We start from the raw sequence: 72089 nt of genomic DNA on the forward strand, positions 1-72089 counted from the left end.
AGGAAAGCCTTCGTAACCTGACATATGAGTGCATAATAAGTTTTGAACAGTGGAACCTGCTGTGGATACTAGGGCAGTGTAAATTTTGCTGGAACTGAAACTATGTTCTAATGACAGGGGAGTTGATCTGCAGAACCCAGAGATACTATCTTACTGAATCCCCTGAGAATATCATAAAACTTGTGTGTAGGTGCTCTCATATTTTAAGTGCATTTGCAGAACACTGGGAAAGAGAAGCTATAGAGATTTGTAAGAGATTGTTTGAAATGGGAGCCGGTCAAAACAAGGGAATTCTGAAGAAAAGCCCATTGGGTTACATTTTGGCACATTGGAAAGAACTGGGAGGTTCTTCTGGGGGCTCGGTAAACAAGAAAACATTGATAAAATATTGTAACCAATGGTGGCCTTTATAAACTTTGGAAAATCAGGGAAAATGGCCTAAAAATGGAACTCTGAATTCTAATGCATTTTTTACAATTTATGTTGGTTTTGAGGTGGCCAAGAAAATGCAATGAAGTAATGTATGCAGATATGTTTCACTTTAAGAAAGCACCTGGAGTGGCAGACAGAATGTGAAATTAATATAACTCTGCCAGATCCCTAATTTTGGTTTTGGAAAAGGACAGGGAAAAACAGAAAGCTAAGCTGGAGAGATGTTGTTCAGCCTGTGATATTGGGACAGTCATCAAGAAAATTATATATCACAGGTACCTCCGAGAGGAGCACCCTCTGCCTCTGTCCTATCAGGTATTGATAAGGAGGAGGAAATTGCTGTCACTGGCAACAAGCAGCACATTCACATTCAGGGTTAAGAAGGGGTTAAACCAGAAGTGCTGTTGCAGAGGCAGGCATCTGTAACCCCTGCAGAGCAGGGAGAGCACCTGTGAAAATAAATAAATAAATAAATAAATAAATAAATAAATAAAAAAAAGGGAAAACCAAAGGGGAAAGGAGGGAAGCTCCCGCAGTTCCTGTGTTTGAGCATAAGATGGGTGCTGGGGCAGGCAGACAGACACGTTGACAGACGGGATTGAACGGTTGATGAATAAATGTGGATGGGAGTGAAGGAGGAAGCACGGAGAGTGTATAGGAATTGGAAATAGGTAGAAAAGAAAAAGCTGGGTCGTGCTACAGCCACGGCTGCGCTGGTTGCCTTAAAACTGGTGGAGGAGGAACGTCGGACAGAAGTGGGGGAGTGACCTCCTCTTCTGTGGAACCGGATCGGTGTGAGTGCTATGAGGAGTTTGGACGCTGGGAGTGAGACTGCCCTGGTGGGAGTGCCATGGGGTGGCTCGGGTGACTGAATTGGAACTAGGCTGACGGGGACCATGGAATCTTCCCTAGCAGATCCACTGGTTATAATGGAGCTAGGGGACAAAAAAGGGGAAATGGAATTTTTGGTTGATACGGGTGCAACGTATTCAGTTTTAAACAAAGCTTTAATACCTTTGGGGACGATTATATGATGATAAAAGGGGCGACTGGCCAAGGTGAAAAGGCTTATTTTTGTAAACTACTAAAATATCAATTGGGAAAACAATGGGGCATCCATAAGTTTTTGTATATGCCTAACTCTGCAAAAGCTCTTTTGGGGAGAGATTTGTTAGAACACTTGGGAGCAACCATTACTTTCAAAGGAGGCGAGATCACTTTAAAAGTAAAGGACCAACAGTATATAGAGATGTTAAAAGCTTAATTTTGATCACTAATCATGTCGAGGGAGAAGTCAGATTGAAGATATACTGGATCAGATATTCCCAGAGGTATGGGCTAAAAACATACCTGGAAGAGCTCTTAAAAGAATACCAGGTACAAACGGGGAACGTGCTGTTACAGTATGTAGATGATCTGCTCATAGCAGGGAATAATAAGGAGGATGTAAGAAAAGAAAGCATTCGACTTCTAAACTTTCTTGCACAAAAGGGCCTACGGGTATCACAAGAAAAGTTACAATTTGTGGAGGAAAAAGTGAAATATTTGGAACATTATTTGTTTAACGGCCAGAAAATATTGGAGCCAGTCGCATTAAAGGCCCAGTGACGAGACCCCACTGGAAAGTAATCAGTACTCCAGGGGACACCAAGATAACCCTGAAAAGATAACATAATGATAGAGACTTTATTTGATTATTTTGTCACATTATCTTTTGGTATAAAGTGTGTATTGCTGTTTATATTTGCTATAATTATTTCTCTTCTATTATATATAGAAGCGTACAAAGTGTGTTGAAGGAAATTGCTAAACTTATGCAACCACACAATAGTGAATATAGAAGATATGCTGATGTAAATAATGTATGTACTCTAGATATACGAATTAGGTGTAATAATTTGAATTGCAATTGTTATCCATTTGCTTGTTTTAGGTGTAAGGTATGTCAGGATAAATGGTGGACACACTGTGAATGTGGATGCCCTCCAATAGGAGTTTGCACACAGTGTTGGAAAATCCAAAGAACTCTCACTGAGTGGAAATTAAAACAATTAGAGTCTAAAACAAGAAATTATTTGGGAATCCCATGAGTGGTGGGAGATTTTTGCCAAAGGAATAAACCCTCAATATTATTGTTACCACTCCAATGAACCAGTCCCCTTTATAGCCGAAATTTTGATTATAAAGTGTAGAAGGGAAGTACTAACTGTATCTTGCTTTGCCCCATTAGTTAAGGCTGCAAAGTGGGAAGCCTATGTAAACAGGCAGAAAGACCGAAACAGCTGTTCTCCTGAAGAATTCCCTTGCTGCCGAGAAGATGGTACACCCCGTGGCTCGAAGCAACCGAGTCGACGGGCGAGGCAGAGGAGGAATAAACTGTGGAGAAAAGAACCAGAACAATGGGATGCAAAAACAGCAATGGCCGAACTTCCCCAGGACTGGTAAAAATATACTTAAATTGGCAAAATTGACAGACACCCTTTTTCCTGGTATACCGTTAGTTTTGTTATTGATAATAACCCAAGCAAATGGAAACCCGCATGAACCATTAAAGTGGGAATTAATATCCTGGGAAACATCCAAAGTGATAACCACTTTCACTGGGATGGGACAACCTGAATTCCCTGTACAACCTTTATGTAGAACTCCGGAAAAGGTTAGATCAACGTAAGAAAGATCGTGAGGCGGGCAGGTCATGGTATGAAAACTGGTTTAATATTTCACCTTGGCTAACCACTTTGTTGTCTGCTTTAGCAGGACCGCTTATTATATTGGTTTTGGGACTTATATTTGGGCCTTGTATATTACGCTGTATTTTACACTTTATTAGGAAACGATTTGACATGGCTAAAATGCTTATTTTAACTACGAGATCTGGGGTAAAATATAAGAGTGTATCTATTGATGAGGATGAAGATTGTTGTGAATGTGTCATACCACGTAAAATCTATACCTGTGATTGTAAGGAATTACCTTGTGAGTGTTATGATAAATGTTGGGATTGTGGAAAAAGGTTGGCTTACAATTCTGAAAATGAAAGTAGCGTTTGATAAACAATAATAGCATAAAAAGAAAAAGGGGGGATTGTAAGAAACTATGAATTAGGGTATTGTTTATTAAGATTTATGTTAAGCCCAATGTAAAGGTTAGGCAACAAAAAGTATGAAATTGCTTACTCAGTATGAAATTGCTTATTCAAACAGTCACCAGACACAGCTTGTGCAAAATAGGATAACCACAATCGCTTACACAAACTAACAGTCGTTAGACACACAAACTAACAGTCACCAGACACAGCTTATGATAACTGCAATCGCTTACCGCTTATGCAAACATGGCAGATGTTGCTTAAAGACAGTTGTGAGATGTTCCAGGAACTGGCGGAAATAAGACAAGCAACTCCGTATAAGGACATATGGGTAAAAGGTCACTATGGGACAAAGGAGGAAGACTTCTTACTTCAGCCTCAACAACCACCAGGAGGCAGAAGTCGACCCCCTAGCAACAGCCGAAGCATGCGCAGAGTACCTCCACTACGTCATGAACACGGAAGTAAAGATGTATAAAAGAGGGCTGTTTGAACTGCTCAGCACGGCAGTTGGCGGAGCGCAGACTCCCCTGTCGTCCAGCGCTGTCTTTGCTCATATTCTACTTGCTACAATTAATAAAATTTTAATTGGATTATGATCCGTTGTGGTCTCAATTTATAACATTGAGTAATGTATCCAGGCAGGTTGTTCCTTTATCTTCACTGCTGTAAAGGTGGTCAGTAATCTCTGGTATGGTCCGCTCCACTTCTCCTGTAGAGGATCTCCGAAAAATTCTTAACATAAACCCAGTCTCCAGTTCTGAAAGGGTGAATCGGATAATCCAAACCTCTTGCTCTTGTCCCTACTATTCTCTTATTTATCTCTTCCAACTGTTTTCCCAGATTGATCAGAAACTGTCAGAGATAGCCTTCCCCCACTTCCTGAAGACTTTCTCCTTTAAACTGGGACTGACATGGTCTTCCATACAAAATCTCAAATGGTCTGTTCTGGGTTTACCAGTAGCTATTTTGCTCCTTCTTAGTAAGTGGTGCAGGCTCTGTGTTTTGACTTCCAGCCTTTCAACCCATTTTTGTCTATTTCTAGCTCATTTTAAACCTTTTTTGGCTATTTTTAACCCATTTTTCCCATTCCTATGCCATTTGAAGCCATTGGCTGAGGTGCCTGTCAATCACTCGTAGCCTGGCCCCTTTTCCTCTCTGATTGGCCACAGCTTCCCCCAGCTGCCTTTGGCTTAGATGCTTGTCAATCACTTATAGCCCAGCCCCCCATCCTCTGATTGGCCAGAGCCCTCTGTGGCGACCATTGGCTGAGAAGCCCGTCAATTACTTCTAGCCCACCTCCTGTTTGGTCTGAATGGCCACTGACCCCCCCCATCACCATTGGTTGAGGCCCCCCCCGTAGGTCTGATTGGACATTGGCCCTCGCAGCCCCCATTGGTCTAGATGCCTGTCAGTCACTCATAGGAGGGACCCACTGCTGCTCTGATTGGCCTGCACTCTCCGCAGCTCCCATTTGCTGAGACCCCTTGTCAATCACTCTTAGCCTGGTATCTTTTCTTATCTGATTGGCCACTGCCCTTCACAGTTGCCATTGGCTGAGGCACTTGTCAATCACTCTTAGACCGCTTCTCCTCACTGCTTTCATTGGCCACTGTCACCCTCGGTTGCCATTGGCTGAGATGCCTGTCAATCAGTTGTAGCCCTACCCTCCCACCTATGGTTCAGTGCCACATGTGCAGCTGCCTTTCTACACCGCGTGGAGTACCAAATATTGGCCACATGATGCGGTTATCGGACCTCTGCTTTTTCACCTGCAGTGCCGCGTTTTGGACAGACGGTAGCACCGGAAAGCGGCCCTCAGCTGCTTTCTCCCCATCACCACTGCACCTGTCCCCATCACCACCCACTTCAATGCTGAGTTTTCGACAGAGAATGGGAGCAGCGAGATGGTGCCCGGGGCCCCAGCGTGGCTCCCCACTCCGGTTAGTACCGAGATTTCGACACATGATGGCAGCAGCGAGCGGCGCCCGGAGCCGCTCCGCCCCTGCCATCTCCACCACCTACAGTACTGACGTTTGGACACATGGTGGCAGCACACACTCACTTTTCCGGAGCCGCAGAGGCAATGGGCTCCTAAACTGCTGCTCCCCGCCCAGTTTCCATCCTCCAGGGAGTGCTCTTTGGAGCAGTTTTTCTGTTTTTGCAAACCCAGAAGTTTTCTCTCGCGGGCATCGCCTACACACACAGAGCTCCTGCCCTCGTTTGGCCACCTAAAACTCCCTCTGTGCGCAGCCTCTCTGGTGCTTGCTCCCCCGCTTTAATAGTCTCTATAAGGTTTTATTTTCAGAGATGTTATGTTTATAGGAGGAGTTTAGGTTTCCTAAGGTTGCTTATTGGTCTGTTTTGCTGGTTTTGTTTTTGAGCTCTGAATGTTTTCTTTACTGGAAGTAGAGTTTTGAGGTTGTTTTTTACCACTTGTGTTCTGTATTGGATTGTTAGCTGAAATCTTTACTGCTTGGAGACCCAAAGCAGAGCAGTGATAAGGAGGTGGAAGCAGGAGTCATGTTTTAAATGTCAGTAGCTTGGCGAAGGGAGCAGCATGGCTGGTGTTTGTTGCCCATCACCTCCAGCTGGGGATCTCATGAGCAGTTCCACCAACACAGCAGTCGGGCCATGCTTTGCCCTCTTTGTTTTTTTTCACTGCCCTTGTGTTGAGTGCTCTCGAGTATTCTCAATCACAGCACATGGAGCACAAGCATCCACACCTGTTCCCACAGTTGAGGAGCCGCTACAGAAAGCTGGTACTGGGCATCACCTACACATGGAGGCATCCGGAACAGTGCCACCAATATGCCGAGCAAGCCTGTGTAGGGGATGGCCAGCGGCAGCTTTATGTCTTGGCTCCTCGGCTGTGGGAGCAGGGGCCGGACGCTCACGCTCTGTGTGCTGTGTTCCAGGTGTCCTGGGTTTACCAGGAGCCGTTTTGCTCCTTCTTAGTAACTGGTGCAAGCTCTGTGTTTTGACTTCCAGCCTGGGCAGAGAGCTGATAACACCGATTGTTTTTAATTGTTGTTAAGTAATGTTTATTCTGGCCAAGGACTTTGTGAGTCTCATGCTCTGCTGGGGACGAGGGGAGGCCGGGAGGAAGCAGAGACAGGACACCTGACCCAAACTAGCCAAAGAGGTATTCCATACCACAGCACGTCATGCCCAGGGAGGTAACTGGGAGTTACCCAGAAGGGCACACTGTCTCTTCAGGGGGGTCGAACTCGTTCAGCGGTGGTATCGTATTCTCTTGTTATTTTCTCTTATCAATATTATCACTGGTGGTAGCAGCAGTGATTTGTGTTATACCTTAGTTACTGGGCTGTTCTTATCTCAACCCGTGGGAGTTACATTCTCCTGATTCTCCTCCCCATCCTTCCGGGAGTGGGGAGGGTTGGGGGGGGGGGGGGTGTGAGTGGACGAGCTGTGTGGATCAGTTTAAACCACGACACCGGGAAGCCCGAGAGCGGGTGCCAGAGAGGTGGTGTGCAGATGGAGTTTTAGGTGGCAAAGTGAGGTCTTTAGATCAAAGGAAGATTCAGGTTGTGTCCTTGTAAAGCCCTGCTCTGCATCTTTTTCAAGCTCTCCACCTTTCCCCTTAGAGCTTCTCTGGACAGATTTCAGCGGTCTGTGCCTCAGTTTCCCTACCTGTAAACGAGGAAGAACAGCAATTTTCCCCTGCTTCTCTGTGTTTTCCAGTTTGCTGTTTTTATTTAACCCCCCTCTATCCTTCTCTGGAAGGCAGCTGGCACCAGTAAGCACCAAATAGTCCTTCTCGGCCTCAGGTTTGAGTCAGCTACACAGTCTTCGGCTATTCTGTGCTGCAGCGAAGAGTGTGCTGGCAACACCAGTCCTGCATGGGCAGTAAGCAAAGGGTTCAAAGGAAAATAGGAGGAAACAGAAAACTCTAAAGCGATTTTTCAGGGTTCCAGCACATTCTCCAAAGTGGTTGCATCTTTTTGGCACTCCCTGATGTTTTGAAGAGTTTTGATGCTGCTGGGTTGTATTAGCAAATAGGCTTAGAGCACTCTAGTACTGCTTTTGCTGGACTAATGTTGCAATTCTTGGGTTTTTTTCCTCAGCTTTGTTGCTGCTCTTGTCTGTGTGCGATCATCCAGATCAAGACTAGGGGAAATCCAGGGAAGACTGCTGGGATGCCTTCCATCTTGTCCCTGAGTACCAGAAACTCGATCATCTGATGGTAAGTAATACCCATATACTTTTGTACATTATACGCAACCTGTAAAATTGCTTTATTTCCAAGTTACCATCATGTATTACCCAGAAGCAACTGAGAAATTTGGGGTTAGCTTTGTATATATGATGTATATAGATGAGGAATCTGAAGCATGTTTAGATCAGACTCAAATCTATCTGGGAAAAATGTTGTTCCTTATGCTCCTGCTGAAGTCTGTTTGGAAGAGATCCCAAGCAAGGATGGCTCTGTCTAAATAACAAGTATTATTAGTTTGGGCCAGTTTTATTGGCTGGAAAGGCTTTTGAAGAAACACACCAGTGTACTGGGAATCTGATGGGAGGTGTAAAGGGCTTTGCTAATGTTTACTGGGACTTGAATGCTTGTGATGAAAGGAAAATGAGAAAGAAGTAGTCACGTAGTTGCATGAGCTGAACCAAGTGAGATAGGTGCTTAATAGCTTTGAATTCTTAAAGTCTGTTATGAAGGAAGCATCATTGCTCCCTTTGGTTAAAAGACAGGTTTCTGCTGGCCTGGGGAAAGCATTTCTAAATACTAGCTGGCAAGGCAGTTATTTGAAGCGTGGCCCCTATCTGTCTACCTTCCCTTCCCTAGCACTTGATCTGTTTGTTGTGGTCAATCTTTGTACTGGGATTTGCAAGTGATGTCCAGAAATGCCCAGTCTGCCTTGCAATGGTTTCTCTCTAAACTGGACATGCAGAGGAGAGACCACTGCAGGTTCTAAAAGTTGCCTTGATAAGATGGGTTTTGTCCTGGTCAGTTGGAGGCTGAGTGGAGAGGATGCAAATGGATGGAGCCATTACTCAAGAGCAAGGAAAGGGCTGATAATATTTCCCATTAAAGATGTTGCAAACAAGCTGAGGACTGTTGGGGTGGTTTTTACAGCAGATTGTTGAGTTGCTTTGGGTTTGATGCTGTACTTTTTTGAGGCTTCCTCTGCTCTAGTTCTAGCAGTTTGTGTAATGCTATTTCCACAGAACACACAGTGTAATGAAACATGAAGGATTATGCTCTTTCCTAAACTGTTTAAATGACTGACTTAACATTGGATTTTACTGAGCATGTTAGGATTGGAGATGCATCATGAGGGAGGAATGGAATGTAACCCTTTGCATTAAGCGAGCTCCAAATTACTCCTCACTTGCCATACCCCGTGTGCGAACCAGTCACAGTCCCCTCGAACTGGAGCAGCTCTGGTTGGGGTGGTGGCAGGGCACAGAGCAACCCCCAGTTGGAGTAATCTCCTAGTATAACAATGAGCACTAGGCGTGGAGTACTCTTAGCGGATGCCATGGCTGAACTTTATGCTTCCCTTGAAGTTAGCACTTAGGGAGCTGGTTTGTGGGTGAGTGGAGAGTGCTGTCCAGTGAGGCTTTACACACATGGAGCTTTAGGTGTGTAGGTAAGTGAGAACATCCATATTAATGGGACTGTTCCAGAGGGGAGCATGTGTAGAAAATGCCCAGCTATTTGTTTTTAGCCTAACATATTAGGCTTAGTAGCTTCTGGACATACGCACTTAGGGAGCTGGTCTGTGATTCACCAGAGAGCTCTTTCCTGTGAGGCTTTACATAGATGGAGGTTTAGGTGTGTAAGTAAGTGAGGATATCCATGGTGTTGGCACCATTCTGGAGGGCACCCTCTGTAGAACCTGACCAGCTATTTGTGTTTGTCCTTATTCATTAGGTTTAGGTACAGGGTTTGGACATTCACACATAGGGAGCTGGTTTATGGCATGCCTGAGAGCGCTGCCCTGCCAAGTTGTACACAGATAGAGCTTTGCGTGGCTAAGCAAGGGTGGATTGCCTTCTTGGCATCAGTGCTGTGGAGGGCACCACGTGTAGCTGATGGCCAGCACAAGCTTTATGTCCTGGCACCATAGGCTTAGCATCAGGATTTGGACATTTGCATTTAGGGAGCTGGTTTGTGGGTCAGTGCAGAGTGCTTTCCAGTGAGGCTTTACACAGAGGTAGTTTTAGGTGTGTAAGTAAGTGAGGATACCCATATTGGTGGGACTGTTCTGGAGTGTAATGTGTAAGAAATGCCCAGCTCCTGGTTTCTGTCTGAACGCATAAAGCTTAGGAGGAGAGTCAGGATGTTTGCATTTATGGAGCTGGTTTATGATTCACCGGAAGGTGCTTTCCAGGGAGGCTTTACACAGATGGAGATTTAGGTGGCTAAGTGAGGATATACCTGTTCATGGCACCATTCTGGAGGGCACCCTATGTAGAACCTGACCAGCTATTTGCTTTGGTCCTTATGCATTACGTTTAGTCACAGCATCTGAATATTCGCACTTATGGAACTGGTTTATGGGGTGTCTGAGAGCACTGCCTTGTGAGGTCATACACAGATGGAGTGGATTGCCATGCCCAGCACCAGCTTTTTCCTGGCAACTTAGGCTTAGCATCATAGTCTGGACACTGGCACTTAGGAAGGTGGTCTTTGCTGTGGGAGGAGCTAATGTAGGAGTGTGGGCGTGGTCTAGGCTAAGGGATGGGCGGTACCAGGGATGAGGCCTCTGTTGGGGTGAGCCAATGAGGGGCAAGGGGTGTGGCCTCTGGGGAAGGTGTGATCTGGGCTGTGGGTGGGGCCAGGGCTGCAGGCAGGGCTAATGAGGGGTGGATGTGTGGTCTATACAAGGGGTGGGGCTTTTCATGGGGGCGTGGCCTAGTCTGGAGGCATGTGTAGGGTTGTGGGTGGGGTTAGGGTAGGGTTGTTGATTCGGGGATGTGGTAGCATTGTTGAGGAGCTTGCAATAGTGAGGTGAAACGCTCATCTGCTGTGCAGCCCTGCAGCAGTTCCTCTGGCAATGGTTTTGGATTTTTTGTTTGAATTACTTCCCAGTGCCTGATACCTCACTGGGCAATTCCTGCTGACCTTCCTTGGCCAACAGGGTGTGCACATTTCTTGGAGGGGACCTATTGGGGGGTTTAAAGCATCCTGAGGTCTTCTCTCTGCCTTCTAGACCACTGGTCCTGCTGGAGCCGGTGTGGGGATTGCCACCTGAATGGGCCTACAGTCCCATTCACAGAGCGCTGAGTGCTGTGGTTTCCAGACAGTTCTGTGATTGTTATAACAGGTTTTCAGTCTGAATCACAGTAATTCTCTCATGTTCCATATTTCTGTTCCACCAGCAATGCTGAGAACACATGGCACTGTGCCCCTGTACCTGCTGACGTTGTGACTGCTCTGTGGTTGCAGTACCCTGAACTGGGTCTTGGGCAAGCGCATTTCCCCTTCCCACTTTCCAGGTTGTCTTAAAGCAGCTTCAGAAATGTTTCTGCATTGTCTGTCTGTGCTTTACAAACCAGCCTTTGAGATTAATTCCTTGTTATTAGAGTATACTCAGTATAGAGCTTGGTTTAAATGCTTCTCTTGCGTTTCCAGGGACTGATTTTGCCTTTCTTAGGCTGCTTGTTGGTGGAAGCTTATAAATTAGTTACTGACTTAGTACGCCCAGCTCGTTGATCCCCAACCACTGTCATTTACATGTCATGGTCCTTGTTAGTACTTCAGTGTCCTGGGTTTACCAGGAGCCATTTTGCTCCTTCTTAGTAACTGGTGCAAGCTCTGTGTTTTGACTTCCAGCCTGGGCAGAGAGCTGATAATACTGATTGTTTTTGGTTGTTGCTAAGTGGTGTTTATTCTGGCCAAGGACTCTGTGAGTCTCATGCTCTGCTGGGGACGAGGGAGGCCGGGAGGAAGCGGGGACAGGACACCTGACCCAAACTAGCCAAGGAGGTATTCCATACCATAGCACATCATGCCCGGAGGGGGAACTGGAAGTTACCCGGAAGGGGCAGGCTCTCGCTCTTCGGGGGGGTCGAACTCGTTCGGCGGTGGTATCGTATTCTCTTGTTATTTTCTCTTATCAATATTATCATTGGTGGTAGCAGCAGTGATTTGTGTTATACCTTAGTTACTGGGCTGTTCTTATCTCAACCCGTGGGAGTTACATTCTCCTGATTTTTCCTCCCCATCCCTCCGGGAGTGGGGAGGGTCGGGGGGGGGGGGGGTGAGTGGACAACCTGTGTGGATTGGTTTAAACTACGACATTCAGTTTTCAAAGTCACCCAGCTCCTGTGTTGTGACAGTTTCACCACCTTACAGAAAACACTTCACTTTCCATCATCATCAGATGTTGTCCACACATTCCTACTGTCTGTATCAAGGCAATCACTAGCAATATTAACCATGAGCAGGCAAAATGAAGCCTCAAGGGAGCTCAACTCATAACATCTCTTTGGTGTGATGCTTCCCATCCGCAGCTTGGTGCTGTGGTCACCAGACAAGGGCAGCTGTGTCTCCCATGAGCCTGGTGAGGCTTCAAAGGAGGGACAAATCATGTTACCAGGCACAGAACAGCTGGTTGTGATCATCAGGTTCACCAGGATATGTCACAGCAACTCAACACCAGCTACCAGTAGGCAAAGGTATGATGAAGTGTTACCTGCAGAGACCTTGTGTGTCGCCTTGTGTTGCTCTTGGGTCTCTGTGTGATTCCTGGACAGCACTGTGTCAGGATCCTCATGCTTTTCTTTTCTCCACCTCGGGTCCATATCAGCTACCCTCTAGGCTCTTGCAGCTCCTTTTGGCCCCTTTCTTCCATCCAGTTGCAGGTTTTATCACCTCTGCCTTGGACCAGTGATGCTCACTTGGTGTTTTCCCCTGCCCCAGCAGTTCTCAGCCTGTCTCAGCCCTGTGAGCGCTGTCACCGTGTGGCACAGTGCAGGTGACGTGTGCTGTTTTCTCACTTCCTTGCTGGCAGCTCTCCATCAGGGTAGTCAGGGGGGGCACTACTGGGAACCAGCGCCTGTATGAAGAGCAGGGGCTCTGTTTGGTGGTCTTTGCCCCCTGACCCTATTTTGTCTGACTTGTTTAAAAGCCTTGGTGCTGGTGTGAGATTTCATGTGCCAGTTCCTTTAAATTCTGGACTTTCTGGGTTCTTCATCCTTACTGAAAGCTGTGACAAAGCAATAGGGTGGTTTTCAGGCCATACGTGGACAAGTTTGCTGTTTTAGCAGCAGCAGTACTAGGTGATCTCACTTCTTTGCTTGTAATTTGTAGGTAACTTTTCATGTCTAAGGGAAGAATTTGCTGAGAACTGTTTGATCTTTGTACTTCTTGATCTGTAAGATTTAATTCAGTTTTGTACAGTCATTTTCCCTTCCATTGTAAGCTCTGACTGATGTGCTGCCTGAGGTTGTTTCTCAGTCAAAGAAAGCCCTTCTCATGAGGTTTTCCTGTCCTTCTGGTACGGTTTGCTAATAGACAGGTTTGATGGCCTTCCTGCCTCCTTTTTCTGTCGGGGAAGATCTTGGCCCTGTCTGCCTTGCAGGGCCCTCTGTACTATAGCCCTGTCCATACTCCCACAGCATCAACACAGTGAAATAACGACTCATGCTGTGGAGGATTGGCTTGTCGAAAAAGGTCAAAAGGTCACGTTCCCATCAATGAGCTGAAACAAGACATCTGTGTAGAACATGGTGCAAACCTCTCACACCAGATACTGAGGAAATGAAGGACACTGGCAAACAGCAACATACTATGACCAATCACAGCCAAGGACACTAAACGATAAGTGCATGAGAAGGAGGATGGTGGGGGGGTGCATGGTGTAGCTGCAAAAATATAGAGCTTACACAATGCCTTATTTGTTCCAGAACCAATCAAGTGCCTAGTATTTGCATATTCACTGTTATATTAACCGAAGGTAGAAGCCCAATAAACGAAGCTTGCTGTTAACTCATATTGAGTCGTCCAAGTCTTCCTTTCACGACAAATGGTGACCCCGACGTGATTCAAACATGGAGCGGAGGGTACCGACACCACGGCCGTGAAAACTGGCACTTGGCTCCGATCTTGCCCCGGAGGGTCAAAGCGGCGCATCGCGCGAAAGGACGACCATATAGATGGGATCTGGGCGCCGCCGGACTTGCAGTGGCTGCATCGGCAGCGTTGCACCAAGGAGGAGGAGCAGCCGAAGCCTCGTAGGGCAACGGAGCGCGAGTACCTTAAAAGGGGGTATGGAGAGGCAAGCTGCCCTGAATTTATTTAATTGCTTTTTAGAAAAGCGTGGTATTAAGGAGAAGGAGTTAAAGAAGGAATTAGCGGGAGTGATAGCTTATGGAGTAGCGAAAGGTTGTTTCCTTGACCCCAATACGATCTTTGACAGTGACGAGTGGCAGAAACTAGGAGATAAGCTGTGGGCAGCCACCCTTGACGGTGATAAAACGGCAAAGCATTTGGGAAAAACCTGGCGGGTAGTTGCTAACGCGTTAGATCAGCACCGTGCCAAGCAGAAGGCGGCGAAAGCCGTCACTGAGTGGCTCGGCGCGGTCTCCTCTAACACCTGAGGGGGGGGGTGGGAGACCCGTGGCCCTTGCCGCCCCTCACCAATACGGTTTATATACCGCCCACCGGCTCTCCCTCCTCCTCGGTCCTTGCTTCCCCGGGTCCGGCTGAAAAGCTCCCCCCCGGGGATGCAGAATCTGGGGACGTGAGTAAGCTGGTGGAGGAGGGAAACCTGCAAATTGGCAACAAGGGCATGGGTATTGATCGTGAACGTATATGGAAAAAGATAGCCGCACAGGCTGCCCAGGAGGGGGATCTTGAGGCTGCCGCTGATACGTTACAGCCATTCCCGGTGACCTGTCAGCAGGGGCCTCAGGGTGGCCTTACAGCTAGTATCACACCGTTAGATGGGAAATTGCTGTCGCAGCTGCGAGCGACAGTGAGCGAATGTGGTATTCAGGGGGAGCCCGCTAAACAAATGTTGGATTATATCTGGGGGGGGGGGCTGTTACTCCCCAATGATGTCAAGAGTCTCACCCGCCTCATATTAACCCCACATCAGCAGTTGTTATTTAACGCATACTGGCAAGCATTTTGCCAAGAATCAGTGGCCGAACAACGCCACCCTGGGAATCCTTTATACGGGCTGACTGTCCCCGAGCTGATGGGGTTGGGTCCTTTTCTACATACAGAGGCGCAGGCCCTCTTAGGGCCTGATAAAATCAGGGAGACAATGGCCACGGCCCGGCGCACCATAGATCGAATTAAGGCCCCTGGTGGATTGCCCTCCTATATGTCCCTGAGGCAGGGCCGGGACGAGTCACTAGGTTCCTTTGTAGACAGAGTAGCCGCAGCTATAAAATCAGCTGGGGTGCCGGAATATATGCAAGGAGCTACCTTAAAGCAGCGTGTCTTGCAAAACGGGAACAGCGTTGTTCGAAATCTTATAGTGACACTGCCAGGGAATTGGAGTGTTGAGGAGTTATTAGAACGTGCCGTGCAAGTCCCTACCGGTAATCAGGCTATGTTAGTGAATGCCATCAAAGAATTAGGAGAGGGATCGAAAGCACAAGCAGAAACATCCCGAAACCAAGTGTTCGCAGCCCTCGCTCCTCTCCGCTCGCCCAGCCAACCAGTACCAGCAAAAAGTTCTGAGAGTCCGCTGTTTCCGATGCGGCCAGCAGGGCCACCTCCAGCGAAACTGCCCCGCCGGGGCAGCCTGGTGTCCTCAATGCCAATCTGCTGCGCACTGCCCTGCCGCTTGCCGAAGACTACAGGGAAACGGAGGACAGAACGTGAGGGGGACCCGCGTGATGACACAAGTAGCCCCCCACATTGCTTCCCCCCACCCCTGGCCACCCCTGAGCCTCTGCCAGTTGCCGCCGCGTCTGCAAAGACTGAGGACAGAGATGAAGACAGTCTTTTTGACCCGGGCCCTATTGACCCCAAGAAGGAACCTGTGCGTGCTCATCAGGCTGCTGTTGCTGCTCCTGAAGTTCTGACGCCTGTTAATTCTGATGCTGACCTGGATGATCCTTTTGACATGGAGCCGGAAAAGAAGCCTAATTTATATCCCCCAGATCCTCATGATAAATGGACAGCTGTAAAGGGAGAAGCGAGATGGGTGTGGGATGCAGATGTGTTGTGTGCTTTCCCTGTGATGTATATGCTAGATCAAGACCCGCGGTGGGAAGGTCTCTCATATGCCCTTATCAGGGGTATTGGGAGGACTGTGGCGGACTGCGACGGACCGTGGACTTGGGGTCCCATATACAACTCATTTGATACAGTCTCTCTGTGATACTCATGTACTAGAAGATAGCAAATATGTCTATGATTCTATTGATGCTTGGAAACCTTTATAGATATTGCTGGCCACTTCTTCTGACATAGACTGGCCACCTGTGTCAGAATGAGTGTGCATTTTTGAGCAGTATAAAAGCCCAAGCCTCATGCGATGTGAGGGAGGCAGAGCCTCTGCGGGGATGCTCGCTAGGGCTGAGCCTGCCACCTCACACTGCAATGATGCTTGTTGGAGCTGGTTTCCTGATAGTCTTCACAGAGTCCTTATGCCACATTATGTACATGGGACTTTATAGTGCGAGTAATGATTGTCTGAATTTTGTGTTTCAAATATTGTAGTTGTGTGAAATGTGCTTGTGGGATCCCATATGCATACGTATGTGTGTGTGTGTGATGAGAGCAGATGGTGTTCTATGTATTTTTTTTTTGTTATCGTGTTCATGTAAAAGTTTTTAACAGGTAGTGGTTTAACATTTCAGGCGAGAAAGGGTTAATGCAAAAGTGTGGTTGTGGGCACGTATTTATGGCTGCTGCTGAAGCAGGCAGGCAGCTGTAGCTGCTGCCAAGCAGGCTGCTGTTTGTAGCCATGCAAAGCAGAGTGAACAACTTCTGGAAAAAAAAAAAAAAGGGGGGGGGGGGAGAGAAGAAAAGAAGGTTAAGTTGCAGATCACAGGTAGACAAATGCGAATCCAGGTGATAGACTGGAAATCTATTCAGAGAGAGATCTGTCAAACAATGATTTTGATTGTTTGCAGGTGTTGCAGGAAAAGATTCTCACCTTTCCTGTTAAGTACCGGATTAACGCTCAAGGTCATGCAGTAAATGCTGAAATGTCTCCCTTAAATTGGAAATTGCTATCTCATTTAAGGCAAACTTCTATTTCTACAGGCATTCAGTTTGAACCCACTAGGCAGATGTTGTCATATATTTGGGGAACAGATTTGCTGTTATCTTAAAAGTATTGTGAAATTAATCCTCACCCCTTCGCAGTTCTTGTTATGGAACATGTATTGGCAGAAAACCTGTCGAGGCAGTTGCACTTCAGCGAGGCCAGGGAGATCCCCTGATTGGGGTGCAATTACAACACCTGATGGGAACTGGACAGTTCTCCACTAAGGAGGCTCAAGTCCAGCTAGGTCCAGAATTGTTAAAAGAATCTATGAGACTAGCCTTGCTACTGGGGAGATCATCATCTGCGTTGAAAGGACTATTCATTGTTCCAGGTGTCATCGATGCTGATTATATGGGTGAAATTACATTAAATTATTTATGCATCTTTAGTGATGAACAAACTCTAGCGGTTATTAAGCACTTTGTACAAACACAAGCGCAGAAGATAAAGCCTTCTTTTAAGGCGTACTATCGAGATCCTAATACAGATTTGTGGCAGGGACCGGCAGAAGTAATATATCTGGGCCGTGGTTACGCCTGTGTTTGTGCTCCTGCAGGACCCTTGTGGGTACCATCCAAGTGACTAAGACCGACTGTTGCAGAAGCTCCAGTGACGGCGTCTCCGAGCTAGTGTATGGACCCTGACTCGCAGGCCCGGGAGGAGCGTAGCTTGCGCCGAGCGCTACAGCCACTAATAGAAGAACTTAACTCCTTAGTCAACACAGAGCTTTCATTGAGCACGGTCGCCCTCCTAGATCCGGTCCATGGCCACAGGCATATAGTGGTACAACTGAGATTGGTGATACAACAAGTGCTTCGATAACTCTGTAGTTTTTGTCATCAGTGTGACCCTACAGTAGAATTGTATTGTGGTGGTTGTCAGTCTATAAGGCCATCTTAGCCAGAGTTAGCTGAAACAAAGACTTTTTGTATAGTCTGTCAAATTATCTTTTACGTAACCCGCTTATAGCGCTTCAGAAATATTTAGCTGATTTTAGAAGTACAGATTTTGAATTACTTGAGTTATTTGAAAATCGTGGCTCACTTCATAGAGCTGCATATACGTTTGCTTTACAAGCTGCTTCGCCGTTATAGGCCTCATAATTATAGGGGGCTTGTTACTTTGTTATGCTTTGCAATGTTGTTCTGCTTGTTTACAACGACTCCTGACTCAGTCCTTATTCCTTTACAAAGAAAAAGGGGGAATTGTGGAGGATTGGCTTGTCGAAAAAGGTCAAAAGGTCACGTTCCCATCAACGAGCTGAAACAAGACATCTGTGTAGAACATGGTGCAAACCTCTCACACCAGATAATGAGGAAATGAAGGACACTGGCAAACAGCAACATACTATGAACAATCACAGCCAAGGACACTAAGCGATAAGTGCATGAGAACGAGGATGGTGGGGGGGTGCACGGTGTAGCTGCAAAAATATAGAGCTTACACAATGCCTTATTTGTGCCAGAACCAATCAAGTGCCTAGTATTTGCATATTCACTGTTATATTAACCGAAGGTAGAAGCCCAATAAACGAAGCTTGCTGTTAACTCATATTGAGTCGTCCAAGTCTTCCTTTCACGACAATGCTAGTCCCTGCCTTTTCTGCTTAGAAGGGCCAAAACTGCTGAATCTGATGGCTGCTCACATAGAAGCAAGAATCTGGATTACTTTCCTTGCCTGTTGTTTTTGCATTTTGTGTTCCCCCCTGCTCCCCACAGGCTAAATTTTTACTGCAGCATCAATTTCCTCATTTTAAGTTTAAGCCATTGCCAGCATCTTTTCCTTTCAAGGGACAGAGAGATTCTATCTTGCTGAAACATTAGCAGAATGCAGTGGTCTAGCCCTGCTTGTTGGAGCTCTGATGGACTGTGGCTGCTGCTCCCTTCTGTTGTGAGCGAGGCTCCTGTGCAAGGAAATCAGAAAGATGTGTGGATCACAGTGTCGCTGTCCTCATGGTTTGCTGTTCCAGTGCTGTGTGATGGCTGCTAGTTTGTTTGTTGTGGGCCAGGTTCCATGGTTTGTTGTGGCAAAGGTGCTGTTCCATTTACTGGGAGCGCTCATGGAGCTGAGGTTTTGTTCTGACTGAAGACAGGTGTCAGAAACCCACCATTAACATCATTATACCTTAGCATGTAAAACCAGATAATTATTTTTGCCCCAGGTAGTGTCTGCATCTTCAGGTAATTGGAAAGTTCCTTGCTCATCTTTGGGTTACACTGTAAATAGCCTGTTGTAAGGCAGCTTTTATATCATGTTAGCTAAGTGTCTTTTTGCAATCTCTGGTATAAGTTTATCATTAATAATTGAGGACTCTGATGTATAATGGTGATGAATGAGTATTTATTTATAGATGTAATACTATGAAATAGCTTTATTATCACTTGCTAAAAATGCTTCCTTTTTTGTTTTCCTAGCAGTCAATGCAAACAACAGAAACCATTACTTCATGACTGAGATTGCCAAGTCAACAAATTTCTAGTTTACAATGAGAAAAAGAAACACTTAATGTTTTTAATGTAGAACGTGAACAGTGGGAGGCCTCAGTTTGCTTCTTTCCAAGAGAAAAACACTTCATACAGCTCTATATGCAGCAAGCTTGGCTTCGTGTAGGAATGCCAACTATAAATGCTTTAGCACATTTGTACTGGTTTTAGCATCGACAGGGAGTAAACGGGCAGCTGTGTGGTGCTTAGTTGCTGGCTGGGCTGAAACCATGGAAGCTGTTTAGTTTATTTAATAGAGTGCCTTGTCTGTGATCCTTCCTGGATTTGAAAACTTTGCGTTTGGGGAAGAAGAAATTGCTCTGAAATTCTTTGGTTATAAAACAGTAGCAAATGGTATCTCAACAGCAGTTTTTATTTGCCATCCTACAAGGCCTATCCAGGAGGCCACAGAGACAAACACATTACTCTTTTGTATTTCAGAGTAGACAACTTCATTGGAGCTCACTGGAAATTGGACAAGGTGCCCCATGTCAACAGGCAGAAACCATGAACATGACAGGGGTTGCAGAACAAGTAAGTATTTTGCTTTCTGGGTTAACAGTAGGAGAACAGGTTGATATGGCTGAACCTTCATCTCTCTTCAAAGTAATGAACATTTTCATGATAATCTGTTTGGAAGAGGCATTCATTATAACCAATGAGATGCAGAAGCCCAGAAGGGGATCCTACAGGAAAGAACATTTTTGAAGGCCCTCTGTGCTGTTTCTGAAAGCAGAAGATATCTTCCTTTCTGAACACCTCTTGCCTGGACACATAAGTGATGCCTGTCATGAGCATTGACAGCACACCATAAAGGAGAACGGGCTAACAGGGACCCTAAGCCTTTTGCTTTCCAAGGGTAGTTAATAGCAGTGTATTTGCTGACAGCTACAAGGGTGACAACACTCACGCACCACCTTAAGCAATGGATGATTTTTAAGTTCAGGCACAATTTGTGTCTGGTTTCTTTTGCTCCCTTTGAAAAGGGACTTAAAAGGCAGAATGAGGACCAAGCAGTGTGTGCTGTGATTAAATTGGTCACATGCACTCTGCTTGCAGTGAAAGACCATTAATATCAGAGCATTAAATAATATGTCAAAGAAAACTGGGACATAAATGATTGACTGACCTGAGCGGTTTCATCCATTTTTCTGCTGAGCTTCCATCATGCTGGGTCCTGTGCCAAGGCATTGACACAAAGCAGTTAGATCTAATGTTCGGATGAGGAGTGTTTTCTGTGATGGGAATGGTTGTTTCATATGTTGTTTGGCTGGTGTCTAGACAGTGGTTTCAGCATGTGGTCTGCAGACACTAGAAAGTGACAGGACACTTTTAGGGAACTGTTTGTAAGCTGTCACCAAGAAAGTTAGTTGCCTGTAGGCTTAAATGAGCAGAATATGGATTTGCATTCCCTGGAAGAATATTTTAGGTATTTACAAGTCAGAGATGCTCAGAGTCAAGGACCATGGAGCCAAAGGAGATACAGCTATCACATCCATTTCAACAACTCTATAATGTTTCCCATGCTGACTCTGTGGGGCACTTCCTTCTAGTGCCCCAAGATTTCCATTTAGAATCATAGAATCATAGAATAGTTAGGGTTGGAAAGGACCTTAAGATCATCTAGTTCAAAACCCCGTGCCTTGGGCAGGGACACCTCACACTAAGCCATGCCACACGAGGCTTCGTCCAACCTGGCCTTGAACGCCGCCAGGGATGGAGCATTCACAACCTCCCTGGGCAGCCCATTCCAGTGCCTCACCACCCTAACAGTAAAGAATTTCTTCCTTATATCCAATCTAAACTTCCCCTGTTTAAGTTTTAATCCGTTACCCCTTGTCCTGAAACTTACAGTCCCTAATGAATAGTCAATCCCCAGCATCCCTATAGCCCTCCTTCAGATACTTTAAGGCTGCTATGAGGTCTCCATGCAGCCTTCTCTTCTCCAGGCTGAACAGACCCAACTTCCTCAGCCTATTCTTCATACGGGAGGTGCTTCAGTCCCCTGATCATCCTCGTGGCCCTCCTCTGGACTTGTTCCAACAGTTCCATGTCCTTTTTATGTTGAGGACACCAGAACTGCACACAATACTCCAGATGAGGTCTCACAAGAGCAGAGTAGAGGGGCAGGATCACCTCCTTCACCCTGCTGGTCACACTACTTTTGATGCAGCCCAGGATATGGTTGGCTTTCTGGGCTGCGAGCAAATTTGTGGCTTAACTGTTTTGAGCTGCTCTTTTGTCACTTCCCTGTGGGGTTGGAGGATACATTGTGCATAGTCAGTAAGCACAGGTATTATAGAGGAGATTTGTAGTTGGAAAGCCAGCCATTTACATTGATGCGTGGTCCGGGATCCAGCTAGGAAGATCAGATCTTCATAGATTTATACCTGATAGGCACAATGAAAAAGTTCTGTTCTGGGGTCTACAATGCTTTGCGGGCCTCTGTTTTTCCATGCAGTAATGGCTTTATTTATATCCACAATTATTTTAGTCTCAAAAATGCCAGGGTGTTGCCACAAGCTGATCCAGGTGTTAAATGTCAGGAATGGGGCAATAGTCTCAGGCCACTGTCTTTACTCCATGCACAGCAATAGCTGTGTCCTGGTAATAGCTGCAAGCTTTGAAATGATATAGGCTGGCAGGAAGCTACCAGTGTATGTTTTGGTGTGAGCAGCACAGATATATTAGGTTTGGCATTGTAGTACATGGATTTTTTTCGTGGGTTTAAGTGACCATCTCTATAGCAGTACCAGAAGTGGATTTGTGTACTGCTGTATGGGTGCTCAGTTTCATATGTTTAGTTGCATGTTATGTACAAATAAGTGCATGGTGGAGACAGTGGCCTTAGCATCTGAGAAAGAGCAACAGTTATCTCAATAACACTGAAGATGTGTCTTATCCTGATGTCGTGGTTTAAACAAAGTCAGCCATAAATCATGCAGTCGCTCTCTCACTCCCCCCCTTCTTGCCTTCCCCCTACACCCGGAGGGACGGAGAGGAGAATCGAAAAGAATGCAACTCCCACGGGTTGAGATAAGAACAGTTTAGTAACTAAGGTATAACACAAATCACTACTGCTGCCACCAATAATAATAATGATAAAGGAAATAACAAGGGAAGAGAATACAACACCTCAACCCCAGCCGACCGATAACTCTCCCAACCCCACCCAACCAAGCACTGACCGATACCTCATCCAGCCCTCCAGTCCTACCCTTTCCGGGTAACTCTCTGTTACCTCCTGGGCATGACATGCTGTGGTATGGAATACCTCTTTGGCTAGTTTGGGTCAGGTGTCCTGTCTCTGCTTACTCTCAGCTTTCCCTCCTCCCGGGCAGAGCATGAGGCTCAGAAAGTCCTTGGTCAGATTAAAACATTAGTATTTTCAGCAGTGTTCTCAGGCCGAAAGTCAAAACACAGCGCTGCAACAGCTACTAAGAAGGAGAAAAATTACTGCTGCTAAACCCAGGACAGTATCCACCCATTATTCCATACCATTCACGTTATGCTCAGATCCCACATTTTCAATATACCATCAAGTGGGATGGTGAGCACCTGTTGTATGGCCAGGGCCCATTCTGGGAGCTCTGCTCTGGCTGCCCCAGTGGTGGCCAGCGTAGGCACCCAGACAGAGCAGATGACAGGGGAGGCTGCAGTGCAGAGCTTGGAGTGTAGAGGGTGCCTGAACTGGTCTTGTGAGGGAAAAGTGCACGATGGGCAGGGCTGCACTCAGTGCTCCCTGGTTGAGGTCCTCCTGCAGCAGGTGGCTGAGCTGCGCAATACTGTTAGCGGGCTTCAAGATGTCAGGGTAGCTGAGAGGAAGCAGGGCTGCTTGCTCCAGCCCCATACTGTGCAGGGGCCTCAAGCTTCCCCTCCAGCTCATGAAGGAAAGAAGGAGGCCACCAACCCGGGAAGTTGGGAATAAGTGACAAAGAAAAATAACAAAAGAAGAAGGAAAAGGACAATTAAAGGCAAGGGGCTTCCTCCTAAATCTGTTGTCCCCACGCAGAACCGCTTTGCTGTCCTTCAGGAGACTAACGAGGAAACGCGCTTGCACCACAAACAGCCGGATTATGCACGGGTAAAGATCTCTACTGGCGCTACAAAGAAAAAGCAGCAAGTCATATTAATAGGGGTCTCTACTTTGAAAGGGACAGAAGCACTCGTCTGTCGGACGGACCCTGTCTCGAGGGAGGTGTGCTGCCTACCAGGGGCACGGATCAGGGATGTTACAGAGAGGCTACCTGCTCTAGTAAGTTCCACGGACTATTAGCCGCTCCTGGTGATCCATGTGGGTGCTAGAGATATATGTAGTAGTAGACTGGGGACCATAAAGAAAGACTACAGAGCCCTGGGAGAGGTGGTTATGGGCACCGGTGCTCAGATAGTCTTTTCGTCAATTCTCCAGGACACAGGGGAGGACCAAGAAAAAGCTAGGAGGATTGGACAGGTTAATAGATGGTTAAAAGGGTGGTGTCATAGTCAGGGGTTTGGGTGTCTTGAACATATGACTGAAGTTAGTAGGCCAGATCTACTGGGGGCTGGTGGAGCTGCTGTGGTAAAGAAGGGGAAGAACAGTTTTGGTAGGAGGCTAGCCAGACTGGTCAAGGAGGCTTTAAACTAGATGTGTTGGGGGATGGGGGCATCATTCCATCCCAACACACCCAGTCAGTTGCCAGCACCTATAATAAAAGCTCAGAACAATGTAGATATATTCCAGCTGCTCCAGCCAACGAGCCGTCTTCAATTGGAGCTCGTCTCAGATGCCTCTATACAAACGCCCGTAGCATGGGGAACAAACAAGAGGAATTAGAGATGTGTACACATCTATGGGGGTATGATATAATAGGCATCACAGAAACATGGTGGGATGGCTCCTATGACTGGAGTGTTGGAATGGAAGGTTACAGGCTCTTTAGAAAGGACAGGCCTGGCAGGCGGGGAGGGGGAGTTGCCCTTTATGTTAGGGATAGGCTGGAGAGTATGGAACTCTGTCTGGGGGCAGGTGAGCAGTTTACAGAGAGTTTGTGGGTCAGGGTTAAAGGGAAAACATCTGTGGGAGACATTACTGTGGGGATCTGTTACAGGCCGCCTGATCAAGGAGAACCTGTGGATGAAGCACTCTACAGACAGATAGGAAAAGCCTCACGCTCGCAGGCCCTTGTTCTCACGGGGGACTTCAACCACCCTGACATCTGTTGGAATGATGGCACTGCGCGGCACAAGCAATCCAGGAGGTTCCTCGACTGTGTGGAAGACAACTTCCTTCTGCAAGTAATAGAGGAGCCGAAAAGGAGAGGTGCCATGCTTGACCTTGTGCTCACCAACAGGGAAGGGCTTGTTGAGAATGTGGTACTCCAGGACAGCCTTGGATGCAGCGATCATGAGATGGTCAAATTTGAGATCCCCAGGAGAGCGAGAAGAGCGTGTAGCAAGCTCACTGCCCTGGACTTCAAAAGAGCAGACTTTGGCCTCTTCAAGAGCCTGCTTAGTAAGGTTCCATGGGATATAGCCCTGGAGGGCAGGGGGGCCCAAGACTGTTGGTTGATATTCAAGGATCACCTGCTACAAGCTCAGGAGTGCTGCATCCCAACTAGAAGGAAGTGCGGCAGGAGGGCCAGGAGACCTCCTTGGATGGATAAGGAGCTGCTGAGGACAATTCAAAGGAAAAAAGAGGCTTCTAAAAAATGGAAGCAAGGACAGGCAGCCTGGGTAGAGTACAGGGATGTTGTCCAGGAAGCTAGGGACCAGGTTAAGAAGGCTAAGGCCCAGTTAGAATTAAACCTAGCCAGGGATGTTAAGGATAATAGGAAGGGATTCTACAGGTGCGTAGCAAACAAAAAAACAGACTAGGGACAAAATAGGCCCCCTGAGGAAGCTCTGGGGAGAACTGGCTACGCAGGATTTGGAGAACGCTGAGGTTCTGAATGACTTCTTTGCCTCGGTCTCCACTGGCAAAGGCTCTGGCTGCACCACCCAGTTCTTAGAAGGTAGATGCAGGGACTGTGAGAATGAAGACCTTGGGCCCACTGTGGGAGAGGATCTGGTTCAAGACCATCTTAAAAATATAAACACGCGCAAGTCCGTGGGACTTGATGGAATCTATTTGCGTGTCCTGCAGGAGTTGGCGAATGAAGTTGCTAAGCCACTGGCCATCATATTTGAAAAATCATGTGTCGTGGTTTAAACCGAACCACAAACCTCGTCCACTCACTCCCCCCCTTTCTTTCCCTCCCCCTGCTACTGGAGGGATGGAGAGGAGAATCGAAAAGAATGCAACTCCCACGGGTTGAGATAAGAACAGTTTAGTAACTAAGGTATAACACAAATCACTACTGCTACCACCAATAATAATAATGATAAAGGAAATAACAAGAGGAAAGAATACAACACCTCAACACCAGCCAACTGATAACTCGCCCCACTCCCCCCAGCCGAGCACCAACCGATACCTCCTCCAACCCTGCAGTCCCTCCAGCCCTTCCGGGGTAACTCCCCGTTACATCCTGGGCATGACGTGCTGTGGTATGGAATACCTCTTTGGTCAGTTTGGGTCAGGTGTCCTGTCTCTGCTCCCTCCCAGCCTCTCCTCCTCCCTGGCAGAGCATGAGGCTCAGAAAGTCCTTGGCCACACCAAACATTCGAGCAGCAACTGAAAACATCGGCGTTATCACCACTGCTCCAAGGCCAAAAGATCAAAACACAGCACTGTACTAGCTCCTAAGAAGGAGAAAAATGACTGCTGCTGCTCAAAACCAGGACATTATCCACCCCTTATTCCATACCATTCACGTCATGCTCAGATCCCACATCTTCAATATGCCATCACTCTTACATATATATATACATCTACATATACACAGAGAAAAACATCATTTCTTAGTGCATGGACCTATAAAGCTGCTGAGTCCATTCGGTCCATGATGTCAGGCTCCATCTCTTGTTACAGTCTCTCAGAGCAGGAGAGGCTGTTTGCAGTGTTCACACTCGTGAATAACCTGGGCAATAGTGTCCATTGCTAAGTCCACCCCTCGATCATGAGTCCATCTCTGTGTCGCATCTCTGCCCTGATGGCCTGAAGTGTCATGGCCCACCAGGCTCGAAATAATTCACTGTCCCCTTCAGCAGTTTCTGCAGCTTGTTGCTGGGGACTCCATACAGCTGCCTTCCATCTCCAATGCTTCCAAAGCACTGGAGGGGCCCAGTGGACCAGGTACTCGCTCATACTGTCCCACACACCCTGCCACTCATGGCTGTCCAGCCTTGGGGAAGATCTCTTGTTCCTCCCATATTGTTGTCTAACCCCAAACAAGAAGCAAACCTGACTCTGCTTGACTTCTGAGATCAGACAAAATGGTCGTGGGTAGAACACCCTCTGTGTGTGTGCCAACATGCTGATCCCCATCACAATCAGCAGGCAGGTCCCAAGGGTACCCAGAGGCCATTCGAACCCTTCAGAACTCTCCAATGACGCTGCTGTACTTGTCCCCGGGGCTGGTGCAGCTGCTGTGCTTGCCGGCTCTCCCACCACCAGCTTCTCTTTCCCTGGGTGCAGCTCTTCCTCCTCTGCCTTGCTGGGAAATGCTGCCTGGGCTCCTGCATCCTCCTGCGGCTCGGCGGGCGGCTGCCGGGGGACGCTCTCGGCCGCCACGAGGCTCGGCTCCTCCGCGGGGCTGGGCTCGGCCGCGGGGCTCGGCTCCTCCGCGGGGCTCGGCTCCTCCGCGGGGCTCGGCTCCTCGGCCGCCCCCTCCCGCTGCTCAGCAGCCGCCTCCTTCCCGGCCTCCGGCCCCGCTCCCGCCGCCGCCTGGTCCCCGCGGCCGCTCTCCCGGGCCGCTTCGGCCGCCGCCGGCTCCCGGGGCCGCTCCCCCTCGGCTCCCCGCAGCTTCACTAAGACAGAGGCGAGGACAAGGGCCAGGACGGTGAAGAGCAGCGGGACGGCCCGGTACAAGTCCACGGCCACGTCCATCTCTCCCTGCTGCCGGAGCCCACCCGTATTACAAGCCATTGCCATAAAGTACAGTGAAACAAAAACCTTAGCCCAAGCCCCACACTTGATAAACACGAACACAGGGAATACCGGCTCTATGTAATGTACTACATTCTGAAGCGCTGAGAGCAAGAGAAACAACTTTGAGAGCCAATAAATCAGCACTGTGAAGACTATTAATCTGATCATCTCCGTCGTTATCTCAACCCTTCGTGCCCCACGTTGGGCGCCAAAAAGAACTGTCGTGGTTTAAACCGAACCACAAACCTCGTCCACTCACTCCCCCCCTTTCTTTCCCTCCCCCTGCTACTGGAGGGATGGAGAGGAGAATCGAAAAGAATGCAACTCCCACGGGTTGAGATAAGAACAGTTTAGTAACTAAGGTATAACACAAATCACTACTGCTACCACCAATAATAATAATGATAAAGGAAATAACAAGAGGAAAGAATACAACACCTCAACACCAGCCAACTGATAACTCGCCCCACTCCCCCCAGCCGAGCACCAACCGATACCTCCTCCAACCCTGCAGTCCCTCCAGCCCTTCCGGGGTAACTCCCCGTTACATCCTGGGCATGACGTGCTGTGGTATGGAATACCTCTTTGGTCAGTTTGGGTCAGGTGTCCTGTCTCTGCTCCCTCCCAGCCTCCCCTCCTCCCTGGCAGAGCATGAGGCTCAGAAAGTCCTTGGCCACACCAAACATTCGAGCAGCAACTGAAAACATCGGCGTTATCACCACTGCTCCAAGGCCAAAAGATCAAAACACAGCACTGTACTAGCTCCTAAGAAGGAGAAAAATGACTGCTGCTGCTCAAAACCAGGACATCATGGCAGTCAGGTGAAGTTCCCGACGACTGGAAAAAGGGAAATATAACCCCCATTTTCAAGAAGGGGAAAATGGAAGACCCGGGGAATTACAGACCAGTCAGTCTCACCTCTGTGCCTGGTAAAATCTTGGAGCACATTCTCCTGGATGGCGTGCTAAGGCACATGAAAAACAACAAGGTGCTTGGTGACAGCCAGTATGGCTTCACTAAGGGGAAATCCTGCCTGACCATTTTGGTGGCCTTCTATGATGGGGCTACAGATTTGACAGATAAGGGTAAAGCAGTTCATGTCATCTACCTGGACTTGTGCAAAGCGTTTGACACTGTCCCACACGACATCCTTCTCTCTAAATTGGAGAGATATCAGTTTGATAGGTGGACCACTTGGTGGATAAAGAACTGGCTGGATGGCTGCACACAAAGAGTTGTGGTCAATGGCTCGATGTCCGGCTGGAGACCGGTCACGAGTGGTGTCCCTCAGGGATCGGTGTTGGGACCGGTCTTGTTTAACATCTTCATCGCTGGCATGGACAGTAGGATTGAGTGCGCCCTCAGCAAGTTTGCCGATGACACCAAGCTGTGTGGTCCGGTTGTTACGCTGGAGGGAAGGGATGCCATCCAGAGGGACCTTGACACGCTTGTGAGGTGGGCTGATGCCAACCTTATGAAGTTCAACCATGACAAGTGCAAGGTCCTACACCTGGGTCGGAGCAATCCCAGGCACAGCTGCAGACTGGGCAAAGAAGAGATTCAGAGCAGTCCTGCGGAGAAGGACTTGGGGGTGCTGGTCAATGAGAAAATGAACGTGAGCCGGCAGTGTGCGCTCGCAGCCCAGGAAGCCAACCGTATCCTGGGCTGCATCAAAAGGAGCGTGACCAACAGGTCGAAGGAGGTGATCCTGCCCCTCTACTCTGCTCTTGTGAGACCTCACCTGGAGTATTGTGTGCAGTTGTGGTGTCCTCAACATAAAAAGGACATGGAACTGCTGGAACAAGTCCAGAGGAGGGCCACGAGGATGATCAGGGGACTGGAGCACCTCCCGTATGAAGACAGGCTGAGGAAGTTGGGGCTGTTCAGCCTGGAGAAGAGAAGGCTGCATGGGGACCTAATAGCAGCCTTCCAGTATCTGAAGGGGGCCTATAGGGATGCTGGGGAGGGACTCTTTGTCAGGGACTGTAGTGACAGGACAAGGGGTAACGGGTTCTGACTTAAACAGGGGAAGTTTAGATTGGATCTAAGGAGTAAATTCTTTCCTGTTAGGGTGGTGAGACACTGGAATCGGTTGCCCCAGGGAGGTTGTGAGTGCTCCATCCCTGGCAGTGTTCAAGGCCAGGTTGGATGAAGCCTTGTGTGGGATGGTTTAGTGTGAGGTGTCCCTGCCCATGGCAGGGGGTTTTGAACTAGATGATCTTGAGGTCCTTTCCAACCCTAACTATTCTATGATTCTATCACTGTTATGTCAGTGCACTCAGTGCATGGACCAGTCCCTATAAAGCTGCTGAGTCCATCTGGTCAATGATGTCAGGCTCCATCTCTTGTAACAGTCTCTTGGACCAGGGGCGGCTGTGTGCAGTGCTCACACTCGTGAATAACCTGGGCAATAGTGTCCATTGCTAAGTCCACTCCTCTGTCATGAGTCCATCTCTATGTTGCATCTCTGCCCTGATGACCTGAAGTGTCATGGGCCCACCAGGCTCAAAATAATTCACTGTCCTTTTCAGCAGTTTCTTGCAACTTGTCGTTGAGGACTCCATAGAGCTGCCTTCCATCTCCGATGCTTCCAAAGCACTGGAGGGGTCTAGTGGACTAGATACTGTCTCATACTGTCCCACACACCATGCCACTCATGACTGTCTTGCCTTGGGGAAAATCTCCTGCTCCTCTTGTATTGTCGCATAACCCTAGACAAGACCCAAACCCAGCTCTGCTTACCTTTTGAGATAAGACAAAATGGTTGTGGGTAGAACACACTGTTTGTGTGCCAACATGCTGATCCCAATCACAATCAGCAGGCAGGTCCCAAGGGTACCCAAAGGCCATTCAAAACCTTCAGAACTCTCAAATGATGCTGCTATACTTGTCCCTGGGGCTGGTGTAGCTGCTGTGCTTGCCACCTCTCCCACCACCAGCTGCTCTTTTTTCGAGTGCATATGTTTCTCCTCTGCCTTGCTGGGAAATGCTGTGTGAACTCCTTCATCTTTCTGGGGCTCAGCGGGCGGCTTCCGGGGGACACTGTCGGGTGTTGCAGGACTGGGCTTGGCAGCTGGGCTCAGCTCCTTCTCCGCCTCCTCCCGCTGCTCTGGGGCCGCCTTCTTCCCGGCTTCCGGCCCTTCTCCTGCCACCGCCTGGTCCCCAGGGCAGCTCTCCCGGGCCACTTCGGCTGCCACCGGCTCCCGGGGCCGCTCCCACTCGGCTCCCCGTAGCCTCATGAAGACGGAGGCGAGGACAGGGGCCAGGATGGTGAAAAGCAGTGGGAGGGGCAGTACAAGTCCACGGCCACGTCCATCCTGCCCTGCTGCCGGAGCCTGCCTGTATTACAAGTCTTTGCCATAAAGTACAGTGAAACAGGAACCGTAGCCCAAGCCCCACACTTCATAAACACTAACCCAGCAAATACCGGTTCTAAGTAACGTACAGCATTCTGAAACTGTGAGATCAAGAGAAACAACTTTGAGAGCATTGTGATGAGTGACTATTAATCTTGTCAGATCTGTCTTTATCTCAACCCTTTGCGCCCCACGTTGGGTGCCAAAAAGAACTGTCATGGTTTAAACGAAGTCAGCCATAAATCACGCAGTCACTCTCTCACTGCCCTCCCTTCTTGCCCTCCCCCTACACCCGGAGGGACGGAGAGGAGAATCGAAAAGAATGCAACTCCCATGGGTTGAGATAAGAACAGTTTAGTAACTAAGGTATAACACAAATCACTACTGCTGCCACCAATAATAATAATGATAAAGGAAATAACAAGGGAAGAGAATACAACACCTCAGCACCAGCCGACCCATAACTCTCCCAACCCCACCTGACTGATACCTCATCCAGCCCTCCAGTCCTACCCCTTCCGGGTAACTCTCCATTACCTCCTGGGCATGACATGCTGTGGTATGGAATACCTCTTTGGTCAGTTTGGGTCAAGTGTTCTGTCTCTGCTTCCTCCCAGCTTTCCCTCCTCCCTGCAGATCATGAGGCTCAGAAAGTCCTTGGTCAGATTAAAACATTTGTGTTATCAGCAATGTTCTCAGGCCGAAAGTCAAAACACAGCGCTGCACCAGCTACTAAGGAGAAAAATTACTGCTGCTAAACCCAGGACACCTGATGTTGCAGAGATGTTTTTTTTTTTGGGAGCTTGCTGTTTTTCATCCCTCTTGCCTCCCTCCTTCCACCTTTAACAAGTGTGTGTCTGCAAGGTGTGGATTTGATCTGTTTTTTCACTGCTGGTTTTGGGTGGTAGAAGGGCTTCATGAAACTCCTTGGTCACAAAGTAGTAGCAGACACTATCCAGGCAGCAGTTGGATGTGGCAACACACCTTGTCACGGAGGAGATGTTCTTCATAACGTGGAGCATGAAACAGGTAGCTCCAATGCTATCTGTTACGAACCTGGCAAGTAACCCAAAGAAGGCTGGCAGAAAACATACTAGAAATGCAATCAGATTTGCATAAATAATGCGAACAGTTTTCTGGATTGATTTCTCCTCTGGTGAATTGGTGTTCAGGCATCTCTTAAGGCTCCTGATTGCTTCTGTGGAGCAAAAAGTCAAGATTGCTAATGGAAGAATAAAAACGAAGAACATGGAAAGCAGGCTCAGAGCAGCAGGCACGGTGATATCCTTCTGGAAGCAGAGGGTGGATTGGCTCTGCCAAATCTGTGCAATGGCACCGATTATCACAGAAACCCACAGAAGCCCACAGAGAAGGGCTGCCTTTGATGGAGACCTGAAGGCCCTGGCTTTCAAGGGGTGTTTTATGGCAACGTATCGGTCAGTGGAGATAAATGTAATTACGGAGGTACTCACTAACATGTTGATGAAATACGTTGTCTCTGTAAACTGGCAAAGTTCATCCCAGGCTGACTTATTCCAGAGCAAATAAGCCATGAAAGGCAAGGTGCAGATGACAAAGCAGTCTGCAGAGACTAAGTTGATTACATACACCCTTGTTTCTGTCCACTTTTTTATCTTGCAGAAGAACACCCAGAGGGTAAGGGCATTAAACAGAGCTCCAAAAAAGAAAATGACGTTATACAGAGCAAGTTCAAAGAGACAGACATGGTGATAAAGTTCTATACTTGTGATACTGCAGTTGCCGGACACATTCATTGACCTGTTGTGCAGAAGTTGTGTGATGTTCTGAGACCTGAAATAGGAAAAGACATGGTAAGACTTTCCTCCGACCTCTTGATAGATGCATATCCCGTAGAAAATAAGGTATTTAAGTTAACTGTTTTCTTTGCCCATCACAAATGTGAATTTGAGTCTACAAAGCTGGCCTTCTCAGTCAGCCTCTAACTGGGATGCATCCTTTGTCATGCTTTGTTTATATTTACTCAGTTTAGGAGTAAATATCTCCAAGTACACTTCCAATAGGACACGGCAGACAGTCTGTATTAAATAGTGGCATCTTGAATGGAGGGGTGGAATAGCAGTGAGAAGAATCCCTATAGGTAGTGAGGGCATCCTGTGACAATGGGATTCCTTAAGCCAGGCTGTGCAAATGAGGTAAGATTACCCTTAGCTTGGTTATGAGCTAGGCAGGGATTACAGCAACCAAACCTAAAGCCCAGCACAACCCATGAGCAAAAGCTCGTCTACCAGGTCTGCTGGCTTGGGAGACAGAGGAGCGGTGTGAAGGCCTGGAGGGGCATAGCAGATGTCACTTGGTGGACATGCTCGTGCTCTGGCTCTAACTGGGCAGGTGTCTGAGCCTTTGGGCTGCCTTGCAAGCCTGGAGCTCCTGCTCAAAGCTGAGGAAGAGAGATGAATCTGAGTTCCTGCATCCCAAAGGCATGCTTGAAACCGTAAGTGAATGAGTGAGGCATGTATCTGTCCACTCCTTGTGAGGGCTATGGGGGGTGCAAGGATTAACCTGATTTTAAGCCCATGCATTTCAGGATAGACTTCGATTCTGGGTTTCCCAAAAGAGGCTTGCTGATTGCTGCCTGCACCCTGGAAGGAAGCTGTTGGCTGTCACCTGAGGAAAACCTCTCTGAATTACAGTAAGTAGCAGTAGGGAAATAGCTTACATCAAAGGCAGAAGCTGCCACATTGTTATGCTCATTAACTGCATCAGGCAGATGTCTTTGCTGGCATGGCTGATGCCTAGATTGCTTTCATCAGCCCTGGTCTGCAATGCCAGCAGCAGCCTCTGTGCTTGAGTACAAGGCAGGCAAACAGGGCTGGTGTGCTCTGCTGCATGAAAGGGCTGTGGCTGTGAGACAAGGGGGACACAAAATCACAAAATGGAATATATAAACCTTTAGAATCAGTTTTAAGTAATGTTAAGTTTGATGGCTTTGTAACAGTAGCAATGGAAAATTACTAAAGTGCATGATACATAGAAAAAAAAATAGAGTGCAGCTAGAGAACACACTGAGCATTTTTGGACAAGATAAATTGTTATAGTTGACAGAGTTTTAAGAAAAACAGTCTAGAAGAACAGGACACAGGGATAAGGAGTATCTGGGAATGGCAGGTGTCCAGGATGGGCTACAGTTAAACTAACTGATAAGTAGGAGGATAGGAGGATTATTATGTCTCTGGTGCTAACGAACCAATTAAACTGGTATGAGCATCTACTGCGCGTGCTCCAAAAGCTGCCAGAAGTGATGAAGATTGTTGGAAGAAGTAAACAACCCTCAGAGACCACCAGCACAATTCTGTGCGCATGCGGGGAACTTTCTGGAAAATGACGTAATGTATGTATGTATTGGGCGGGAGATTCAAACCGGGCACCACCAACCGTTGCCGGCCAATTGCTGAGGTGAGTAGCTCAAGAGAGGACGCCTTTAACACCAGAGCGGGGGAAAGATCAGCGTCCAGGAGCCTTAACTCAGAGCGGCCAGAGCTACAGAGGGAGCTTCAAGTTCTCAACAGGACCTGCCCAGGTGTCCTGGGTTCAGCAGCAGCAGTCATTTTTCTCCTTCTTAGGAGCTAGTACAGTGCTGTGTTTTGATCTTTTGGCCTGGGAACAGTGTTGATAATGCCGATGTTTTCAGTTGCTGCTTGAATGTTTGGTCTGGCCAAGGACTTTCTGAGCCTCATGCTCTGCCAGGGAGGAGGGGAGGCCGGGAAGAAGCAGAGACAGGACACCTGACCCAAACTGACCAAAGAGGTATTCCATACCACAGCATGTCATGCCCAGGATGTAACGGAGAGTGACCTGGAAGGGCTGGGGGACTGCAGGGTTGGAGGAGGTATCGGTCAGTGCTTGGCTGGGGGGAGTGGGGCGAGTTATCGGTCGGCTGGTGTTGAGGTGTTGTATTCTTTCCTCTTGTTATTTCCTTTAGCACTATTATTATTGGTGGTAGCAGCAGTGGTTTGTGTTATACCTTAGTTACTAAACTGTTCTTATCTCAACCTGTGGGAGTTGCATTCTTTTTGATTCTCCTCTCAGTCCCTCCAGAAGCAGGGGGAGGGCAAGAAGGGGGGGGGGAGTGAGTGGACGAGGTTTCTGGTTGGGTTTAAACCACGACACCGGGAGCCGGCAGCTCCACGGACGCGAGCCGCTGACTCACAGAGTGCGGAGCCAGGAGCAGCAGCACCAACCCTGAGTGGTTAAAACCCTGCCCCAGGGAGCGCGAGCGACCAGGAGCGCGACGAACAGAGCGGGCAAACAGAGCGAGACAAGGCAGAGCGGGCAAACAGAGCGGGACGAGGCAGTTTCCGTGGCAGTTCACGCGGGCAGGCGAGCGGGATGGTGAGCACCTGTCGTATGGGCAGGGCCCGGACTGGGAGCTCTGCTCTGGCTGCCCCAGCGGTGGCCAGCGTAGGCACCCAGACAGAGCAGATGACAGGGGAGTCTGCAGTGCAGAGCTCAGAGTGTAGAGGGTGCCTACAGTGGTCTTCTGAGGGAAAGGAGCACGACGGGCAGGGCTGCGCTCGGTGCTCCCTGGTGGAGGTCCTCCTGCAGCAGGTGGCTGAGCTGCGGAATGCTATTAGCGGGCTTCAAGATGTCAGGGTAGCTGAGAGGAAGCAGGGCTGCTTGCTCCAGCCCCATACTGTGCGGAGGCCTCAAGCATCCCCTCCAATGCATGAAGGAAAGAAGGAGGCCACCAACCCGGGAAATTGGGAATTGGTGACAAAGAAAAATAACAAAAGAAGGAGGAAAAGGACAATTAAAAGCAAGGGGCTTCCTCCTAAATCTGTTGTCCCCACGCAGAACCGCTTTGCTGTCCTGCAGGAGACTAACGAGGAAATGCACTTGCACCACAATCAGCTGGATTATGCACGGGTAAAGATCTCTACTGGCGCTACAAAAAAAAAAGCGGCGGGTCATAGTAATAAGGGACTCTTCTTTGAAAGGGACGGAAGCACTTGTCTGTCAGCCTGACCCCGTCTCGAGTGAGGTGTGTTGCCTACCAGGGGCACAGATCAGGGATGTTACAGAGAGGCTACCTGCTCTAGTAAGTTCCACGGACTATTAGCCGCTCCTGGTGATCCATGTGGGTGCTAGGGATATAGGTAGTAGTAGACTGGGGACCATAAAGAAAGACTACAGAGCCCTGGGAGAGGTGGTTATGGGCACCGGTGCTCAGATAGTCTTTTCGTCAATTCTCCAGGACACAGGGGAGGACCAAGAAAAAGCTAGGAGGATTGGCCAGGTCAATAGATGGTTAAAAGGGTGGTGTCATAGTCAGGGGTTTGGGTGTCTTGAACATATGACTGAAGTTAGTAGGCCAGATCTACTGGGGGCTGGTGGAGCTGCTGTGGTAAAGAAGGGGAAGAACAGTTTTGGTAGGAGGCTAGCCAGACTGGTCAAGGAGGCTTTAAACTAGATGTGTTGGGGGATGGGGGCATCATTCCATCCCAACACACCCGGTCAGTTGCCAGCACCTATAATAAAAGCTCAGAACAATGTAGATATATTCCAGCTGCTCCAGCCAACGAGCCGTCTTCGATTGGAGCTCGTCTCAGATGCCTCTATACAAACGCCCGTAGCATGGGGAACAAACAAGAGGAATTAGAGATGTGTACACATCTACGGGGGTATGATATAATAGGCATCACAGAAACATGGTGGGATGGCTCCTATGACTGGAGTGTTGGAATGGAAGGTTACAGGCTCTTTAGAAAGGACAGGCCTGGCAGGCGGGGAGGGGGAGTTGCCCTTTATGTTAGGGATAGGCTGGAGAGTATGGAACTCTGTCTGGGGGCAGGTGAGCAGTTTACAGAGAGTTTGTGGGTCAGGGTTAAAGGGAAAACATCTGTGGGAGACATTACTGTGGGGATCTGTTACAGGCCGCCTGATCAAGGAGAACCTGTGGATGAAGCACTCTACAGACAGATAGGAAAAGCCTCACGCTCGCAGGCCCTTGTCCTCATGGGGGATTTCAGCCACCCTGACATCTGTTGGAACGATGGCACTGCACGGCACAAGCAATCCAGGAGGTTCCTCGATTGTGTGGAAGACAACTTCCTTCTGCAAGTAATAGAGGAGCCGACAAGGAGAGGTGCCATGCTTGACCTTGTGCTCACCAACAGGGAAGGGCTTGTTGAGAATGTGGTACTCCAGGACAGCCTTGGATGCAGCAATCATGAGATGGTCAAATTTGAGATCCCCAGGAGAGCGAGAAGAGCGTGTAGCAAGCTCACTGCCCTGGACTTCAAAAGAGCAGACTTTGGCCTCTTCAGGAGCCTGCTTAGTAAGGTTCCATGGGATATAGCCCTGGAGGGCAGGGGGGCCCAAGGCTGTTGGTTGATATTCAAGGATCACCTGCTACAAGCTCAGGAGTGCTGCATCCCAACTAGAAGGAAGTGCGGCAGGAGGGCCAGGAGACCTCCTTGGATGGATAAGGAGCTGCTGAGGACAATTCAAAGGAAAAAAGAGGCTTCTAAAAATTAGAAGCAAGGACAGGCAGCCTGGGTAGAGTACAGGGATGTTGTCCGTAAAGCTAGGGACCAGGTTAAGAAGGCTAAGGCCCAGTTAGAATTAAACCTAGCCAGGGATGTTAAGGATAATAGGAAGGGATTCTACAGGTGCGTAGCAAACAAAAAACAGACTAGGGACAAAATAGGCCCCCTGAGGAAGCTTTCGGGAGAACTGGCTATGCAGGATTTGGAGAACGCTGAGGTTCTGAATGACTTCTTTGCCTCAGTCTTCACTGGCAAAGGCTCTGACTGCACTACCCAGTTCTTAGAAAGTAGATGCAGGGACTGTGAGAATGAAGACCTTGGGCCCACTGTAGGAGAGGATCTAGTTCGAGACCATCTTCAAAATCTGCACGCGCACAAGTCCATGGGACCTGATGGAATCCATCCGCGGGTCCTGAAGGAGCTGGCAAATGAAGTTGCTAAGCCACTGGCCATCATATTTGAAAAATCATGGCAGTCAGGTGAAGTTCCCAACGACTGGAAAAAGGGAAATATAACCCCCATTTTCAAGAAGGGGAAAATGGAAGACCCAGGGAATTACAGACCAGTCAGTCTCACCTCTGTGCCTGGTAAAATCTTGGAGCACATTCTCCTGGAGGACATGCTAAGGCACATGAAAAATAACAAGGTGCTTGGTGACAGCCAGTATGGCTTCACTAAGGGGAAATCCTGCCTGACCAATTTGGTGGCCTTCTATGATGGGGCTACAGAATTGATGGATAAGGGTAAAGCAGTTGATGTCATCTACCTGGACTTGTGCAAAGCGTTTGACACTGTCCCACACGACATCCTTCTCTCTAAATTGGAGAGATATCAATTTGATGGATGGACCACTTGGTGGATGAAGAACTGGCTGGATGGCTGCACACAAAGAGTTGTGGTCAATGGCTCGATGTCCGGCTGGAGACCGGTCACGAGTGGTGTCCCTCAGGGATCGGTGTTGGGACTGGTCTTGTTTAACATCTTCATCGCTGATATGGACAGTGGGATTGAGTGCGCCCTCAGCAAGTTTGCCGATGACACCAAGCTGTTTGTTACGGTTGATACGCTGGAGGGAAGGGATGCCATCCAGAGGGACCTTGACACGCTTGTGAGGTGGGCTGATGCCAACCTTATGAAGTTCAACCATGACAAGTGCAAGGTCCTACACCTGGGTCGGAGCAATCCCAGGCACAGCTGCAGACTGGGCAAAGAAGAGATTCAGAGCAGTCCTGCGGAGAAGGACTTGGGGGTGCTGGTCAATGAGAAAATGAACGTGAGCCGGCAGTGTGCGCTCGCAGCCCAGGAAGCCAACCGTATCCTGGGCTGCATCAAAAGGAGCGTGACCAACAGGTCGAAGGAGGTGATCCTGCTCCTCTACTCTGCTCTTGTGAGACCTCACCTGGAGTATTGTGTGCAGTTGTGGTGTCCTCAACATAAAAAGGACATGGAACTGCTGGAACAAGTCCAGAGGAGGGCCACGAGGATGATCAGGGGACTGGAGCACCTCCCGTATGAAGACAGGCTGAGGAAGTTGGGGCTTGTCAGCCTGGAGAAGACAAGGCTGCATGGAGACCTAATAGCAGCCTTCCAGTACCTGAAGGGAGTCTATAGGGATGCTGGGGAGGGACTCTTTGTCAGGGACTGTAGTGACAGGACAAGGGGTAATGGGTTAAAACTTAAACAGGGGAAGTTTAAATTGGATATAAGGAGAAAATTCTTTCCTGTTTAGGGTGGTGAGACACTGGAATCGGTTGCCCAGGGGGGTTGTGAGTGCTCCATCCCTGGCGGTGTTCAAGGCCAGGTTGGATGAAGCCTTGTGTGGGATGGTTTAGTGTGAGGTGTCCCTGTCCATGGCAGGGGGGTTGGAACTAGATGATCTTGAGGTCCTTTCCAGCCCTAACTATTCTATGATTCTATTCTATACCTGGCTGCTAGCGTCCATTTGGTATACACCCACAAGAAGCAGGGGGCTTCTTGTGGTTTGGGTCCTACAAGATGCAGGGGGTGTCTTGTGGAAATGGTTTTGAATCTTGTTGGTATTTGATTTATTTTGTGGCTTGTTACATTAAGGATTTTGGTCTTGTGATTTGGTATTGGTGACAGGATGCTATAACTGTGTTATTAACTGTTGTTTGTTTGACAGAATTTTGATCTCTGTCTCAAGTGTTGTGACTGTGTGGAGTGTGTCTGTGGGATCCCGTGTGTGTGTGTGAATGTGAGATTGATAATGGAAAATCAGCAGAGTGAAGAGATCTTGAAAAAGAGTCTTTTAGGGTGCATTTTGGCACACTGGAAGGATCTTGTAGGGTCTCCTGGGGGGTCATTAAATAAGAAAGCATTGGTAAAATATTGTAACTGATGGTGGCCTTTGTATATTATGGAAGATCAGGGAAAATGGCCTGAAAATGGCCTGAAAATGGAACTCTGAACTATAATACATTGTTACAATTAATGTTGTTTTGAGGTGGCAAGGAAAATGGGTTGAAGTAATGTATGCAGATATGTTTTTCACTTTAAGAAACCACGTGGAGTGACAGACTGAATGCAAAATTAATATAGCTCTGCCAGATCCCTTAATTTTGGCTTTGGAAAAGGACAGGGAAAAACTGAAAGTTAAGATGGAGTGATGATGTTCAGCCTTTGATATTGGGGAAAGATGTTTAAAGTTAAAAAACAGTAATCAGGAAGATAGGTTGGAAAATTATGTGTCACAGGTACCTCTGAGAGGAGCACCCTCTGCACCTGTCCTATCTGATATTGATAAGGAGGAAGAGATTGCTGTCACTGGCAAAAAGTGGCAGATTCACATTCAGAGTTAAGAAAGGGTTAAAACAGAAGTGCTGTTGCAGAGGCAGACATCTGCAGCCCCTGCATAGCAGGGTGAGTAATAATGAGGAAAAAAAAAAAAGGGAAAACCAAGGGGGAAAGGAGGGGAGCTCAAGCAGCTCCTGTGTTTGAGCCTGGGAGGAGGGATGTCGGGCAGAGGTGGGGGAGTGGGCTCTTCTTCTGTGGAAGTGGATCGGTGTGTGTGCTATGGGGAGTTTGGACATTTGAAGTGAGACTGCCCTGGGTGGGGGGGCAGTGCCATGGGGTGGATCCGGTGACTGAACTGCAACTAGACTGACGAGGACCTGGGGAATCTACCCTACCAGATCCACTGGTTAAATTAAAACTAGGGACTAGAGGAAATAAAGTGGAATTTTAGTGGTTATAGGAGCAAGTTATTTGGTATTAAATCAGAGAGAAAAGAATTCGTTACAGATGTGGGAGCTACTGGCCCCCGAGAAAAAGAAAAAAAAAAAGAAGAGAGGCATTCTTTCTGAAACCTTTAAAGTACTAGTTGGGAAAACAAATAGGAATGCATAATTTTTTATGCATGCCAAATTCTCTAAAATCTTTATTAGGGCGAGAAGCAACATTTAAAGAAGGCAAAATGGAATTTAGAGTTAAAAATAAGCAATTAATTGCAGTTTTGAGTTTTTCTTTAATTCAGCAGAAAAGCAAACAGGAGGACCTCCCTGAAATAGAAGAAAACCTTATTCAGGTATATCTGTGAGTATGGGCATCTGAAGTTCCAGGTAAGGTGAAAAATGCTTTGCCTCTTAAAGTGTAAATAAAAAAGGAGGGGGGGCTTGCTCAATTAGAATAAAACCATATCCCTTAAAATTAGAAGATCAAAGCCATTCGGTTTTGTAATATCACCTTAGATAGGCTAGTTATCTCTCATTTTGCCTGGATTATATCAATGTTTTTATTTTCCATTTTCTCTATGGTTGCTGAGATATTTATAATTTATAATTCACTTATTCCCAAAGATGGAATTAGCCCTCTTACAAAACTATGAAATGCAGTGTGCTGTTCAATAATAGGGTTTAAACCCTTTCTTAGTCTGTTTAGCAAAATGGGGTATTACAGCACCTAAGGTGCATGCCCCCTTCTAGTTGGGGGCTGGAGTCTTATAAGCATTTTCTCCACATAACCAATACCATCCTTTCCCTTTAGGAATGGGCCACCACTGAACTACGATACCATCTATATTAATCGTGTGATTGCAATTTGAACGGTGACCTACATCTGTGGCATTTAAACAAGCATGATCTCCTACCCTGGTTCCCGGTGTGATACATCTTTGTGCACAGGTGTAATATTTATTACCTGCATTAGGATTAACTATTCCAAATTTTAATCTTTCCTTCGAATACAGATTGCTAGTGTTCACCCACAAATTTGTCCATGAGACAGTGTTAGGAATTGGAACTCCAATTAATGGGAGATCCAGGCTTTCTCCTGATTTAGGCAACTGTGCACACACCCAACAGTCACTACGATTGAAAACCTTAGTGACATTCTGCACTAATTTCAGGTATAAGTTCTGGTCCCAAGCTTGTGCTCCAGTTATCATATGAGTCCTAATTGTGACCGACGCAATTTCATACTCAAGGGTCCTGAAGGTTCTATCTGCCATGTCTTCTCTGGCTCTGGTGCTTTCTTTATTCTTGAGTAATGTATCCAGGCAGGTTGTTCCTTTATCTTCACTGCTGTAAAGGTGGTCAGTAATCTCTGGTACGGTCCGCTCCACTTCTCCTGTAGAGGATCTCCGGAAAAATTCTTAACACAAACCCAGTCTCCAGATCTGAAAGGGTGAATCGGATAATCCAAACCTCTTGCTCTTGTCCCTACTATTCTCTTATTTATCTCCTCCAACTGTTTTCCCAGATGGATCAGAAACTGTCGGAGATAGCCTTCCCCCACTTCCTGAAGACTTTCTCCTTTAAACTGGGACTGACGTGGTCTTCCATACAAAATCTCAAATGGGCTAATCTCTTCTTTTGACCAAGGTTTAGTTCGAATTCTTAATAGAGCCAGTGGTAAAGCTTGGTACCAATATAAATTTGTTTCCTGACATATTTTACTAATCTGTTTAATCAGGTGGTTCATATTTTCTACTTGCCCGCTGGCCTGAGGCCTGTATGGAAAACGTAGTTACCAATCAATTTCAAATATTTTGCTAATTTCTTGTGACAATTTTGCACTATAGTGTTAACCTCGGTCTGAAGAAATTGCCTCTGGTACTCCAAAACGAGGTATGATCCCGTTAAAAAGTATTTTAATCACTTGTCTTGCATTATTTATCCTACAAGGGAATGCTTCTGGCCAGCCTGAAAAAGTATCCTTTAACACCAACAAATATCGATAACCTCCTTTTCTTGATAATTTAGAAAAATCTTTTTGCCACTGCTGTCCCAGATAACTTCCTCTCACAATTGTCCCAATTTGATTTCTATTTTCAGTTTTAGGATTATTCTTAAGACATAGCTGACATTGTTTTGTCACTAATTGAACTATAGTATATAGATTTCTTCCTACAATTTGTTTAAGTGCTTATACAAAGAGTTACTACCACAATGAGTTTTATTGTGTTCCTTCTGAACTAACTTCCAGAGTTGGTTATAGGGGGTTACAATTCTCCCATCAGGTATCTGAACCCCACCCTCTTTATTTTCCTGTCCTTTTAGATCTTGAATCAATTTTCTATCCTCTTTTGAATATCTAGGTTTAGATTTCTCAATTGTTAGTTTGCCATCAGGGATTAAGGACATGATTTTAGATTTTTCAGCTGCTCGTTTGGCTTCAAAATCGGCCAAATTATTTCCAATTTCCTGATCAGAGTCACCTTGATGTCCTTTACAGTACATAATAGCTACTTCTTCAGGTAGCTGAACAGCTTCTAGTAATTGTAGAATTTCTGTAGCATGTTTAATCTGTTTCCCTTGTGTGTTCAAAAGTCCTTGCTCTTTCCAGATAGCACCATGTGCATGGACCACACCAAATGCGTATTTAGAATCAGTCCAAATATTTATCCTTTTATCTTCAGGCAGTTCCAGGGATCTTGTTAATATTATTTCTGCCTTCTGGGCAGAGGTGTTTGCAGGTAAAGGTTTAGCTTCTATTACCTGTGAAGTGGTGGTAACGGCATATCCTGCCTTTCGTTCACCTGCTTTCGTTCATGAAGCTACTACCTCAGTAAACCAAGAATCAGCGCCTTCCAGAGGTTTTTCTTTCAAGTCTGGTCGGCTCAAATACACAGTCTCTATGGTGGCCAAGCAGTTGTGTGTTAGTAGTTCTGTCAGTTGTTCCTTCAAAAAGGATGCTGGATTCACAACATTAGTGACCACAATTTCTATATCATCCCGTTCAACAAGGGTGGCCTGGTATTTTAAAAACTGTGAAGGAGATAACCAGTGGGCTACTTTCTTTTCCAGGACTGCTGATACCACATGGGACACTAACACAGTAATCTTCTGTCCCAAGGTGAATTTGCGAGCATCTTCAATATTCATGACAACCGCCGCCACAGCCCTTAGGCATATGGGCCATCCTTTGCTCGCTTCAGCCAGCTTTTTGAAAAATATGCCACTGCCCTTCTGTATGGTCCTAGTTTCTGAGCAAGGACCCCCAAAGCTATTCTCTGTTCTTCATAGGAATATAGCCTAAAGGATTTAGTCACATCCGGAAGCCACAGAGTTGCAGCTCTCATTAGCTCTGTTTTTAAATTTTTAAAAGCCCCTCTGCAGTATCAGTCCGTTTTAAAGAGGGAGGGTTTCCTTTCAACAGTTCATATAGTGGTCTTACCAGAACAACATAATCATGGATCCAAAGTCTGCACCCATCTGGTCATTCCCAGGAATGCCCGGAGCTCATTGGTGGTCGATGGTCATGGAGTCTGACAAAAGGCTTCTTTTCTAGCAGCTCCAAGTTCTGTCTGTCCTCCTGCTATTTCATATCCTAGGTAGGAAACTCAGGTTTGGATTAGTTGGGCCTTTCAATTGGATACCCAATAACCATTCAGTCCCAGAAAATTTAATAATTCCACTGTCCACTGGATACATTCTTCCTTTGTTTCTGTAGCAATTAATAGGTCATCCACATATTGTAACAGAGTCCTGTCTGAATAGGTGGCTTCCGTGATTCTAGTTCTCATGCTAGCTGATTTCCAAAAATTGCTGGACTGTTTTAAACTCTTTAGGTAATACTGTCCAAGTTAATTGAGTTTCCCTTCCTGTGTCAGGATTTTCCCATTCAAAAGCAAATAACTTTGGCTTTCTTTGGCCAATGGTAAGCAAAAGAAAGCGTCCTTTAAATCCAGGACGGCAAACCATTTCTGATTATTCTTCAATTTAGTCAATGTCATACAAATTAGCTACTACTGGACAAATATCCTCTGCTGTTTTGCTGATTGCCCTGAGATCTTGAACCAATCTGCAACTTTTCCCATCATATTCCTTTACTGTCCAGATAGGAGTGTTATATTCCAAGTCACATTCAATTAATAATCTATATTTTAAAATTTATCAGTGGTTGTTGATTCCCTTTGATCTTCTAATTTTAAGGGATATTGTTTTATTCTAATTGAGCAAGCCCCCCCTCCTTTTTTATTTACACTTTAAGAGGCAAAGCATTTTTCGCCTTACCTGGAACTTCAGATGCCCATACTCACAGATATACCTGAATAAGGTTTTCTTCTATTTCAGGGAGGTCCTCCTGTTTGCTTCTCTGCTGAATTAAAGAAAAACTCAAAACTGCAATTAATTGATTATTTTTAACTCTAAATTCCATTTTGCCTTCTTTAAATGTTGCTTCTCACCCTAATAAAGATTTTAGAGAATTTGGCATGCATAAAAATTTATGCATTCCTATTTGTTTTCCCAACTAGTACTTTAAAGGTTTCAGAAAGAATGCCTCCCTTCTTTTTTTTTTTTTTTTTTTTTCTTGGTGGCCAGTAGCTCCCACATCTGTAACGAATTCTTTTCTCTCTGATTTAATACCAGATAACTTGCTCCCGTAATCACAAAAATTCTACCTTATTTCCTCTAGTCCCTAGTTTTAATTTAACCAGTGGATCTGGTAGGGTAGATTCCCCAGGTCCCAGTCAGTCTAGTTGCGATTCAGTCACTGGATCCACCCCATGGCACTGCCCCCCCACCCAGGGCAGTCTCACTTCCAATGTCCAAACTCCCCATAGCACACACACCGATCCGCTTCCACAGAAGAAGAGCCCACTCCCCCACCTCTGCCCAACATCCCTCCTCCCAGGCTCAAACACAGGAGCTGCTGGAGCTCCCCCCCTTTCCCCCTTGGTTTTCCCTTTTTTTTTTTTTTTTTTATCTCACAGTTGCTCACCCTGCTCTGCAGAGGCTGCAGATGCCTGCCTCTGCAACAGCACTTCTGCTTTAACCCTTTCTTAACTCTCAATGGGAATCTGCCACTTTTTGCCAGTGACAGCAATCTCTTCCTCCTTATCAATATCAGATAGGACAGGTGCAGAGGGTGCTTCTCTCAGAGGTACCTGTGACACATAATTTTCCAACCTATCTTCCTGATTACTGTTTTTTAACTTTAAACATTTTTCCCCAATATCACAGGCTGAACATCATCTCTCCATCTTAACTTTCAGTTTTTCCCTGTCCTTTTCCAAAGCGAAAATTAAGGGATCAGGCGGAGCTATATTAATTCTGCATTCAGTCTCTCACTCCACGTGGTTTCTTAAAGTCTGCATACATTACTTCATCCCATTTTCCTTGCCACCTCAAAACAACATTAATTGTAACAATGTATTATAGTTCAGAGTTCCATTTTCAGGCCATTTTCCCTGATTTTCCAAAATGTACAAAGGCCACCATCGGTTACGATATTTTACCAATGTTTTCTTATTTACCAAGCCCCCAGGAGACCCTCCCATTTACTTCCAGTATGCCAAAACGCACCCTAAAAGACTCTTTTTCAAGATCTCTTCACTCTGCTGACTTTCCATTATCAATCTCACATTCACACACACACACACGGGATCCCACAGACACACTCCACACAGTTACAACACTGGAGACAGAGACTAAAATTCTATCAAACAAACAACAGTTAATAACACAGTTATAGCATCCTGTCACCAATACCAAATCACGCGACCAAAATCCTTAACGTAACAAGCCACAAAATAAATCAAATACCAACAAGATCCAAAACCATTTCCACAAGACACCCCCTGCGTCTTGTAGGACCCAAACCACAAGAAGCCCCCTGCTTCTTGTGGGTGTATACCAAACCGACGCTAGCAGCCGGGTATACGCCTTTACCTGCGAGATTTCCTATCTCGATTTACGGAAGGCTTCCAAACCTTGCGTACGCTTACCAAACCAACCCAATTACCAATTTAGTCTTTATGCAAGATGCCCCCTGCACCTTACAGACCATACAAAAGAAAAGAATACCTTTTATGAAGATGGTCCTTGTCTGCTCCTGCAGTGATCCGAATGAGTCGAGGGGTCCCTCCGGGAAAAATTCCCAAGGGCCCTAGGGAGCCCTGTCCTCAGCGGGTCCTGCAGCCGAGCAGAGAGGGTCCCATCTGGGTCGCCAGATTGATTCGGAGAAAACTCCAGGAACAAACTTGCCAACAAAGTTTTCAAGCTGACAAGCAGGTATTCTTTATTGCGGCGCCGGGAGACACGGGGGTTAGCTCCTCCTAAAGTGTGTCCCTCTGTTGCTCCACAAGCTGTCCTTATATAGTCCCTGGGCATACAATATTACGTCATTTTCCGGAAAGTTCCCCGCATGCGTACAGAATTGTGATGGTGGTCTCTGAGGGTCGTTTACTTCTTCCAACAATCTTCATCACTTCTGGCAGCCTTTGGAGCACGCGCAGTAGATGCTCATACCAGTTTAATTGGTTCGTTAGCACAGGAGACATAATAATCCTCCTATCCTCCTACTTATCAGTTAGTTTAACTGTAGCCCATCCTGGACACCTGCCATTCCCAGATACTCCTTATCCCTGTGTCCTGTTCTTCTAGACTGTTTTTCTTAAAACTGTGTCAACTATAACAATTTATCTTGTACAAGAATGCTCAGTGTGTTCTCCAGCTGCATTCTATTTTTTTTCTATGTATCATGCACTTTAGTAATTTTCCATTGCTACTGTTACAAAGCCATCAAACTTAACATTACTTAAAACTGATTCTAAAGGTTTATATATTCCATTTTGTGATTTTCTGTCCCCCTTGTTTCAGTTCCTAAAGGGAAAGAATGGCATTGGTTATGAGTAGAAAATGCTTATAAGACTCTAGTCCCCTACTGGAAGGGGGCAGGCACCTTAGGTGCTGTGATACCTACTTTAATTATTATCGACAGGTATCCTTCTGGGACCTCAATTAGAAGTTTTGCTAAACAGAATAAGCAAGGGTTTAACCCTATTATTGAACAGCACACTGCATTTCATAGTTTTGTAAGAGGACTAATTCCATTTTTGGGAACAAGTGAATTAGAGAAAGCAATTGTAAATATCTCAGCAACCATAGAGGAAATGGAAAGTAAAAACATTGATATAATCTAGGCAGAATGAGAGATAACTAGCCTACCTAACGTGGTATTACAAAACTGAATGGCTCTAGACATGTTATTGGCATCACAAGGAGGGGTTTGTTCCATAATCAGTGAAAGTTGTTGTTCCTATATAGTTCAAAGTGGCAGAATTGAAACAGATCTGGAAGAAATTTGGAAACAAACTAAGATATTTCATGAAATGGCCATGGATGACACCTCCTGGGGTTTTGAAAAAATATGGAAGAAGTTAACTTCATGGTTACCTGATCTCTCCTGGTTGAGGCAACTGGTTGCAGGTATATTGGTGTTAATTATTTTAATACTGATTACTTGTGGTATGATACAATGTTCCCTCTGGTGTTGTAAATGATCTATGATAAATTATGAAGACTGGAAAAGAAATGAAATTCAGCACCAAGTAGAAACAGGAAATTATTTCAAAAAGACTTTTGATGGTAATGGTAATATATAAAATGTTGCAAAAGAATTTGCAAAAAGACTGAAAAAGGGGGGATTTGAGACAAAGAGGACACAAAATCGCAAAATGGAATATATAAACCTTTAGAATCAGTTTTAAGTAATGTTAAGTTTGATGGCTTTGTAACAGTAGCAATGGAAAATTACTAAAGTGCATGATACATAGAAAAAAAATAGAATGCAGCTGGAGAACACACTGAGCATTCTTGTACAAGATAAATTGTTATAGTTGACACAGTTTTAAGAATCAGCTGACACCACCCTTAGAGCTGAAGATGTGGCCCAAATGCACTTCCCAGCGTCAGGGCTCAGAAGTGCTCCAGGCAGATCAGACTGGTGGGAGGAGGGAGGAAATGAGCAGAGAGTTTTAAAGCAGGCCATGTAGCACAGATGGGGTATGCCTGAGCAGAAAGTATCTTTAAAGAGATGCAGTTTGATTAAACTAGCGTATCCTGTGGCTGCTGGAAATGCTTTACGGTGGGGTAGATAAGGTGGCTGCAGCATCAGAGGTGCTAGGCAGCAACGTGCAGCTGTGAGAAAAGGATGGAGATGGCTGTAAACCATCATCTATCTTGCTGCTGCTGTAGGACCAGGAACAGTCTGGGGCTCAATGGACAAGGTCAACAATACTGTGGCGTGTGTCCTGCTTTCCCCCCATCATAGACTGGTGTCGTGGTTTAAACCCAACCACAAACCTTGTTCACTCACTCCCCCCACTTCTTGCCCTCTCTCTGCTCCTGGAGGGACGGAGAGGAGAATCGAAAGGAATGCAACTCCCACGGGTTGAGATAAGAACAGTTTAGTAACTAAGGTATAACACAAATCACTACTGCTACCACTAATGATAATAATGATAAAGGAAATAACAAGAGGAAAGAAACAACACCTCAGCACCAGCCGACCAATAACTCGCCCCACTCCCCCCAACCAAGCACCGACTGATACCTCGTCCAACCCTGCAGTCCACCTAGCCCTTCCGGGTAACTCCCAGTTACATCCTGGGCATGACATGCTGTGGTATGGAATACCTCTTTGGCCAGCCTAGGCCAGGCATCCTGTCTCTGCTTCCTCCCGGCCTCCCCTTGTCCCAGCAGAGCATGAGACTCACAAAGTCCTTGGCCAGAATAAACATTACTTAACAACAATTAAAAACAATTGGTGTTATCAGCTCTCTTCCCAGGCTGGAAGTCAAAATACAGAGCTTGCACCAGTTACTAAGAAGGAGCAAAACGGCTCCTGGTAAACCCAGAACAACTGGGGAGAACTGGGCAGTAGCCATCCCCCTCCATGGAAGGCCAGGGTGGGCTTGTTTCCTCCAGCACTTCAGCAAGTATCAGGCTTCTTCCAGACCCTTAACAGAGCTTGGAGGAAGAGAAGCAAGGCAGAGGCTGAAGGCACTGTGGGTGCCACAGTAGCACCGTGGTGGCAAACATCCAGTGGTTTTCCCAGCAGGATGCCATGAAGAAGCAGATGCACCAGACCCCTTGCATGTAAAATCCTCTTCCTTCCTTCCTTCCTTCCTTGTGTGGGGAGCTCAGAAGTGAGCAGGTACTGGAGGGGTGAGGGGTGACTGTGGTGGATGAAATGATTAAGGACAGCACAGGAGGTGTGGTGGGTGAGGGAAGGGACCTGAACTGAGCAGAGGGAGAAGAAGAAGGAAACGGAGTGGGAAGCATGTTGTACAGCATGGCATTTTCTGCATCAACTGCCTTCAAACCTGCCACATCTGTGGCAACAGCCCTGGGTTTTCTTCTCAAAGGGATGGGTAGCTGTCAGGAAAGATGTAATATGTATGCTGCACAGGTATGAGACTAGACTTGGGCAGGGCAGTACTTCACAGGGGTGTTAATGCAACCATGGACACTGCTGGCCAGGCCCTGGGCAGCGAGCTGACTTGGGAGGGAAGCACAGCCAGAAAGAGTGAGTGGACACGCTGCCTCTGGGGCAGAAGAGCTCTATGTGAGGGCCACAGCACTTAGGTGAGGGGCTTTTCCTCTCTATTTCCAAACAGCATAAAGAAATCTGGAAACTGCCTGCTCTGACCTTGCTGCTGTTGTTCACAGCTCTCAAATACAATGACCTAAGGCACAGCACTTTGTTCTTTTGAAACTTGTGTTCTTTCAGGCTCATCTGTCACTGCATCCCTTGAAAGCAGTAATGTCATCACCCTAACCACGGAACTGCTTCAAAAGGCCCTGGGAGTGGACGCAAGGGTTCATTTGGTCAAAAAAGGGAAGTTTTTTGAATCACTTGTTTCCCATGTTAGTATGGATTTAGCTTCTGATTCCCAGCTCCTGTTAGGAAATAATGTGCTGTGATCTTCCAGGTAAAGTGCCCAGAGAATACCCTGGAGTAAAAACGGAAACTGAAAGAGATGACGACCTACCGCATGGATGTCTGCATCGCAGGGACTGTGCTGCTGCGTAGAAACTGGGTACCTGATGCTCCTCTGCCTCCCTCCAGCCCCAGCAGGACCCTAAGCAGCAGTTCACAGAGAGCAAGAGAGAATGAAGCCAAAATGGTATTACCTGTAGGTTTAGGGCCACAGAATCAGCAGCGGGTGTCAGCAGAGGCAGGACATGTGGGGGCTGTGCAGCCACACATCCTGGCCAGGAGGAGCAGGGCCAGCCTGTGGGGCTGCAGGATGGGCACAGGCTACATGTACAGGGCTGGTGCCCAGCACCAACAGCTCGCTGGTACTTAAGGGTTTCTCTGGCACCTCCTCCTGCGTAGATTTTATCCCTGTTTGGTCTTCAGTGTCGATCTACTGGCTAAATAAATGGTGGCAGAACTTTCCACTGAGGTCTAGCATCTCATCACTCAGCACTTCCTAAACCGGTGTGTTTGGTGGCTAGCAGTGGTGCTCAGCAGCTGTGCTGAAACCTAAGCTAAGCAAGGTGTAAGATGTGATATCTGGTATTAGACCATCCCGTGCAGGGCCCTCCAGCTGACTGCTGGATTGAGTTGTGCTTGCACAGCTCTGGGCAGGGAGGTGGGCGCACCAAGCACCTTTGCACAGTGTAGCCTCTCTCTAGGCTGAAGAAAGTCTCCCCAACCCTCCTCAGACGGAGGCCGGTGCACCAAAATGGCCTCTTAAGATGGGTTGGGTGCCCGGGGCAGGGATAGAGCTGGAGATGGCCACAATGGGGCCAGTGGCAGGGCTGCAGCCTGCACTCCTGTTTGAGCATAGGCTTCAGGCTGGCAACTGAACTGAGGCCTTGGTATCTCACATGGGTGATAGCCTCACTTCTTGTACCCTGCATTGACAGAAATAGAGGTGGTAAGAGAGAGCTCTAGGCCCTGAAGGCCTCAGTGGTGGGCTATATAACCAGTGTTGATGATCAGCATGCAACACAGCTGGTGGGGAATTGTCTCACTGCCTGTTCACTCTTAGTACCTGTCCAGCTGAAACACTTCATTGCAGTTATGCTAATGGTGGTTGGCTGCTCATAAAACAAGAGGGTGGGTGTTCTCCTGGCTTTGTGAGCTGTGAGAGGAGAGAAGCTGCTGGCTAGAGCTCGATGGTGAGAGCATGCAGGCACTGGTGTGGTGGGTGAAGGATAGCAGGATGCAGACATGTCCCAAGTGCCCCTGTCTCAGGAGGCACCCAGTGGCATCAGGTAGAGGAAGTGCTACAGCACAGCTGGCCAGGAAGGCCGTGTGGAGGAGAGGACCCGAGTGCGACCAACCAGCCTATTCCTTATCCAGCGAGTGGTCCATCTGTCAGATCCATGCCTCTCCAGTATAGCTGTCGTGTGGGACAGTGTGAGGTACCACGCGTGTGGGACAAGTGCGGGTGGGTGACATCAGTTGCTCTTTCCTTACCCAGCCATGCTCTAACCATTGTTATCTGTGTAATCAGTGAGTAAGGTGGGAGCTACATCAAAAGTCTCTGCACCACACGCTGATAAGCCCCTCAGATACCATCTGGCAGTTGTGAGGTGCTGTGGTGGAGGAGGGCAGGGAAGCGTGTTTATGTGAAACACTGCAGTAGCTGTTTGGGTTGCAGCAGGGAAGAGGGATGGGAGGGTCACTGTAGGTGTTTAAGGCCAGAAGAGACGTGTGAGGAGAGCCCCAAAGAAAAGCTGTGGGAGCTGTTTGCCTGTGGTAGATGCGACTGTGTTTCCCGAACAGAGGCTGATGCAGTGAGTTACTTCTGACTGACAGCCCAAGGCCATCATCCTGCCTTGTTCACAGAGTGGGTGAGATTGGAAGGGACTTCTTGATGTTTACTCCAACCCCTTGCTCAGAGTCTGGTGCCTTTTCCACTCTGGTTTTGAACATCTCCAAGGAGATCTCTACAAGCTCTTTGGGCAACCTGTTCCAGTGATCACCTTGAGAGTAAACATTTTCTCTTAATGTTTAAATGGATTTTCCTGTCCTGTGTTTCATTTCGTACCCATTGTCTCTGTCTGCGGTTTTGGTTGTGGTGTGAAACAGGGGGAAACAGCTACATGGGATGCTACAAAATTTCATGAGACAGCCTGGGTGACCTTTGAAGGTACCACCTTTTCCATGGCAGCGAGATATAAACACTCTTAAACATGGTTTGTGTTTTTGCCTTCCCACCCCTCAGCCATGAACGTCTCTTTCCTGCATTATCCATTTGAAATGTCACTTTGCTGTGCAATCTTTTGGGTGTCTTCACCTTTATTAAAATTCCAAAATCAAGGCTTAACTTATTAGCAATTTATGTTCACATGTACAAGGAGGAGGAACATAAAGATGATGTAAGGCTAGATAGGTTTGTAAAACAAGCCATTTATTGAAGGGACAGCTGCAGCAATACCCTGCTTGTATGATGCTATATATGAGTGCGTCTGTGTCCTGGGTTTACCAGTAGCCGTTTTGCTCCTTCTTAGTAACTGGTGCAAGCACTGTGTTTTGACTTCCAGCCTGGGCAGAGAGCTGATAACACCGATTGTTTTTAATTGTTGTTGAGTGGTGTTTGTTCTGGCCAAGGACTTTGTGAGTCATGCTCTGCCAGGGACGAGGGGAGGCCGGGGGGAAGCGGAGACAGGACGCCTGGCCTAGGCTGGCCAAAGAGGTATTCCATACCACAGCACGTCATGCCCAGGGAGGTAACTGGGAGTTACCCGGAAGGGCACGGTCTCTCTTCGGGGGGGGGGGGGGTCGAACTCGTTTGGCAGTGGTATCGTATTCTCTTCTCTTGTTATTTTATCAATATTATCATTGGTGGTAGCAGTAGTGATTTCTGTTATACCTTAGTTACTGGGCTGTTCTTATCTCAACCCGTGGGAGTTACATTCTCTCGATTCTCCTCCCCATCCCTCCAGGTGTAGGGGGAGGGCAAGAAGGGGGGAGTGAGTGAACGAGCTGTGTGATTTATGGCTGACTTTGTTTAAACCACGACAGGAGCTCAGCAACACAGAGCTGTCTTGGACTAGGTGAGCTATGCTTAGCAGACTGAAGCATCAAATGATTGAGTATCTTGTTGTTTTCACTGGAACAGGGGCAAGTTCCAGAACACCTGCAATACATTGATGACATTATCGTGTGGGGTGATACAGCAGAAGTAGTCTTTGAGAAAGGGAGGAAAATAATCCAAATCCTGCTGAAAGCTGGTTTTGCCATAAAATGGACTAAGGTGAAAGGACCTGCACAGGAGATTCAATTTTGGGGAATAAAGTGGCAAGATGGCCATAGACAGATCCCCACAGATGTGATCAACAAGATAACAGCAATGTCTCCACCAACAAGCTTTCTTGGGTGCTGTGGGGTTCTGGAGAATGCAGATCCCAAATTACAGTTCGATTGTAAGCCCTCTCTATCATGTGACCCAGAAGAAGAATGATTTTAAATGGGAACCTGAGCAACAACAAGCCTTTGAGCAAATTAAAAGCGAGATAGTTCATGCAGTAGCCCTCGGACCAGTCCGGACTGGGCCAGATGGAAAAAATGTACTGTACACCGCAGCTGGGGAAAATGGTCCTACCTGGAGCCTCTGGCAGAAAACTCCAGGGGAGACTCGAGGTCGACCCCTTGGTTTTTGGAGTCGGGGGTACAAAGGATCTGAGGCCAGCTGTACCCCAACTTCGAAAGAGATACTGTCAGCCTATGAAGGGGTTCGAGCTGCTTCGGAAGTGATTGGCACTGAAGCACAGCTCCTCCAGTTGCTCGTACTGGGCTGGATGTTCCAAGGCAGGGTCTCCTCTACACATCATGCAACTGATGCTACATGGAGTAAATGGGCTGCACTAATTACACAGCGTGCTCGAGTAGGAAATCCCAGTCGTCCAGGCATTCTAGAAGTCATCATGGACTGGCCAGAGGGCAAAGATTTTGGAATGTCATCAGAGGAGGAGGTGACGCGTGCTGAAGAGGCCCCACCATATAACGAACTGTCAGAAAGTGAAAAACAGTATGCCTTGTTTACTGATGGGTCCTGCCGTATTGTGGGAAAGCATCGGAGATGGAAGGCAGCCGTATGGAGTCCTCAACGACAAGTTGAAGAAACTGCTGAGGGAGAGGGCCAATCGAGTCAGTTTGCTGAGGTGAAAGCCATCCAGATGGCCCTGGACATTGCTGAAAGAGAAAAGTGACCACTACTTGTGGGAATCACTGGGAGACGAGCTCATCAGATGATGACCGGCTAGTCTCATTTATTGCTAAGCAGATGGACACTTATATACTTTGCATACAGAGATCATTGGCTTGTAGCTTCCACATGTTACAAGATCATTGGTTTGTGATGCGGTAATAGAGTACATCAGAACAGGGTAAAAAATAGAACCGAGAACAAGGAGTCTAGTAGTAAGATAAACATTAAACAATTTGAAGGTCACAAACTTAATTATCGTTCTGCTTCTGCCGCAGACTATCTCCAGGGCGCATTCTTCTTGCTCCCTTGCACTTCTTCATCTGAAATCTACTCCAGCTGCAGTATATCACTATGACCTTTATCTTTTAACCATTCAGCAACATAGCAACTCTCCACACTTCCCCCGTTTTTCTTTAACACTCACAAGATTCGCTTGCCACATCTGTTGTATCATTCGCTGTAACGTTTTTTGCAAACAGTTAAAGATACAAGGCACTATTAATAGAAGTACACAGATGTCCTGGGTTGAGCAGCAGCAGTCATTCTTCTCCTTCTTAGGAGCTAGTACAGTGCTGTGTTTTGATCTTTTGGCCTTGGAACAGTGCTGATAACGCCGATGTTTTCAGTTGCTGCTCGAATGTTTGGTCTGGCCAAGGACTTTGTGAGCCTCATGCTCTGCCAGGGAGGAGGGGAGGCCGGGAGGAAGCAGAGACAGGACACCTGACCCAAACTGACCAAAGAGGTATTCCATACCACAGCACGTCATGCCCAGGGTGTAACTTGGAGGGACCCGGAAGGGGTAGAGGGATGCAGGGTTGGAGGAGGTATCGGTCGGTGCTTGGCTGGGGGGAGTGGGGTGAGTTATTGGTCGGCTGGTGTTGAGGTGTTGTATTCTTTCCTCTTGTTATTTCCTTTATCATTATTATCATTGGTGGTAGCAGTAGTGATTTGTGTTATACCTTAGTTACTAAACTGTTCTTATCTCAACCCGTGGGAGTTGCATTCTTTTCGATTCTCTTCTCCGTCCCTCCAGGAGCAGGGGGAGGGCAAGAAGTGGGGAGAGTGAGTGGACGAGGTTTGTGGTTGGGTTCAAACCACGACAACAGATAACAGTTATACAAATAAGAATCATCTGTAAAAGACCTTTTAACCATCCTGTGATACCCCAAGTATTAAATTTGAATCCAAATAAACTGTCATCTTGTTTCAACAACTGTACGTGTTGTTGTAGTGTTTGAATTTTGTTATGTATTGATTCTGACTTTTCTCCTAAATCAGTGTGGAATTCCAGTAATATGTTCAATTCCCCAATCCTGAAAAACTCGTTTTACTCTATGACTTATATAGGCAGGTCCATTATCTGTTTTAATTTTCTCAGGGACCCCCATAACTGCAAAACAACTAAGGAGGTGTCGTTCTACCTGGAGGGACTTTTCTCCAGTTTGTGCGGTTGCCCGTATGAATTTACTATAAGTATCAATTGTAACATGTACATATTTCAATCGACCGAATTCTGAAACATGGGTGACATCCATTTGCCATAATTCGTTTGAGTGTAGCCCTTGTGGATTTACTCCTAGGCCCAACCCTAATCCTCCATTATGATTGCTACAGGTAGGGCACGCTTTCACCATTGCCTTAGCCTCTGCTAAGGGTATGCCAAATTCTCGGCTTAATCCTCTGGCATTCTGATGGAAAATGGAATGTGCTTCTCTATTTATCCTGTGTTTAGACAACGGTGTTTTTTGGGCAATGGAAACTAGTTTATCTGCTCTAGCGTTGCCTTCCCCTAGACCCTGCTCCCACTTGTGACTTCGAATGTGTATGATGGCGTAAGGGTGTTGCCTCAATCTTATAGCCCTTTTTAACTGAGTTAACAATTCAAATAATCGCCTATTTTGTATCTCTCTTATAAAAGCATCTTCAATTCTATCAACAATTCCTGTCACGTATAATGAATCAGATACAACATTCAAGGGTCCCTTCAAATATATCACTGCCCAAATAACAGCCAGTAATTCCATAGTCTGTAGGCTGTCGCTGTCTTCAGCTGGTAGAATTCGATGCTTCCAAACACCATTCTCGTTCCAAGTGATTGCAGCAGTCCTAGATTTTTTCCCTGCATCCGTAAAAGCAGTAATAGCGTTAGCTATTGGCCGATTGTTCTTCATTGGCTTCGTCATCCAGTCCCAAGCCGCCATCCACTGAATTGGTGGGGGTGTTAATTTATCTGTTTCTATATTGCTTCCAAATCCGAGAAGTGCTTCTTGTAATTTTAGCCATAACTTCGATCTTTTGAACAAGAGTTTTTGTTTGTTGTAGAGTTGGGGAGATCCATTCTAAGACCCATACTTCCTCTGTTTTCTTTAGAGTTTGAGTGAGAGCGGCCAGGAGGTATAATGGGCCATTCCAAATAGTTAGATGCAACGGAAGGTCTGGATCCCTGCGATGAACTTGTCCGTGGGTAACACAATCTAAAATATCGTTCAGAACTTGTTGCTGTTGTGGTGTTATCAGAACGGGTTGTGTAGGGTCAGTACCGCGTAAAAGTGGTCGAAGTTCATTTACGACACCCAACTGGGACAAAATGTCTCTTCCAATTAAGCATTGAACTGAAGGTGGTAATTGTACAACCAAAAAAACAACTGTTATCCGCTGATTGTCAATTTTGATTTGTATGGGAGGGGACTGTCTAGCCACCTGAAGTCCCCCTACCCCAGTCACTGTAGAGGTGGCCGGCTGTAACGGCCAACCTTTTGGCCAATGAGTAGGACAAATGATACTAGAATCTGCTCCAGTATCCAAAAGACCCGCAAGGACTCTTTTTTGGCCGAGGTATTCTATTTCCACCATCTTCTTAGGCCGTTCCCAGAGATTCATAGTTAATAGGGTAAGTTCCCCTGTTGAACCAAAATTTCCCGTCTCCCGGTTTTTAGACTCTTTCGATGGCATTTCCTTTGTTATTTGTGATAGAGGAATTAACTGAGCGATTTTTTGTCCCTTAGGTATACAAATAGGTGGGAAAAGGGTATATGCCATAATCATAATTTCGCCCATATAATCTGCATCAATAATTCCAGGGAGAACAAACAGTCCCAGCATTGAGGCGGAGGATCTTCCTAGTAGTAAGGCACCCATGGCTTGTCCTTGTATTATAAGAGGACCCTTAATTTCTGTAGGGATCTTTTGAGGTTGTGAAGTTACAAGTGTTACTTCTACAGAGGTTGCCAGGTCCAAGCCGAGGCTTCCGCTGGTTGCGGGTTGCAAGGGGGTGGAATCATCTGAGCTGCAGCGGCAACTTGTTTCTGCACGCGGCCGTTGGTGTACGCGCTCCTGTTGCAGTTTCCCGAACCTCGCCGACACATAGAGGTGTTATGTGAGTTGTTTCGGCATTTCTGACACCACACTCCTGAGACAGTGCATTCTCGGCGGAGATGTCCCATTCCTCCACATCGATAACAACGTAGAGGGCCGCGGTTACGCTGGCCAAGTGCAGCTGACTCTTGAAGGGGTGCAAGAGCGGCTAACACCTGAGTCTGTGAAGCCTTAGCTTGTTCCTGAATTCCCTCAGCTAGCTGTTTTATGGCATCTACTACCATAGCTTGTGGCCCTGTTGGTTGTGAGGCCATTCTTTCTAATGCTTCCTCTATAGTCCAATTAGCTCCCAAAGTAAGAATAACATTTCGGGTAGTGGGGTTGCAGTTTTGTAAAGCACATTGTTTTAACAAGGCTCCCTTCATGTAGTCTGGGACGCCTGCTTTCTCAATAGCTGCAGCAGCTCTGTCTATAAAGGACCCAAATGATTCGTCTCGTCCTTGCTTGATAGCCATATATGAAGGCACACCTCCTGGGTCCTTAACCTGGTTAATAGCTTGCTGTACTAAATTCATAGCTGCTCTACACTTATCGGGTCCTAATAAAGCTTGTGCCTCGGTTCTAAAAAACGGTCCTGTACCCATTAACTCATCCAGGGTTACCCCGTAAAGGGGATCCCCAGGTTGTCTTTGTATAGCTACGAATCCATGAGCCAGATTTTGCCAATGAGCGTTAAAAAGTAACTGCTGATGTTGTGAGAATATAAGCTTAGCAATACTCTTGCAATCAGATGGTAGCAAGATATGAGCAGTCCAGATATAATCTAACATCTGCTTTACCGGCTCACTGGTGACTCCAAATTGACTGGCCGTCGCTCGTAATTGTGATAACAGTTTCCAATCTAAAGGGGTAACAGTTGCCATCAAACCACCCTGGTGTTGCTGAAAAGTCACCGGGCATGCCAACGAGGTCGCCACCTCATCGTCCCCCTTTTCAAGGCTGTCCTTAGCCACCGCTGCCCAAGCCTCCCTTCTTTCTTTAGCTATGGCCTCCACTAGGTCACTTTCTGCCCCAGGGATAGGCTCATTGCTTGAAAGAGGGTTAACAGAGGGCTTTTCTGGTTTTAGAGTCGTAGTGGTGGGGGGAGCTGTTGGTTCCGAAACTGAGGGGCTTGCTCCGGTGTCATCTGCATTTTGTGGAGATGGCAACATTACTTGTGAAAAAGCAGATGGCATTGGAATGGAGGAAGGCCAGTCAATTTCATAACTTCTGTTTTTTGCCTGAGCCGTGAGTGCCTGCTCGGCAGCTTTCTTTTCTGCCTGATATTGTAAAAGTTCATTATGTACCACCCGCCATAATTTACCTAACTTCTTTGCATTTTTGTCATCATCTAATATAGCTTCCCAAATCTTATACCCAAATTTTTGCCATTCTGCTAGCTCATGGACAGTGTGAGGGTTTATAAAACATCCCTTAGACTGTCCATAAGCTAACAATCCCTGCAGATCCTTCTGCAGGTCGATCCCTTTAACCTGCCGCTTCTGTAAGAAGGCAGTAAATAAATCATACGCCGCTTGCCTTTCCATACCTTTGCGCGCTTGTTGCAGCCCCTTCAGGCTTCGGCGGCGCGTATCGGCCGGGCTCGTCTATACGGTCACCCAGGGTCCGACGCTTAAAATCTTGAGATCTTGGCGCTTTGACCGTCCTGTGGCTGCGATCAGGACCCGAGCAGAACTTACGTCGTCCCACCGTGGTGTTCGAGGGATCGCGTCGGGGTCACCATTTGTGGGAATCGCCGGGAGACAAGCTCATCAGATGATGACTGACTAGTCTCGTTTATTGCTAAGCAGATGGACACTTATATACTTTGCATACAGAGATCATTAGCTCATAGCTTTTACATGTTACAAGATCATTGGCTCGTAGCTTCCACATGTTACAAGATCATTGGTTTGTGATGCGGTAACAGAGTACATCAGAACAGGGTAAAAAATAGAACCGAGAACAAGGAGTCTAGTAGTAAGATAAACATTAAACAATTTGAAGGTCACAAACTGAATTATCGTTCTGCTTCTGCCGCAGACTATCTCCAGGGCGCATTCTTCTTGCTCCCTTGCACTTCTTCATCTGAAATCTACTCCAGCTGCAGTATATCACTATGACCTTTATCTTTTAACCATTCAGCAACATAGCAACTCTCCACAACTACTTTATCTCTACACTGACTCATGGATGGTGGCAAATGACCTGTGGGGGTGGTTGCAGCAATGGAAGCAAAGCAACTGGCAACGCAGAGGTAAACCCATCTGGGCTGCTGCACTGTGGCAAGATATCGCTGCCTGTGTGCCGAAACTGGTGGTGAAGGTACGCCATGTAGATGCCCATGTACACAACAGTCGGGCCACTGAGGAACACCAGAACAACCCACAAGTGGATAAAGCTGCTAAGATTGAAGTGGCTCAGATGGACTTAGATTGGCAACATAAAGGTGAATTATTTTTGGCCCAGTGGGCCCATGACACTTCAGGCCATCAGGGCAGAGATGCAACATATAGATGGGCCCGTGACCAAGGGGTGGGCTTAACAATGGACACTGTTGCCCAGGTTATTCATGAGTGTGAAACGTGCTGCAATTAAACAAGCCAAACGGCTAAAGCCTCTTAGGTATGGAGGACGATGGCTGAAGTACAAATATGGGGAGGCCTGGCAGATTGACTGTATCACACTCCCACCAACTCGCCAAGGCAAGCGCCATGTGCTTACTATGTTGGAAACAACCACCGGATGGCTGGAAACATACGCTGTGCCCCACGCCGCTGCCCGGAACACGATCCTGGGCCTTGAGAAACAGATTTTGTGGCGACACGGCACCCCAGAGAGAATTGAGTCAGACAATGGGACTCATTTCCGGAATAACCTTATAGACACTTGGGCCAAAGAGCATGGCATTGAGTGGGTATATCACATCCCATACCATGCACCAGCCTCTGGGAAAATCAAATGGTACAATGGGCTGTTAAAAACCACACTGAGAGCAATGGGTGGGGGAACTTTCAAGCATTGGGATACACACTTACCAAAGGCCACCTGGTTGGTCAACACCAGACGATCTGCCAACCGAGCTGGCCCAGCCCAGTCAGAACTTTTACATATTGTAGAGGGGGACAAAGTTCCTGTGCTGCACATGAAGTATTTGCTGGGGAAGACAGTCTGGGTTATTCCTGCTTCAGGTAAAGGCAAACCCACTCGTGGGATTGCTTTTGCTCAGGGACCCGGATATACTTGGTGGGTAATGCGGGAAGATGGGGAAGTGTTGAGGAAGAGTCAGCCAGAGTCAAGAACTCAATATGAGTTACATCTTGCTCATTTTATTGTTCACAATTGCCTATATTTATACGGTTAACTATAGTCCACGTGCCAATAAATGCTTTCTCATTGGCTACATTGGCGTGTCCACGCGCCTATCTATACACAGCTATTGGCTAAGCTAAAGTTTCCATGCGAGTCTCTGCGTCAGCAGGGTACATTCCTTGTGGTAAACAAGTTCCTGATTCCACGTCCTGTTTTTGTATTTTCGGTGCCAAGGTTCTTGTATGGGCTGCATCAAGGACAGTTCACGGTTGTTCACTCATCTCCAGTCCTGGGTTGTGCAGTCCATCATAAGATTCAGGACTTGAGTCACACAGTCCTTCATATTGCCTGTGCCCGCTTTCCGCCAACCACTGTTCCACAACTCCCCCTTTTTTCTTTTGCACAACCCAAACCGCTTCCTGTTGCGCAATCAAAATGTTTTTTATTGACTTATTGATCAGGCACTGTAGACATTGCAACAGGCAAGGCACAATCAACAAAATTAAAACAAAAGCAGCTAATTCATATATACATGTTTTGATTAAGCTGTGTACCCATCTGGTTAATCCCCAACCACCTAAAATGCCATCTAACCAATTGCCAAAGACATTATCATTCTGCTTCAAAGCATACAGCCCCTCCTTCGGTTGTTGTAGCTTCTTATGAACAGACTCAGAATGATCTGATAGGTTCATACAACACATCCCTTCAGAATCTTCACATCCATGACCTTGCGCTAACAATAAAAAATCGATAGCTGCTCTATTTTGTAAAACTGCATGCCTAACACTAACTACATCAGATGATAGATCACCTAACATCTGTGATGTCAAATTTAATTCTGTACGCACCCAACAAGCAATTTGTTGCAATAATCTTAAGCTCCTAGCGACAGCTACTCCGGGTGTAAAAAACGACACTAACCATATTGTGCCTTTATCCCAAAAAACAGGCTGATTGCTTTCAAAGCAGTCTAGTTCATGAATACTTCGACGAGCTCTATTATGATTCACCGTTTTATAAAAATTCTGTCTTGGCCATTGTCGTGGTTTAAACCCAACCACAAACCTCGTTCACTCACTCCCCCCACTTCTTGCCCTCCCCCTGCTCCCGGAGGGACGGAGAGGGGTATCGAAAAGAATGCAACTCCCACAGGTTGAGATAAGAACAGTTTAGTAACTAAGGTATAACACAAATCACTACTGCTACCACCAATAATAATAGTGCTAAAGGAAATAACAAGGGAAGAGAATACAACACCTCAGCACCAGCCAACAGATAACTCGCCCCACTTCCCCCAGCAGAGCACTGACTGATACCTTGTCCAACCCTGCAGTCCCCAGCCCTTCCGGGGTAACTCCCCATTACATCCTGGGCATGACATGCTGTGGTAGGGAATACCTCTTTGGTCAATTTGGGTCAGGTGTCCTGTGTCTGCTTCCTCCCAGCCTCTCCTCCTCCCTGGCAGAGCATGAGGCTCAGAAAGTCCTTGGCCAGACCAAACATTTGAGCAGCAACTAAAAACATTGGCTTTATCAGCTCTCTTCCCAGGCCAAAAAATGAAAACACAGCACTGCACTAGCTACTAAGAAGGAAAAAAATGACTGCCACTGCTGAACCCAGGACAGCCATGGTCTGTTTTAATTATTTTATTACAATTGATTAATATAGAGAGGCAATAAGCAAGCAGCGCTGGGTGTGTAGGGGAGTCTCTGCTCCACCAAGACGCACACCGGGGTCTTTGGGGTCCAGTCTCTTATACTTCTTGGTCTTGGGTCTCAGCCAGTCCCTTCTTCATCTGTACCCAGATGCTGACGTGGCCCCCTTTTCATTGTTCTTTTCTTCTTGCCGAGGTCTGCTTTTCAGTGAAGAAACTTCTTGGAAGAGGTACTGAACCCCTTGGTAATTTATTAATAAAGAATCGTTTATCACAAGCTTAATCACAGCCCTAGTTCTATCCTTATATGGTTATTTAGTCAAAGCATAGGTTTCACAAACCCCTTCCTTAAAGCATTCAAGCAGTAAAACAAAGCCTCATTATTTTAACAGTCAAAAATGATTAAAGACTATTCTATTCCTTTGTTTCTTCTTCTCTCCATTATATTGACAGCAACATTTATTATAATCAAAGTCATTTTTATACATCCCACACACAGTACACTGGTCACAGGTGCATTGGTAACAATGATTCCCAAGTTCTTGACATGAATAATTCTTGTATTCTTTACAACCACATGATTTATAAGATTCATCAACTGATAAAGCGTAGGGTGAAAAAGAGTCAATTTACCCAAATAACACGGTCCCCCATGTGGACTGGCTGGAACTCCGTTCCATGCTCAGTCCCCACAAATTAAAAAGGTGCCATTAGGCAATTTCCGGGGCGGTTTCCCTGTCTCGTTAATTTTTGAATATATTTGAAAAGGGTTAGTTACTAGGTTACTATACGGATTCACAGTGGCTCAATGCTTGACATTCCTATTCAGGTCATCAACAGTGGGGGGTTCGAACTGAAACCATCCTCCCGAAGTGTTAGTAGAGCCCAGTAAGTCTAATTCTTCCAGAGGTCCTATCATGACCTTAAGTGCGTGTATGATTCTACCTTGCCAACAGGCATCCCATTGACCTGGTTTCGTAGCAAAAGTAGTATTACATTCTGGCAACATATCAGTTTAATTCAATACTGTCATGTTGTCAACAAGGCCGCTAAAGGCGGACGGTTCCAACTCGGGGACTCCTATTAGGCATGTGCGAAAGGAGTCTCCTGGAGTGGCTAAACTTAGACACATTGAATCCTGACCCGTAAGGTTGGCCAAAGTTACCCACATATTTTGACGTTTCTGTATATCGGTTAAAAACCCATGCCCTCTAATGACCATGAGGGTCACTGTTAAAACCCAGAGACACCACATAATTGAGTCACTCCTATTGTTGTTTCTTCCTATTTCTACGCCTAGCCTTCCAGGCAAACCGTCGGGCACACTTTGCTTTAGTTCTCTCCCACAGGTGGTCTGGGACAGTCCAAATATAAGGCACTAAGAGGCCTTTAGAACACTCTTGTCTGAATAATTTCTGAATCTTCCAAGGCTTGTTGCTCAAACTGTTGCAATAAATCCAAATAAGCCGCAGCTAATCGTTCTACCCCGATTTTCACAGATAAGAGACAGGTGTGCGAGCTTGTGTGCCTTGCGAGGTGCATCTGTCTTACAGTGCAAACAACCTTGATTACTGTCCTGGGTTGAGCAGCAGCAGTCATTTTTCTCCTTCTTAGGAGCTAGTACAGTGCTGTGTTTTGATCTTTTGGCCTGGGAACAGTGCTGATAACGCCGATGTTTTCAGTTGCTGCTCGAATGTTTGGTCTGGCCAAGGACTTTCTGAGCCGCATGCTCTGCCGGGGAGGAGGGGAGGCTGGGAGGAAGCAGAGACAGGACACCTGACCCAAGCTAGCCAAAGAGGTATTCCATACCACAGCACGTCATGCCCAGGATGTAACGGGGAGTGACCCGGAAGGGTTGGGACTGCAGGGTTGGATGAGGTATCGGTCGGTGCTTGGCTGGGGGGAGTGGGGCGAGTTATTGGTTGGCTGGTGTTAAGGTGTTGTAGTCTTTCCTCTTGTTATTTCCTTTAGCATTATTATTATTGGTGGCAGCAGTAGTGATTTGTGTTATACCTTAGTTACTGGGCTGTTCTTATCTCAACCCGTGGGAGTTGCATTCTTTTTGATTCTCCTCTCTGTCCCTCCAGAAGCAGGGGGAGGGCAAGAAGGGGGTGAGTGAGCAAAAGAGGTTTGTGGTTGGGTTTAAACCACGACAGTTCTTTTTGGCGCCCAACGTGGGGCTTGAAGGGTTGAGATAACGACAGAGATGATCAGATTAATAGTCGTCACAGTGCTGATTTATTGGCTCTCAAAGTTGTTTCTCTTGCTCTCAGAGCTTCAGAATGTAGTACATTACTTAGAGCCGGTATTCCCTGTGTTAGTGTTTATCAAGTGTGGGGCTTGGGCTAAGGTTTTTGTTTCACTGTACTTTATGGCAATGGCTTGTAATACGGGTGGGCTCCAGCAGCAGGGAGAGATGGACGTGGCCGTGGACTTGTACCTGGCCGTCCCGCTGCTCTTCACCGCCCTGGCCCTTGTCCTCGCCTCCGTCTTCGTGAGGCTGCGGGGAGCCGAGGGGGAGCGGCCCCGGGAGCCGGCGGCGGCCGAAGCGGCCCGGGAGAGCGGCCCCGGGGACCAGGCGGCGGCGGGAGCGGGGCCGGAGGCTGGGAGGAAGGCGGCTGCTGAGCAGCGGGGGGAGGCGGCGAAGGAGCCGAGCCCCGCGGCCGAGCCCAGCCCCGCGGCGGCCGAGAGCGTTCCCCGGCAGCCGCCCGCAGAGCCGCAGGAGGATGCAGGAGCCCAGGCAGCGTTTCCCAGCAAGGCAGAGGAGGAAGAGCTGCACTCGGGAAAAACGAAGCCGGTGGTGGGAGAGCCGGCAAGCACAGCGGCTACTCCAGCCCCAGGGACAAGTACAGCAGCATCGTTTGAGGGTTCTGAAGGGTCTGAATGGCCTGTGGGTACGCTTGGGACCTGTCTGCTGATTGTGATGGGGATCAGCATGCTGGCACACACACAGAGTGCATTCTACCCACGGCCATTTTGTCTGATCTCAGAAGTCAAGCAGAGTCGGGTTTGCTTCTTGTCTGGGGTTAGACCACAATATGGGAGGACCAAGAGATCTTCCTCAAGGCTGGACAGCCATGAGTGGCAGGGTGTGTGGGACAGTATGAGAGAGTACCTGGTCCACTGGGCCCCTCCAGTGCTTTGGAAGCGTCGGAGATGGAAGGCAGCTCTATGGAGTCCCCAGCAACAAGCTGCAGAAACTGCTGAAGGGGACAGTGAATTATTTTGAGCCTGGTGGGCCCATGGCACTTCAGGCCATCAGGGCAGAGATGCAACATAGAGATGGACTCATGATCGAGGGGTGGACTTAGCAATGGACACTATTGCCCAGGTTATTCACGAGTGTGAACACTGCACACAGCCTCTCCTGCTCTGAGAGACTGTTACAAGAGATGGAGCCTGACATCATGGACCAGATGGACTCAGCAGCTTTATAGGTCCATGCACTAAGAAATTATGTTTTTCTCTGTGTATATGTAGATGTATATATATATGTAAGAGTGATGGCATATTGAAGATGTGGGATCTGAGCATGACGTGAATGGTATGGAATAAGGGGTGGATGATGTCCTGGGTTGAGCAGCAGCATTTTTCTCCTTCTTAGGAGCTAGTACAGTGCTGTGTTTTGATCTTTTGGCCTGGGAACAGTGCTGATAACGCCGATGTTTTCAGTTGCTGCTCGAATGTTTGGTCTGGCCAAGGACTTTCTGAGCCGCATGCTCTGCCAGGGAGGAGGGGAGGCTGGGAGGAAGCAGAGACAGGACACTTGACCCAAGCTAGCCAAAGAGGTATTCCATACCACAGCACGTCATGCCCAGGATGTAACGGGGAGTGACCCGGAAGGGTTGGGACTGCAGGGTTGGATGAGGTATCGGTCGGTGCTTGGCTGGGGGGAGTGGGGCGAGTTATTGGTTGGCTGGTGTTAAGGTGTTGTATTCTTTCCTCTTGTTATTTCCTTTAGCATTATTATTATTGGTGGCAGCAGTAGTGATTTGTGTTATACCTTAGTTACTGGGCTGTTCTTATCTCAACCCGTGGGAGTTGCATTCTTTTTGATTCTCCTCTCCGTCCCTCCAGAAGCAGGGGGAGGGCAAGAAGGGGGGGGAGTGAGCAAAAGAGGTTTGTGGTTGGGTTTAAACCACGACAATTACAAAATGCAGATCTTACCCAAACCCGCCCGTCACACAGTTTACAATGTAACAACACCCATGGTTCACATGATTGACAAACACAACATCTTATTGAGGGCATTTACACGTCCGAGCTTCTTCATGTATTAACCGGAGCTTGTGATGTGGGTTCCTCTGATTCATCGACTTCAGTCACAGCATGTGTCCACTTGCTTGGAACCCACAAAGGACCTGCTGGGGTTAAAACACACATAAACCCTCACCCATTAAATATGACAGTGGCAGGCCCTTCCCATAACCCTGTTTTTGGGTTACGATAATTCACCTTAAATATACTCCCTTGCATTTCCTTGTTTACATACATATTATGGATGACAACTGGAGGTTCCTTACTGTCTCCAAACGCACATAAGTGATTGAGTACAAAAAGGGCTTTACTTAGGCACTCCTTTGGATCCTCAACTGAATTGAATTTCTGTAAGTAGTCTTTTAAGATGCGGTTAGACCGCTCCACGATTGCTTGGCCCGTTGGTGAATTTGGCAAACCTTTTATATGCTTTGCATTCCATGTTAAGAAAAACTTCTTTATTGACTTGCTGACATAAGCAGGTCCGTTATCTGTCTTTATACATTCTGGAACACCCATGACCGCAAAGCAGCTGGTCAAATGCTTGCAGACGTGCAATGCTTTCTCCCCCGTCTGGGCAGTAGCCCATATAAATTTAGAAAAGGTGTCTACAGTGACATGAACATATTTCAAGCGACCAAATTCTGATACGTGGGTGACATCCATCTGCCAAAGTTCCAAGGCCTTTAAGCCCCGCAGATTCACCCCAATCCCTAAACCTGAGCCATGGTGGCTAGACTGAGGGCAACTCTGAACAATCCCTTGGGATTCAGTGACAGTTAAACGAAATTGCCTACGCAACCCTTTGGCATTCTGATGAAACTGAGCATGTGCGGCTTGAGCTGCTTCAAGCTGACTAAGCAGATTGTTGGTTGCAACACTAACCAGCCCATCTGCTACATCATTACCTTCCCCTAGCCCCTGTTGCCACTTATGACTACGAAAATTAATGATACAATATGGCAACCAACGCTGTCGGATGGATCACTGCAACTGTTGGAATAACTCAAATAGGCAAACATTACTGGTTTCTCTCAAAAAGGCATCCTCAATTCATTGGGCTACTCCCACAACATATAGAGAGTCTGTTACTATATTGAGAGGCATGTCTAACCACTGCGACATTGCCCAACACACAGCAGCCAACTCTAGGGTCTGCAACGTATCATTTGATCTGGCAAACAGTGAATGATGTTTCCAACAACCATGTTGAAATCAGGCAACCACCGCATGCCTAGAATTTTTTCCTGCATCAGTATATACTGTCAGACCATTTTTGAGGGGTACTGGGGACAACTTCGGCCATGCTACCCAATGATATGACAATAATAAGTGCGCTTCCTTACCACCAGGCACTTCTGTTGATAATTTACCTGTATAATCCAATAGTGCTAGCTGTAAACTCAGAGAATGCCGCAGCGCCCATTCAAAATATTCTAGTGCCATTGGGATATGGATACTATCGGGTTCCATCCCTGCTATGGCTACCACCCGCGTTCTCCCTTTTTGCACCACCTGCCCAACTGCTTCCAGTCGTGTTTGTATACTCTTGTGTGATTGCAATGGCAAGAATACCCATTCCAAGATAATCAGCTCTTCTCCCCCTTTTTTCTTTTGCCATTGCATGATAGCAGCAAATACGGTGGACACGCGGGAGACCACCAACAGCCAAAGTGGTAGATCCAAACGACGACGGCCTGCCCAATGAGAAGAGATTAATTTGCTGATACATTCAATACATTGTTTTTGTTTGGTTGAAAGAGAGAGACGTTTACTTGCATCAGTACCCTTTAACAATGGTCTCAACGGAGCCAAGTGCTCATTAGTGATTCCAAATAATGGGCAGACCCATTGTAAGTCACCCATCAGAGTCTGAATATCAGTGAGGGTCTTAATACCAGTAATAATGACAGTTTTTTGTGGTATAACCATACTATCGGTGATAATCCAGCCGAGATATTTCCATGGGGCCTGCGTTTGAACCTTTTCAGGTGCTATCTGCAGACCAGCGTGCTCTAACATAGTTGTTAAAATAGAGATATCTGTTGCCGTAAAGACTGTTCGACGAGCCAATAAAATGTCGTCCATATAATGGTAAATCAAAGTGTCTGGCCATTTTTGGTGTAGCAGCTGTAACGCTGTCTCAACATACAGCTGACACGTTGGACTGTTTTTCATTCCCCGAGGAAGGACCATCCACTCATAGCAAGCCGATGGCTCTGCCTTATTGATGGCGGTTAAAGTAAATGCAAAGCGTTGTGTGTCTGATGGAGTGGAATAGTAAAAAAACAGCCCTTCAAATCCACAATAAGTAGGGGCCATCCTTCAGGTAACATGGATGGGGAAGGTAGGCCAGGTTGAAGAGCCCCCATGGCTTGCATTTGATCACTAACTTTACGTAAATCATGCAAAAGTCTATATTTTCCTGATTTTTTAGGGATTACAAAAATGAGTGTGTTCCAAGGGCTCGCCGATGGCTTAATATGCCCTGCAGCCAATTGTTCCTGAACTAACTCATGTGCCTTTTGCAGCCGTTCAGTACTCAGCGGCCACTGCTCAACCCACACAGGATTGTCTGTTTTCCATGTTATCAGTAGAATGGGAGGCTGTGTTACAGAGGCCGCTGCCAAAAAAACGTCTCTGGTGTTGTGAGGATAACTCCTCATTGAGTCAATACCTCTTGACCAATCAGCACATGTGTTTCTTCTGGCAATGATAAAACCGTCACTAAGGCTTGTGCTGACTTATTTTCTATTATAATAGTCACGGGACAGGTAGTTACCATTGCGAGAGACATGCCTCCAACTCCACAAACACCAGATATCCCATTTGTAGTGGCCAGTGAGACAGCCATTTTCGACTTGAAACAATGGTTACATCAGCTCCCGTGTCCAAGATAGCCTTCATGATTATTTGTTCCCCATTGTATGCGAAAACAACATTTTGCACTGGTCATTGCTGCGTATTAAACGTTAAACAGACTACATCTCCAGTTGAGCCAAATCCAGCATTTCCCCGGTCAGGTAACTGAACCGAAGGCTCATTCTTGAGTTCGGCCGTAAGGTTACCTAATGGTATTAGTTGTGCAATTTTGCTTTCCAGTGGGATATGTAATGGCGGATACAGCGTATACGCCACGATCTGAATTTGCCCGGTATAATCATAGAATCATAGAATAGTTAGGGTTGGAAAGGACCTCAAGATCATCTAGTTCCAACCCCCCTGCCATGGGCAGGGACACCTCACACTAAACCATCCCACACAAGGCTTCATCCAACCTGTCCTTGAACACCGCCAGGGATGGAGCACTCGCAACCTCCCTGGGCAACCGATTCCAGTGCCTCACCACCTTAACAGGAAAGAATTTCCTCCTTATCTCCGATCTAAACTTCCCCTGTTTAAGTCAGAACCTGTTACCCCTTGTCCTGTCACTACAGTCCCTGACAAAGAGTCCTTCCCCAGCATCCCTATAGGCCCCCCTCCCATACTGGAAGGCTGCTATGAGGTCCCCACGCAGTCTTGTCTTCTCCAGGATGAACAGCCCCAACTTCCTCAACCTATCTTCATACGGGAGGTGCTCCAGTCCCGTGATCATCCTCATGGCCCTCCTCTGGACTTGTTCCAGCAGTTCCGTGTCCTTTTTATGTTGAGGACACGAGAACTGCACACAATACTACAGGTGAGGTCTCACAAGAGCAGAGTAGAGGGGCAGGATCACCTCCTTCGACCTGCTGGTCACGCTCCTTTGGATGCAGCCCAGGATATGGTTGGCTTTCTGGGCTGCGAGCGCACACTGCCGGCCCATGTTCATTTTCTCATCGACCAGCACTCCCAAATCTTTCTCCGCAGGGCTGCTCTGAATCTCTTCTTTGCCCAGTCTGTAGCTGTGCCTGGGATTGCTCCGACCCAGGGGTAGGACCTTGCACTTGTCATGGTTGAACTTCATAAGGTTGGCATCAGCCCACCTCACAAGCGTGTCAAGGTCCCTCTGGATGGCATCCCTTCCCTCCAGCCTGTCAACCGGACCACACAGCTTGGTGTCATCGGCAAACTTGCTGAGGGTGCACTCAATCCCGCTGTCCATGTCAGCGACGAAGATGTTAAACAAGACCGGTCCCAACACCGATCCCTGAGGGACACTGTCGCAGCAGGGAGGAATCAGGACATAACCATTGTGATTCGTAAGCATGATTCGTTTATTGGGCTTCTGCCTCTGGTTAATATAGCAACAGTAATACATGAATATGCAAATACTAGGCGCTTGATTGGTTCTGACATAAGTAAGGCATTGTGTAAGCTCATTATTTTTGTGGTTAAACTGTGTACTTTTATATCCTCTATTTTTATGTGCTTATCTTGTTTATTAGTTAGTGTCCTTGTCTGTAATTGGCCAGAGTATGGCGCTTCCCTCCAGATGTCCCTCAGTTCCTCATTATCTGGTGCTTGTAAGTCTGCACCATTCTCTAAACAAATGTTCTATTTCAGCTTGTTGATGGGAACGTGACCTTTCTCTGTTAGCCACGTCTCCAAAATTCCCCCTTTTTCTTTAGGAAGGAATAAGGACTGAGTCAGGAGTCGTTGTAAACAAGCAGAACAACATTGCAAAGCACAACAAAACAACAAGCCCTCTATAATTATGAGTCATATAACGGTGAAGCAGCTTGTGAAGCAAACGTATACGCAGCTCTATGAAGCGAACCTCGATTTTTAAATAACTCGAGTAATTCAAAATCTGTACTTCTAAAATCAGCTAAATATTTCCGAAGCGCTATAAGTGGGTCACTTTTGCGGTAAAATTTGTTCCGACAAGCTACACAAAAGGCTTTTTGTTTTAGCCAGCTCTGGAGAAGATACCTTATAGACTGACAACCACCACAATAGAACTCTACTGTAGGGTCACACTGATGACAAAAACTACAGGGTTGTCGAAGCACTTGTTGTATCTCCAATCTCGGTTGTACCACTATGTGTCTGTGGCCATGGAC

General features: G+C 47.0%; 1 protein-coding gene and 1 long non-coding RNA gene across 2 annotated transcripts; one reads left to right on the top strand and one right to left on the bottom strand.

Moving 5' to 3' along the window:
* The first annotated feature begins 7662 nt into the window (after positions 1–7662).
* Positions 7663–23275, top strand: LOC136004483 (uncharacterized). Its single transcript, XR_010608487.1, has 3 exons — positions 7663–7727; positions 19659–19751; positions 23230–23275. It is a non-coding gene; the product is annotated as an uncharacterized LOC136004483 (long non-coding RNA).
* Positions 23276–31426: 8151 nt separating this feature from the next.
* On the bottom strand, positions 31427–32359 carry LOC136004266 (G-protein coupled receptor 35-like). The gene has a single exon (XM_065660613.1). The coding sequence runs from the start codon at positions 32357–32359 to the stop codon at positions 31427–31429; it is 933 nt and encodes a 310-aa protein (XP_065516685.1).
* Between the last annotated feature and the right edge of the window lie 39730 nt (positions 32360–72089).

The sequence above is a fragment of the Lathamus discolor genome, chromosome W, assembly GCF_037157495.1.
Source record: "Lathamus discolor isolate bLatDis1 chromosome W, bLatDis1.hap1, whole genome shotgun sequence".
Taxonomy (NCBI): Eukaryota; Metazoa; Chordata; class Aves; order Psittaciformes; family Psittacidae; genus Lathamus; species Lathamus discolor.

Coding starts and splice junctions, on each gene's coding strand:
- LOC136004266 (XM_065660613.1), bottom strand. CDS start 32,359: ATGAATGTGTCCGGCAACTGCAGTATCACAAGTATAGAACTTTATCAC.